The 55,478-nt window shown below is 28.2% G+C and overlaps 7 protein-coding genes across 11 annotated transcripts; 4 read left to right on the top strand and 3 right to left on the bottom strand.

Moving 5' to 3' along the window:
* Positions 1 to 734: 734 nt before the first annotated feature.
* LOC105249405 (trichohyalin) lies at positions 735 to 4,174 on the bottom strand. The gene is made up of 14 exons (XM_020026977.2): positions 4,116 to 4,174; positions 3,948 to 4,057; positions 3,702 to 3,868; positions 3,449 to 3,624; positions 3,321 to 3,375; positions 3,110 to 3,233; positions 2,886 to 3,013; positions 2,701 to 2,827; positions 2,448 to 2,593; positions 2,139 to 2,250; positions 1,767 to 2,069; positions 1,362 to 1,691; positions 1,136 to 1,225; positions 735 to 847 (listed from the first exon to the last, which is right to left on the bottom strand). The coding sequence occupies exons 1-14, from the start codon at positions 4,123 to 4,125 to the stop codon at positions 755 to 757; spliced, it is 1,971 nt and encodes a 656-aa protein (XP_019882536.2). The 5' UTR covers positions 4,126 to 4,174; the 3' UTR covers positions 735 to 754.
* A 561-nt stretch (positions 4,175 to 4,735) lies between these two features.
* On the top strand, positions 4,736 to 7,079 carry LOC105249397 (anaphase-promoting complex subunit 7). The gene is made up of 4 exons (XM_011254827.3): positions 4,736 to 5,701; positions 5,840 to 6,254; positions 6,313 to 6,587; positions 6,665 to 7,079. Exons 1-4 carry the CDS (start codon positions 4,896 to 4,898, stop codon positions 6,885 to 6,887), a joined length of 1,719 nt encoding a protein of 572 aa, XP_011253129.1. The 5' UTR covers positions 4,736 to 4,895; the 3' UTR covers positions 6,888 to 7,079.
* A 360-nt stretch (positions 7,080 to 7,439) lies between these two features.
* On the top strand, positions 7,440 to 10,565 carry LOC105249398 (G-patch domain and KOW motifs-containing protein). Of its 2 annotated transcripts, XM_011254829.3 has the most exons (6): positions 7,440 to 7,512; positions 7,601 to 7,767; positions 8,248 to 8,563; positions 8,670 to 8,773; positions 8,901 to 9,208; positions 10,159 to 10,565. In XM_011254829.3, the coding sequence occupies exons 2-6, from the start codon at positions 7,631 to 7,633 to the stop codon at positions 10,530 to 10,532; spliced, it is 1,239 nt and encodes a 412-aa protein (XP_011253131.1). In that variant the 5' UTR covers positions 7,440 to 7,512; positions 7,601 to 7,630; the 3' UTR covers positions 10,533 to 10,565. The 2 variants fall into 2 exon arrangements, with proteins under 2 accessions (XP_011253131.1, XP_025266624.1); XM_025410839.1 differs by lacking the exons at positions 7,440 to 7,512; positions 7,601 to 7,767 and adding an exon at positions 7,800 to 7,816 and having other exon boundaries at positions 10,159 to 10,564.
* Positions 10,566 to 11,194: 629 nt separating this feature from the next.
* On the top strand, positions 11,195 to 15,497 carry LOC105249399 (omega-amidase NIT2). The gene is made up of 6 exons (XM_011254830.2): positions 11,195 to 11,285; positions 11,999 to 12,145; positions 12,759 to 12,943; positions 13,303 to 13,471; positions 13,793 to 14,026; positions 15,176 to 15,497. The coding sequence occupies exons 1-6, from the start codon at positions 11,240 to 11,242 to the stop codon at positions 15,268 to 15,270; spliced, it is 876 nt and encodes a 291-aa protein (XP_011253132.1). The 5' UTR covers positions 11,195 to 11,239; the 3' UTR covers positions 15,271 to 15,497.
* A 4,217-nt stretch (positions 15,498 to 19,714) lies between these two features.
* LOC105249403 lies at positions 19,715 to 31,452 on the bottom strand. 2 transcript variants are annotated; one of them, XM_011254836.3, is made up of 5 exons: positions 31,356 to 31,452; positions 31,112 to 31,253; positions 26,988 to 27,198; positions 25,916 to 26,064; positions 19,715 to 20,356 (listed from the first exon to the last, which is right to left on the bottom strand). In XM_011254836.3, the coding sequence occupies exons 2-5, from the start codon at positions 31,115 to 31,117 to the stop codon at positions 20,180 to 20,182; spliced, it is 543 nt and encodes a 180-aa protein (XP_011253138.1). In that variant the 5' UTR covers positions 31,118 to 31,253; positions 31,356 to 31,452; the 3' UTR covers positions 19,715 to 20,179. The 2 variants fall into 2 exon arrangements, with proteins under 2 accessions (XP_011253138.1, XP_011253137.1); XM_011254835.3 differs by having other exon boundaries at positions 31,112 to 31,451.
* A 1,392-nt stretch (positions 31,453 to 32,844) lies between these two features.
* On the top strand, positions 32,845 to 37,686 carry LOC105249401 (katanin p60 ATPase-containing subunit A-like 2). 3 transcript variants are annotated; one of them, XM_011254833.3, is made up of 9 exons: positions 32,845 to 33,182; positions 33,255 to 33,341; positions 34,239 to 34,309; positions 34,663 to 34,839; positions 35,255 to 35,552; positions 36,017 to 36,185; positions 36,253 to 36,365; positions 36,673 to 36,878; positions 37,171 to 37,686. In XM_011254833.3, the coding sequence occupies exons 2-9, from the start codon at positions 33,279 to 33,281 to the stop codon at positions 37,553 to 37,555; spliced, it is 1,482 nt and encodes a 493-aa protein (XP_011253135.1). In that variant the 5' UTR covers positions 32,845 to 33,182; positions 33,255 to 33,278; the 3' UTR covers positions 37,556 to 37,686. The 3 variants fall into 3 exon arrangements, with proteins under 3 accessions (XP_011253135.1, XP_025266611.1, XP_011253136.1); XM_025410826.1 differs by having other exon boundaries at positions 32,845 to 33,341; XM_011254834.2 differs by lacking the exons at positions 32,845 to 33,182; positions 33,255 to 33,341 and having other exon boundaries at positions 34,240 to 34,309; positions 35,250 to 35,552.
* A 409-nt stretch (positions 37,687 to 38,095) lies between these two features.
* On the bottom strand, positions 38,096 to 40,309 carry LOC105249400 (survival motor neuron protein). The gene is made up of 6 exons (XM_025410869.1): positions 40,076 to 40,309; positions 39,599 to 39,775; positions 39,405 to 39,519; positions 38,885 to 39,182; positions 38,717 to 38,787; positions 38,096 to 38,257 (listed from the first exon to the last, which is right to left on the bottom strand). The coding sequence occupies exons 1-6, from the start codon at positions 40,115 to 40,117 to the stop codon at positions 38,196 to 38,198; spliced, it is 765 nt and encodes a 254-aa protein (XP_025266654.1). The 5' UTR covers positions 40,118 to 40,309; the 3' UTR covers positions 38,096 to 38,195.
* Between the last annotated feature and the right edge of the window lie 15,169 nt (positions 40,310 to 55,478).

Genomic DNA, 55,478 nt, shown 5'->3' on the forward strand with positions numbered 1-55,478 from the left:
AAATGTAGACATCCTGGGAGTACAAGAAGGCTTAGAGATCTAATCACTGTATACTATTTTAGACAAGACATTGAAGATTCGAGGAATAAAAGCGTAATGGAAGTTTAGTGGAATTAGAATAGAGGAAATGATGTTTGCTGAATAATTTTATTATAAATGAATTAAAGATAAAAATAAGAACTCTCTCTATTGTATAAAAGTGATACATTTTCACAAACTAAATGCGCTCCAGCGCTCTATAACAAAAAAAAATGACAAAACGACTTTCATCGGCGATGACGAGATTCGCGTAATTCTATTACGTTGCGTAATTTGAGTCGATTCAAAGGGGATCATTTATTGGCTGGATGGCGGTCTGATGAGTCACGTTTAAAATTAAATTTTGCGCGTTTCCAACCGTGGCTACAATCTCGTCTCCCTTGTGTCGAAGATGCGTGGGCGTTTTTTCGAGAGCACGATGATGTGATTTCCTCTCCATATTCGCGACGTTACCCCAAAAGCTACTTAGTCCAATATTAATTTTACGTCGAAGGTAGAATCTATGTTAAATATCTAATCTCTAATTCATAACTTGATGAATTTTATATATACTTTTTTATATGTATTGCATTATTATTCTCGCAATTAATTTTAAATAAAAACGATAAATATAATACATAATAATAATAATAATAATAATGAAATACGTAAACGAAAAGAATCTGATTTGTTCACCTAGATGTGTTCAAATCAATACTAATTTCTTAGTAAATCTTTATCGTCGTTTGGTATAAGTACGTGGTTGACTATAACGCGGTTGACGCGTTTTAAAGAACTTCCTTCCAGCTGACGTAACTTCTGCCTCTTGCTACGTACAGAAAAAAAACATAAAAAAGTGAGAAAAGTTTTTACGCTATAATTCGTTATCTTACTTCAATATCTCGTTTAACGACAATGAATGAGAGGATGAATAACATTATACGTTAAAAACTCTCTCATTCGCGTTCTCACTTTCACTTATTTCAAATCTGCAAATCTCTAGCTCTTTCATGCAAGAAACTTATCATCATTCATTTACGTTTTACTTTTACTATATATTTGTCCATTGATTTTTTTGATATCGTATTTATTATTTTTTACTACTAAATATCTATACCTCCTTCTGATTCTCCTTCAAACTCATCGAATATGAATGACTCTGCGATAATGTCTCATCTTTTTCATTGCCGTCGTAATCCATGAAAATCTTAAACACGATTCGAAGAATAATTATTCGCAGAATAATTCGAAGAATAATAATTCGTAAGATCCTGTATCATTAATTTCATATTCCGCAAAATGACGGATAATCGATAACAATTAGCATAATCGCATTCACTTACGTTAGGCTGAGACTGAAATTCACTCGTAGATTTTCGATCCTCTATTGATTTCGCTTGCAATGCTTTCGTGGCTTCTTTTAACTTCTCCTGAAGATCTTCATTCTTCTTCATACTCAATTTATAATCGTATTTCAAGTTGCTATTCTCCTCTCGTGTTTTTATCAAGGACTTGTTCAGCGTGGTATTCTCTTTTCTGACGTTGTTAATCATATCATTCAGGGAATCTGTAGTCCTTTTCAACTCCAATAATTGTGTTTCGTAATCTCTCTTCAAGGCTGATACTTCTTCAGCATGCTTGGCTTGCGTATTTTCATACAAAATCTCCGTGTTCTGAAAGTATTTAAGAAACTTATTGAACGAATTTGAGCACAAGCTTTTATGTAAATAAGTTTGTTCACGTTTTACCTTATTCTTCATATTTTCTCGCTTTATAATCTCTTCCTTTTCCCTTTGAAGAATCTTTAGTTGTTGCTGAAGTTCGATATTGGTAAGTTCGTTAGTATTCTTAGTAATTTCTAAAGATTTTTGCGTCTCAATATTTTTCTTTTGTGCAAACTGCAAATCTTCTTGCGCCTTCGAAAGTTTATTTAAGAGATCCTTGGAATAATTCATTTCATTAGTTAATTTCTTCTCCAATCTGTTTATATCGTTAATCAATTTGCTCTCTCTTTGCTTTATTACGCTTAACATAGCTTCTAAATTCTGGATCTAGAAAATATATAATAATATTCTATTACTAAGTATATCAAAATTAATGTCTCCGCATATACACTTTACCTTTTCCGTTTTCGTACGCGATTCCTCCTCCCACATATTTTGTTTCTCTGCTAATGTTTCATATTTAATGTTTGCTTCGTTATTATTCACTCGCATCAGTTGCATTTCGTTTCTATTATATAATAACGATAATTTTAAACATTAAATAGTGTCTCTCACACACACACACACACACACACACACACACACACACACACACACACACACACACATGAAGTATAATATTATATAATAATTTAATATAAAAAATATTTTTAAAGGAATATTAAATAATGGAAAATTAAATTAAATTTTATTAATTTAACTTACTTATACATAAGAATTTCATCTTGAAGTTTTGAAAGAGACGCATCTTTTTGTGCGACCATTTCTGTAATGTTACTCTTGTCTTGCTCGAGCATATTAATTCGTGATTGTAAATTTTCAAGTTCATTTGATAACAACCGTTGTTGTTCCTAAAATAAATATGTAAAATTATGTCTTTTTGGGTTGTTTAATTAAAAAAAAAGAAAAAAATTAAATAAACAAAAGAAGAAGAAAAGAAGGAAAAATTTGATTGTACTTCGATAAGTATTTTCTTTTCTTCAGCATATAAATTCGCCAAGTTTCTTTTCTGCTCAAGGAATTCGCGCTCAGAGATTTCTATTTGTTTTTGCAATTTATTTTGTTCTTTCAAAACATCTTGCATCCTAAACAAATTATTAAATTGTTATGTCGCCGTTCGAGTGATTAATGTTCGACACTTACTTCTCTTCTTGAAGCATCAACTTGTTTTCCAGTTGTGCAGCTGATTTCGCGATATCACATTTTTCTTTTTCAATTGTCTGTAATTGTGATTTTAAATTTTCATTTTCTAATACCAAGCGCTGCTGTTCCTATAGAAAAAAAGTAAAATTCTCAATAAAAATTTAAAATATGAGAAGACTATTTCTTTGAAATTTAGAATTTTTAAAAAAATTATGAAAACATACTTTGACGAATATCAGCTTTTCTTTGGTATATGTATTCAGTTCATTCTTCTGTAACTGTAGTTCGTACTCAGAAGTCTCCAGTTGTTTACATAATTTATTTTGCTCCACTATCGCCTCTTGTAATCTGTCTCGAAAAATTATTTTGACATCTTTGTATCTTTCTCTCTCTATCTATTTATGTGACAAATTATTAATAGTATATGAAAATTACCTTTCTTCTCGCAACTGTAATGTATTTTTTAATTGTATAATATGATCCTTCAGACCTACAATTACAAATTAATCGTTATAACAATAACTTTTGCGATTAAGATTCAAACTATATATATAAGAACGCGCCTTTTGATGTTACATCGTCCGATTGCAACTTCTGGATAGTTTCTTGCTGTTTCAGAATCACATTGTTGAATAAAGCGGTCAAATCAACGCCATATTGTTGGAAACTGGTGAGACTCTCGCTGACGTAGTTTAAATATTCCGTGATAGTCTCGATAGACTCCCAAGTGGCGTTTATTCTATAGTGTCGAAAGAAAAATCAAGACAAGACACAAGAGATATGCGAGCATGACAAAAACAAACTAGAGAGTTTTACTTCATACGAATCTCCTTCTTATTGCGCGTTTCCGTTTCCAAAGAGGTAGACAAAAAGCCTACCGTCTCCTGGCTTTCCTTCAGTTTCAGTTTTAGATCTTGAATCATGCGTTCCCGCTTGTGCAGGACATGTTGTGTGGTTTCCTGCACGCTCAAATATTCGGTTACCTGTTATTTTTTTAAATTATTTGTTAAAAAGCTTTATTCTCAGAAATTGAATTAATAAAAGAGAAAAAAATGCAAACACCTCTTCCGTTTGATGCGGAATATCGCCTCCTGTTCGTTTTATCCATTGTGCGATTAATTTATCGATAAACTTAACATTCTGCGTATTTGTGCGATCGGTTTTCTCGGGATCTATAAATGTTGAGCGTCATATAAATACAGTTGTGTGGTAATTCAGGATAATATTTACCTTCTTGCATCTTTAATATTTTTTAAAATATCGGAATTATACGATGGCGTTCTATTCTCTCACTTAAAAATAGATATTGTTCTTCCAGTCGGTCTCTTCAAGTCGGTTTAACTTCAAGTCGGTCTCTTTGCTACATAATAGGTTTTTTATTATTCTAAATAGCGTATATTATAGTTATAGTTTTATTTATATACATACGATATTCGACTGCAGAAATTTATAACTGTCAATATACAATAAAATTACATAAAAAATACATAATATAAATTATATTATTTTGAATTTAAATTATATTATTTTTGGAAAAAGAAAAGAAAAATATTACCAATATATAAATTGTATGTGATGCTTAGTGATATATTCAGTGACATTCATATATATATTTAGCGCGTGCAAATGTATTGCAACGTCCTCTGTTGGTATATTTTGCAAACTTCTTGCACACCAAACAACTCCGAAGGATATCACAACGATCTTCTCGATTTTATGTATATATTTATTCTATACATGTGTTTTATCAAGATGTTATTTTGAGTAAAAATTTCCTGCAAATTAAATTGTTAATTTATTGAATTGAATTCATGTTAAATTAGAAATGCAAAGAGGAAAATAATTGAAAAATTCGATAGATTCGATAAATTTTGTACATGTATAAAGAGTGTTTTAATAATCTCGGAGTTCTGAGAAATTTATAAAAGACATATTTTCAATATTATTATCATAGATTTAAAGTGTGCAATCTGAAATAAAATCTGTCAAAGATAAATTGAAAGACTAACCATGTCAGGAATATTTGAACAAATCAAGTTGCTTTATGATCAGGCATTATACTCAAATGTGATCTCTCTAACAAACTTGGTGCTCTCTCTCAGCGAACATAATACTGATATGCTACCTGGTTACACCAAGTTTCATGTGTATGTCTATTATGCGGATGCTCATTTTTATTTAGGCAAGTATCGCAGAGCTGAGACTCTGTATAAAAAGGCTTTGCAATTTCGCAAATGTCTGCTAAAATCTAAAGGTACAGGAAAACCTTTATTAGATGGACAAAAGGACCTACCATCAGATGTCAACATTAAATATCAAATCCATCTATGTCTCGTGAAATCCAAAAATCTGCAGGAAGCATTGCAAGTATTGCAGAGCATACCTGGCAAGCAGCGTACTGCCAAAGTGAATATGGCACTGGCCAAGATGTTTTATGAACAGGGAATGGAGCGATCTGCCATTACTACATATAAAGAAGTCTTAAGGGAGTGTCCGCTAGCTCTGGAAGCAGCTGAAGGCCTCCTGTCCTTAGGAGTGAAAGGTGTAGAAGTTAACTCTCTGATTGTCAACTCTGTTTCTAACTCGATGAATTTGGAGTGGCTTAACACATGGATCAAGGCGCATGCTCATATTCACAATAGAGAATATACTCCTGCTGTGACTGCATTGAGATCGTTAGATAATGTTGTTCTGCTTAGGGATAATTTCAATCTATTAACTATCATGGGAGAATGTTATTATTATGCAGGTGATGATAAAAATGCTATGATGTGTCTAAAAAGAGCCCGAATTATTGAGCCTGATATAACAAAAGGGTAATGTAAACTTTAAGTATTGTTTGTAAATATTTCATCAAAAAATATTTCTTATAATAGTATTTATTTGTTTGTTTGTCATAATACTATTTATTTGTTTCTCATAATAGTATTTATTTGTTTGTTATTTGTATATAGAGTGGATATATATGCTGCAATTCTATATAAGATGCACTACATCAAAGATTTAGAAAGATTGATACCAGCGATAACTGCTAACAACGAATGTACTGGCGAGATCTATGTGGCTATGGCGTACTCTTTATATGCCGCTAGAAAATTTAGTAGAGCAAATACTCTTACTGCTCAAGCGTTGAACTTGAATCCTAATGATATAGAGGCCACCATATTACGCGGCAACATTTTCATTGAACAGAAAAAATATCAGGATGCGTTATTCTTTTTCAGACATGCAGTGCAATTAAAACCCTATAGATATGAACCACATAAAGGCTTAGTAGATTGTCTTGTAGGAATGCACAGATTGCGAGAAGCTTTGAATATCGCCAGCAGTTCTTGCAAACAACTTGGGCATACTGCAAGAGTCCTAACGGTAAGTTAAAGCCTGAAGAAAAATCCAAAAGACGTCATAATGATTTTTATGTTTGCAGTTATATGCATCTGTTTTAATGAAAGATCCTGTATCAGTGAGTAAAGCCAAGAATCTTCTTGAAAAGGCATTGTCCCAAGATGAAGTCTATTTACCTGCAGTGTACCTGCTCGCGGAGATATATGAACAAGAGATGAATTTGGAAGCAGCTATTGAATTGCTTGAAAGACAGGTGGAAAATAATTCCACTTGCAAACTTCATCAAACTTTGGGAGATTTGTGGGCAAGAGTGCACAATGAAGAGAAAGCTCTAGATCATTATGCCATAGCATTGAAGTATATTTCACATTTCTGCAATCATTGATCTACATTATGAATTTTGATAAAGCTTGTTTGTTTTTTTTATTTTTCAGTTTGGATCCGAGCAATAGAAGAGCTCTAGAGGGAATGCACAGGCTAGACAATTCCTCCAGTAAATTGGATTCTGCTTACTATATGACTGTTGGTGAGGAACAGACTGATACAACTTATGATGTTGGTGATGGCTTACCAGACACGGATAATGATGAGGCACCTGAAGAGAGTGAGACCGAAGCTATTTGGTCAGATATGGACTTGGAAGCCAATAGCCAGTAGTCATTCTGATTATATAGAGATCAATAGCCAGAGGAAATCATTTGATCTTTCATACTGCTTGATTAATGATTGATTAGTCAATTTCTTAAAAAAGGATCTTGAAAGGATAATTATATACATAAGTGAAACGAGACTGATGTTTATGATTAAATGCACTTAATGGAATAAAACAAAAAGTATATCCTTTTTTTTATTCGTACTTGTTAATAAGATAATTTGTTTGATATAATTCTATTAATAATCTTAATTTATTATAAAATTAATTATTCTGAAACATATACTCTTTCTTCCAAAAGATTAAATGTATATAGTAGAATGTATTTATTTATTCTAATCCATTCCCTTGTAAACTGAAAGAAATTTATATTTATTTGTTACATCTATAAATACGTCTTAAAGATACATGTTATATGTGTGTATAATTTGAAGTTGATAATTGACTTAATTCTTAATTTTATTAATTTTATTAATTTTTCATCTTTATTTCGAAAATGCACGTGTTCGATAAAAATTATGTATAGTGCGCATGCGCATGCTATGTGTAATACTCATTGCGCATGTGTGCGTGTGATTTGTGGTTCTGCGCACTGCGGGATATGGTTTGTGATGATCTCGTTTAATTTTTGTAAGTTCAGTGAATAAAAGACTTTTTTCTTGAACATTTTGTGAAAAGACATATATTCGATAGAGAAGCTAACTAAATATTCTTCCAGAAAATAAATCACAATAATTGTAAATACAAAATGGAAGAGAATAAAAAAATTTCGTTTAGTTTTGTAAAATCTGTGAAAAAACCACTGTTGGATAAACAGGTGCTACACGAGCAGAAAAAAGTGGAATATATTGAATGTCTTGATGAGAAGGCGATTAAAGTGATCGGGTAAGTCGAAGAAATTCATTGTAACAGGAAAATCAATGCGATCATATGTGTACTCATACATACAAAATCCAACCTAACCTAATCTTATCTACTGCTTTGCTATTTACGGATATATACTTTAGATGTCAATTTATTGCTATATATTTGAAATTTTAACTTTGTGTCATCTTTGTTACCTTATCCTCACATAATTTTAACAATTTTAATAATTGATATATATATATATATATATATATATATATATGATATGAATAATATGAATATTTTGTTATAAAATTTAATATATCTTTAACAAATTACTAATATATATTTATTGCATAAAATTTAACAAATATCATGTTTAATAAATTTTTTTTTTAAAATTAAATGCATATACAGTTTATATTATAATTTTTATAAAGTAATTTATGATTTGATGAACCTAATCGATTCTATGATAATATTGTACAAGTGATTTGACAAAAATATTTTTATTCGTAGGAAAGGAGAAGAGAAAAAGGAACCTCTTGTTATTCCATTGTTGAAATCTAAGACTTGGCATGATAGAATTATTAATAAAATAAATGCAGATATCTTTAAAGAAAAAGCAAAAAATAAAAATGATGTTTCTAATATACAACAAGCTGTTTCTAATATACAAATAGAAACAATAGCACTTAATGAAAATGAAAGTATATTAGATGAACAAGCAGCTAAAGAAATTATAGAAGATCTCAAATCGATAGAAGAAAAAGATAAATTAAGCGATTTAACTTTACCATTAATAAAAGGACAGAATTTAAATGGTGCAGAGGAAGTAAGTGAGATAAAATTAATAATATATTGATAATATGTTGTCATAAAATCAAATAAAAAAAATTGGAAAAAATTGTATGTGTTTAATATTTTCTTCTTCTATACAGAGTTTATTACAAGATTATGAGAATGTGCCAATAGAAGAGTTTGGAACTGCTATGTTGCGAGGTATGGGGTGGAAATCTGGAGAAGGGATTGGAAAAAATCCAAAGTAAGGACTTTTTTTATAGAAATTAATATATGTGTTATATATTAATTACATTTTTTACTTGCAGCATACATTTTTAAGCACAAATCATTTATATATTCTTTTCAAATTCTTATATATTATTTTTTAGACTTGTAACAACTATTGTACATGAAGTACGGCCAGCAGGAATGGGACTTGGTGCAGATAAGATAACACTGCAAAAACAAGGTGGAAAAGTTAAAAAAGAAGACGAAGAAGAATTGAAAATAGAAAAAGGAAGTTTTATAAAAATTATTGCTGGCAAGCGAGCCAATACATATGGTCAAATAGAAGGTTTTGATGATGCAGGAAGATTAATTATAAAAATGGCATTAAATGGAAATACCATCTCTGTGAATGAATGCATAGTTCAAGCAGTGACAAAGGCAGAATATTTGAAAAATTCTAAAGTTTTAAGTTAGTAAATAAATTATTTTTTTAGATATGTTTAACAAATATAAATATATGTAAATTATATGTCTATGCATATGTGTGAGTGTGTGTATACACATACATCAGAATTTTTTTACAATTTTTAACTTATAATTTAATAACCAGTTAATAAACTACAAATTAATTATAGCAATTATAATTTCTTGACTTTTTCTGCAATCATATTGAGTTATGATATTAAAAGGAAAAAGCCATGTGAAAATATTTATATATTCATGAATTAATAAATAACTAATTTTTTTATAAAAACTCGCAATATCCATTTTTGTTTAAAAATAGAATATATCAAATTATATTACACTATTTTAAAAGTTTGTATATGTCTCTTTATAAATTTTATTGTGCAAGAATAAATATACCAAACTACTTGTAAAATATTCTTACAAAAATAATACAATTATATTATTTCCTTCTTTTTCAATAACTTATCTTTTTATTAATTGGTTTAAATTTTGCACAAGAGAATATATTGGATTTAAAATTAATTTAAAAATCGTAAGATATTTTTGATGCAAGATAAAATGTAATTTTTTATACTAATATCTTATATCAATTTATATTATCAAAGTGGATGATGACATGCAGAAAATTAATTTGTTTCAATGTATAATGAAAAAGATTTCTTCTATAGTTCAATATATATGATTATAAAGATTATTACCCTAACAGCACACATGTCCGAAAGATATTCAAAGGATATCCATAGGATATCCATAGGAGATCGGGATATTCTATGGATGTCCTTTGGACATCTTTTGGACATGTGTGCTGTTAGGGTAAGAGATAATTATATATTTGATTATACTATACTGTGTCACGTATTTCTCTAAAAATCCTGAATAATTTCTTATATAATTGTGCACTATTATTATATTGAAGTTCTGATCTTTAATATTTAATTAATCTAATTTCAGATGTTGCTAAATATGAAGAACATAAAAACAACAAAGATGCAAATAAACAGAAATATTCAGATCTTTGCAGTAATGATGACAGCGATTTAGATGTATTTGAAAGGAAAAGCAAACATAAGAAGAAAGACAGTGAACATAAAACAAAGAAATCAAAGGAGCGGCAAAGGAATTCATCTGACAGTGATAGTAATAATAAGAAAAATAGAAAACGAAGGCGTTCCAATAGTAGCGATAGAATGAAAAAAGCAAAAAAGTCAAAAAAACATAAAGAAAAAGATAAAGAACGAGAACGACAAAACGATAAAATATCTGAATCTTATGTCAAGAGAAAATCTAAAAAACACAGAAGATCTCGATCGTCTAGCAGACGATAATATATATAGTGTGTATGTTTTTTTATAAATTGATACATTATTTGTGTATGTCTTTTTAATAAATCTTATTTTTCCATATGGCTTAATATTTTAAGTAAAATTTCTAAAATTATCTTTATTCTGTATTCTATGATATACTTTTTGGTTAAAAATAAAATATTAAAGTGCTTTATCAATAAAAAAAATTCAAGCCATATGTCCAAAAACACTTTCTATTTAAATTTTTATCGTTAGAACTCGATGTACAGGAATTAGAGACAAAATAGAAAATGTTTTTTAATTTAAAAGATTTATTATAAATTGAAGGAGATGAAAATTTGACAAAGAACAAAGAATTCTGTACAAGAAAATTAAACAATTTAGGCAATTTGTCATGAATATTTTTATATGCAAAATATAAATAAATCCTGTCACCGTGCGATAATCCAAAAAACACATTAAAATATTTTGAAAATTTAAAAGACGCAAGAGAGATATCTAGAATATATTTTTTAAACATGCGTGTTGTCGAAATAATTTTAGACTAATCATTAAATATGGAATCGCGTTGAATCTTTCTCCTTTTTCCTCATTTGTACCTGAATGTGGATATATTAAGTGCGCAATAAGAGATAAAAAAATGCAAGATAAATCCTTTTTCCTTCAAACATAGATAATATTCTTACGTCATAGAGATAACTACGGAAACCTAACCTGATATAAATGTCATGTTGCGTGCGAACACCGTGTTAAGCGGAATAAGAACAATGGCAAGTAAGTGGTTTGACAATTATTTGTTTCGTTAAAATTCGAAATTGCGCGTGTGTTTTTCTGTAAATATAATAAAAAAACAAAGAGAAAGTAAAAAAAACACGCATAACATTTTACATCGATTGCATGCTTTGACATTGATCCATACATAGGCTACCGGACCCTGAATTAAGCAGTATTTAAATCATTCATATACGATGTATACGTATTTGTATACGTTCATTCATATATAACATGCATGGTGCTACTAGAGACCCTCTCTACTTTCTACTTCAAGTTTTCTCTGTATAAGTTATTGATATTACTATTTGCCACTTTAGAATCAAATATATTCATTCATATATCACATATATTCATTTTTCACAAGATTTAAGGTAATATTATTTAATTATATATAAGATTAAGATAATATTATTTAATTATAACAATATAAAATGTGACGCCCTGTCTCTTATTCTTTTTTTTATTATACAGTATATTATATATGAATTTTTTTTATGTATACGCAGTGATCAAATTAATAATCACGACAAATTAAATTTTTAATAAAATTGTATTTTTCAAAGTTACGTTATATCATTTATTTTTAGACTATAATTTTATTTACATAATATGTGAAAAGAAAATTAGAGATGCAGTTAATGACCGTTCGAACTGATCATATACGTTGTGAGAAATTAACATGTATAAGATAATGTATGCGATATATATTTCAGCACTGCGTTTGGCATTGGTACAGTTGAGCGTAGGCGATGATAAACCGGTGAACGTTTCGCGAGCCGCAACCTTCATTGAGCGCGCGAAACAGGAACGTGCCGATATCGTGGCATTGCCGGAATGTTTCAACTCGCCGTACGGAACATGTAATTATCCCATGTGAAATATTTATCACAAACTTACGCATAATATATAATATATAATATTACATAGAGTGAGCATCTTAGAAAAATATCTATAAATATGCAGTTAAAAAATACGATTAAATCAAAATTAAAAAATAAAATATGCAGTTAAAAAATACGATTAAATCAAAATTTCAGAAGCAATGATTAAATAAATTTTTTTGCTTATTAGAACCAGGGTAAGGAGAGTAATTGTTCCTTTAATTCGACACTTTTGCTTAGTAACATTTCTGCATTTTCGAAAACAGCAAGATATTTAGATATGTTTTCAAATGTCTGATCTTACTTGAAAAAGAAGAATAGTTTTTCATATCTCGCATTCAATAAGCCTATATGTTTTTAATGTATGCCTATATTTTTAAAATATTTTCGGATTCTTAGTATTCCTCTCTTTATAATAATACAACTTTTTAAAATCTTTCTATTACAAGTAGATATCTGTTAAAAGAAGAGTAAAATTTTTTAATAATAAAATATTGTTGCATTTAGAAATTAAAAATATCATATGTAAATAATTGTATATTATATGTATCGTTTATTTATTTATCATATCATATTGATGTAAAATAAATAGCCCACTTTGCGAAATATGCTGAGAACATCCCCGGCGGCGAAACAAGCGCGGTTTTGTCCGAAGCTGCGAAAAAAAACAATATTTACGTGATTGCTGGCACGATACCGGAAAGGGATGATGACAAGTTGTACAATACTTGCACTGTATGGGCACCCGATGGAAAGCTCATAGCTAAATACAGGAAGGTAAAGATTAGCATTAAACAGGCATGTATACACATACAGGAAGTTTCAAAAATATTTTTAAAAATATTTAATACACACACACACACACACACACACACACACATATTGTTTTTTATTAATTAAATCCTTACATATTTTTAAATATTATAAAAAATATTTACTCAAAAAATTATAAATATTGTTTTATATATTTATAAAAATATTTTAAACATTGATGTGATATATATAAAATAAAAAATGCAAAAATTAAAAAATGCGTTATAGGAGATTATGAAAATAATTCAAAGTCTTTCCACGCATATATTTAAGATAAATGCTTCTATACGCGATAAATGGAATGTACACTTCTTCGTTTATAGATGCATTTGTTCGATATTGACATTAAAGGCAAATTCACCTTTCGTGAGAGCGATTCCCTGTCGCCCGGCAATTCCCTTGCCATCTTTGAAGTGAAAGGTTGCAAGATCGGTATCGGCATTTGCTATGACATCAGGTTTGAAGAACTGGCACGACTGTATAGAAACAAAGGTGAACAAATATTACATGGAAAATGTTAAAGTTTAATTCGTTGTAAAAATAACGCGGCAGAATTTAACGAGAATTTCACTATTATTAATGCTCAGAGCTGTAGTTTAATCTTTCTTGAAAAAGGAAAAAATTATTGCGTTTTTTTATGATAAAATACGTTATCATTAATCATAGATAACTTGGTAGCTTAAAATTTTGAATTATAAATAACTTAAATTATTATTTTATATTTTCTTTGAAGTTTCCATGAGAAAAGAGATTGATTAAAGCTTATTATTCTTTATTATTTGCTATTAATTTCGTCTTATTTTGTGATATCAGGTTGTCAGATGTTGATATACCCGGGGGCATTCAATATGATCACTGGCCCGCTGCAGTGGTCATTGCTACAGCGTTCCAGAGCAAATGACAATCAATTATACGTAGCCTGCATATCGCCAGCACGTGGTTCACCGCCTGGATACGTCGCTTGGGGGCATACTCAGTTAACTAACCCTTGGGGAGAAATTCTGAATGAGTTAGATGCCGACGAGGGTATGGTGATCTCTGATATAGGTAATTAATCCTCTCAAATTTGAATAACGACTAAGTAAGACATAATTGCACGGAGAAAATATTATAATGAAAATTATAATATAATTTTTGTAATCGTGAAACATATATATAAGAGGAATTAGTGTGAGAGGAATCATATACAATATTTTTTTATTCGATAATTCGATAATTCGAATATTTTATTTGATATACAGGGTGGCCTCGAACGTTCCAGCCAGTCTTTGAGATCTTATAGGAAATTTAATTTTGAACAAAAAATTTCCTAAACATGGGTCGAAAAATGCTTCCTTAAGAAGTTATCGCTCAAAAATCTCTGATGAAGGAAGAGCATAAAGGTGGAAAGAAAATGAAATAGAAAGAAAATGAAACTAAATAAATTTCTTAAAAAAAACGATAAAAATAAAAAATAAAAATCTTTTTCTTTTATGAAAATAAAATAATTTTTTTTTAACTAACTTTTATTTTATTTTCATAAAAGAAAAAGATTTTTATTTTTTTATTTTTATCGTTTTTTTTTCAAGAAATTTATTTAGTTTCATTTTCTTTTTATTTCATTTTCTTTTCACCTTTTGTTCTTCCTTCATCAAAGGTTTTTGAGCGATAACTTTTTAAGGAAGCAATTTTCGACCTATGTTTATAGGAAATTTTTTATACAGAATTAAATTTCCTATAAGATCTCAAAGTCTGGCTGGAACGTTCGGGGCCACCCTGTATAATACAATATTTTTTTTATTCAATAATACATAAATATTATATTTTACAAATAAGTATTGTAATTATTCAAATATAATATTTTGAGTACGGACAAATGTATAATTCTTAACAAACAACAGAACAAATGTGTAATTTATCATTTTTATAGTAATAGATATATAATTAGTATTGTTAAAGATTCTAGCTTTATGTTAAGTATTGTAAAAGAAAATATATTTTTCACGAATTTGTACTGTACATTTTCTCCGTCCATTAGGAATTAGAATATTTTCAAAACTAATACTTCCTTGAGAATATTTCGAACTGCATTCAAAGTAGTAATCGCGCAATGAAATATAGATGCATAAATATTAAATGACACAAAAATTAATGTATGCGTCTAACTATAGGAAGTAATATATTGCATACCATATATATTGAAATATATTGCTACAGATCTAAAAGTCGTGGAGGAAGCTAGAACGCAAATTCCCACGATCAATCAACGACGTACAGATTTGTACGATACTATTTGGAAAGGGCAAGATTAGGAAGACGTAACGTATGGCGATATCAGTTACGCGCCATTAAGCAATTTTGTACGGCGACAAGTTATAACGGCGGGCGATCTAAATTTCATACTCGGATACATCCTGTCGATAAACCTCTCGTATCGAGGTCACACACGATGCTTGAAGAGAGATATGTGATGCATATATATCGTAGATAAGTATAATCATCAATTTCTATATGAATAAACATTATATTCTTCGATATATATTCGATAAAGATTCTCTTATTTTTATCCTATCATTAAATATTTCCTATCATCAATATATCTGCAAAAGACGATGTGTTTCTTGGTCGTTCGAGGAAAATTAAAGGAAGATTAAAATTAGGGAATTATTATCATGGGTCCTGGTTCATTTAGACGTCATTTGGATTAAATTTTATTATGATATGGATTCATTCATACATAAAAGGCCCCTTGATTAGTACATGATATAATTACGATCGAAAGTAATTATGTATTGTAATAATATTAAAGCTATCATCTAGCTATTTACATTTGAGAAATATATGTATATGTATCTTATTCTTTTCTCTTTTGTAAACATTAGTTTAAAATATAAGCTTAGAGGAATTGGTCGAATAATTCTCCGCTGAATTGGGAGAAGGGAATAGGGAGAAGAAGAGAAAAGGAAAAATATAATAGCGAGACGAAAGAAAAGCACGATTGCGCGCTTTCCATTAGTTAAAAAGGCCTCGTTCCTCGAGGTGAGACAATAAAATTGTCAAACAAATTCGCTCTAAATCTAAAGTTATAAACATATATTTTTACAGCATACAATTTAAGATCGATTACAATACCTGGCCCCCAAGAGTATATATTTAGTTCCATAATTTTTTATTTCGATAAAAATATTCAAATAGCGATATAAAAATGTATATTTTAGATCAGATACTTCAATAAAAATATCTGGTAGAACTTTTTGAAAAAAAATATCAAAATTTATATTGGAAACATTTGGGCCAGGTAACGTATTGAACGAATGCATTATTTACTTAAACTTAAATTTATAATTTCGAACATTTTTTATCGTACTTGTTTTAACAACTTTGCTGTTTGTCGAGTTTCGTGTTGATTTTCGAAATCTGCTTATATATGCGATGCGATTTAAAATTCAAATGCAAGAGCACGGTCAGATACGAGCCGGTGTCTTCGTTCTATCGCAATATCTCTCATTCGCTTTGATATTTATGCTAATCCAAAGGTAGATCCAAGCTCTGTTTTTTTAAAAGGGATACACACTCTCATGCCAATCATCATCATAATCTGGTTAATGCGTCATATAACGTTGAAAATATCATTCATGACGAGTTTCGCTTTAATATTAAGAGCTCAATTGAATTATTTAAGGTTTCAAATTGATGCGAATTGAAAAATAGCGTCAATGTGATATAAATGCGCGAATACATGAACGATTCTTAGCAACGGAGGCATATATTAAACAAAATCAGTCGTGAAAATGTGGATTGGACTATCGAGAATCTGCAAAATGGGAAATATATAAATTAATTAAAACGAGAAATATATATAAAATTAACGTATACATATCCCTTTTTTAGACATTGATATGCTCGACTTCGATATTCCTTCAATCATGGATAAGATTATTCGCAAATACCCTGTGTGACAGAGAGCAGAGCTTAACTATAAATTCATAGAACAATTCTCTCGCGTCATTCTCTACGATTCTTTGTTTCTCACGCATTCATAAAGGATAGGGACGTTTTTATTAACATTAATAATTAAATATTATTGTGTAACATACATATGTATATATATATTCTATGTGTGCGTGTGTATATATATTATACACATAAAATATATTAGAGCTCTAAATACTATATTAATAGGAATGGCAACTTTTTTTCGTAATTTGTATTTTTTTATGTATATAGCAAATAGAATTTCTGCATAATGAATCGATATAAATATAATATTAATTAATATATCATTATATTAATTATTATAATTATCATCTTCATCTTTATGCAATATTATATTGATTTCATTCTTTTTTCTTTAAAATTTTGAAAAGGATATGTTTTCGTTAGAAACGTCTATAGCTTCTTAATCGAAACCTTCGAGATTCGAGAAATGATTAGCAATCCAAAGACAAAAATAGATAATGAACCATAAAAATATCACAGGCAAGCATACATGCGCAAATATTAAAATACAATATCGTAATATCGGAAGAATTCGCAAATATTCATATAATATACAGCATTACTCTCTATGAGAAATGACTTAGCACCATATTTATCCTCACATTTCTCTCTAAAGAAATAAAAAAAATACGTTTGTGTACATTTATATATATATATATTACTCGTGTGGCCCCATGTTCGGATATATCGTCGGCGATATTAATACCGTTTCGCACTTCGTTAAAATTTAATCAAATTGTCAGATTATTTCCGATAAGTTTTGTAAAATAGAATTTAAAAATACAATTTAATTAGTAAAACACAATTTTATTTTAATGTGATGCTAATGAGCAATATAAAAGGAGGATTCTATGAGGCTCTAAAGCCACATTCATATCCAAACATCAATTACTGATATCAATTGTCAGATTATTTTAAATATTAAATTGCTCATGTTAATAATTTAAATTTTAGCTTTCTCATCGATCCAATTAGTTACGTGGGCAAATCGAATTATAATTCTAGTAAATTGATTTGTTATTACATGAAAATCTAGGCGCTTATTGTAACCACAGTCGCTTGGAAATATATACGCGACCAATAGTTAATTGATGTTTGAACGTTAATTGGTACGAGAATAATGGTCCTGCAATCTGTAGAGATAGAAGAATATATTATCGCGGGATGCAATATACGTCTAAAATCTCATCTCTAAAATTTTAACGAGTACATAATATTATTTGTTCTTATTTGAATGTTCCAAAATAATTAAATATTAAACGAGCATAAAATCAAAATTCCAAATTACAAATGAATAATAGCAATCGAGAACTCGTTGACATAAGCATATAGAATAGGACGTATTTTTCCTCAATTTTTTGCCTGTTTTATTCGTATTTCATATTTTCCAATCATAATTGTAATTATTACACATATCAAATATACATATTTTTTATCAAACATATTTACGCTACATGTTTTCTTAATAATATTATGTAATCGATTTGTATGAAAATTCCAGGTTATTTATAATGTTGTATGCATTTTTAGCATTATAATTTAAATATGATAAACAATCAAATAACATCGCATCGGCTATCAATGCATAATTTTTGTAGTATAATACGTACAAAGGGAGATAATTTAAAATCAAAATATAGTATAGCGCGTACATGGAGATAATTTAAAATATCGATTTTTTAACAAAATTGTCTCAAATTATCGTCATTAAATTCGATCTCCAATCATTTTTGTTAACATAAAAAGTTTTTTCTCCATGCACGAATTAAATTAAAAAAGTCAAAAAAACTGCCGAAAACACAGAACGAAACGAAAACAAAATAAAGGATACGGATGAAAGATAGTATTTTGTTAGGGCGAGCTCTCTCAATTTTATTATGCATTTTAATTGCAACGAGACACTCCTTTGAAAAAACGCTCGATCACCGGCGAATCTAGCGTAAAGTAAAACGAACGAACGGTGAAATTGACTCAATTGGAGATTGAAACGAGTCTCGTTAACAAAGGGGATATCACACTCGAAGCTCCCAGGCGCTCGTTGACAACGGACTTGTATATGTCTCTGCGTATTAATCTCTTTGCCTGACACGTTCGCGTTATCACATTGCATGTTTCGGGACAATGAAAAAATAAAAATTTTGTCATACGCGCATCCGCCCGTACATAACACACGCACACATACATACACACACGCACACATATGTATGTGTGCACGCGAAGTTTCGATTGGTTTCAGTTTGCTTCAACTGTCTATTCAACGTCCATCATGAATATTATTAAAATAAAATGAGGGCCCGATCGAGTGTTTTTGCTGATTTTGGTAACGACATATACATATATCGCCCGCAATTACGATCGTCTTCGAGAATTGATGCTGATTAAGAAAAAGTATGATCGAATTAAGCGTCGAATATCAATTTATGACATTTTCGTTTATGTGTTTTATTGCGTGTCCTATAAAATACGCTGTATTTCGAAATAATATCGAGTCTCGTAAATGATAGTAGTTGACATTTAAATGTTCGGATGAGAGTCACGTATATCATTCATTGATGGAAAACCGGAGCAGATTTTAACTTTGATATTAGGTCTGCTCGATAAATATTATCATATCGAATTTGACAAGTTGAACAAATATAGAAAGCTTCGAAAACAAAAACTCCAGAAAATAATATATTATATTATATACCGTTTTAATCTTGATTAATATAATAATTTTTGCCTGACAATTTGATGATTTTTAAATTGTTTGTTTTTGAAAAAGTTATGAAAAAATATCCTTTCGATTGATATATAATTGTGTGCGAGATAAAGTAACAATTTTGCTTTAGTCACGTAATAATTTTAATGTTTCAGGATTATATTTATTGTTTACAAATTAAAAAAGCCATATTTCCGTGTCTCTTTCCAATTATTTCTACAATTGTTCGATCTTGGATTCATCCATATCGGTAAAAAAACATCAGTTCTCAATTCATTTATTTCATATTATTCCAAAGTCGGACGACGTAATTGCCATAGGCAAGGGATGTATCGGTCATCAAAATAAGCTGCGTAGCATGAATCAAACCTGTTTCGGGATTTTCTCGTGCACAATTCTATCGTCGTCATCGTCTTTGTCGTCGTCATCATCATCGGATCACTGATATCACTAACGGACGAATTCTCCTGACGAGGGCAAGGTTGGCGGCGACGATGATCGCGGGTCCCGTCAGGTTGTAACTAGGGCACCATCAGTAGCGCGATCAGTCCGAGCAGACAGAGGACGGGATTTTGCTTCTGGTCCATTGATGATGCCATGGCATACACATTGTACACGTCCGGGCCAGTCCAATCGTCGCTGTCGTCGAGGCATTCAAACTCACAGCAACGCTCGCCCACGCGAAACTTCTTGCATTTCTGCGGAATAATCGCGATCGAAGTCGGTCAGCATTTATGCGAAAGTGGTTTATAATTCATGCAGCTCAAAACAGTCAGATAAAACCGTCTCTGTATGTATATTCGAGAATACTCGCTATAATTTATAGTAATATAACATTAATGTATAAAAGTATAAATTTTTATTAATTTTGAAAATCTGATAAATAATGAAAATTGATCATGTGATAAATAATTTTTGTTTTGAGTAGTGTGATTAACTTAGTTTTTAATTTAAATAAAGCGAATATGATTATGTATATTGAACAATTTGATTTTTTCATGTACACAAATAATGTAAAGAATTAATAATGTTTTGGTCTGCTTTCAAGAGAAATTAGAGATTTAGATTAAAATTTGATTTAATGTGTACATAAAAAAGTCTCATTGATCAAGAAAAGACCGTATTATTTGCAATCTACGCACGATGATTTAAAGATATTAATCAAATAAGGATTATCCCTCATTTAATATGCGGGACGAATATTATACAAGTTTTTTTTCTAAATACTCCGAAATTATCTTGTTAATTATTTTTAGATAAAATATCTTGATATTACAAAAATGTATGAATTTAAAATAATTTTGCAGTCGTAATATTTCAATATTCGGAAAAATTGCCAATTTCTTCATAGTTTGACCAGTAAGGATATCCAAAAAATTTAAGTACTCGCCCCTGCACTGCGGGCTTCGAATCTATTCGAAATGGATTTTGCATTGCTATTGGTAGTCCTAGAATGCGTTTCTCCGAGCAAATTTCTCGAAAAGTACCCGGGTTATTTGGCGCATAGCCTGAGTTTGACTCGTGACAAGAGCCACATTACCGACTTTCTCGTCGATGGTCGCAAAGATATGATGGATTTTATCGGTTAAACTAACATCGATAGAACAATATTGTTTCCATGTGAAAAATTAAGTTCCCCACCTGAACAAATTTAAGTAAAACAGCATCTATTTCTTTTCAGCAAATATTTTCTTTTAACATTTCTTTTTAATATCTTGACTCATCAATATTATATATAATAATATAATATATAATATATAGCAACAACAAACTTTTATAATATCGTGTTAAACAAAATCAGAATAAAAAAAAATATTTTTACTCTTGTATTTTTTTTTGTTTAAATTGTTTTCTCAATGAGAGCGTCCGATTTTCCATTGACGCGTAATGCGTGAATGCATGTGAATGTTTGTTGCATGTGAATGTTTGTTAAATGAATTAAACGTGTGATGTTTTAATTCGCATGTAGTTCGCAATAATTGCAACAACGCGATATTATTATTTTCATGCAATTATTACAGTACGTAACATACAACTCTCAAAGTGTGATTAAATATATTTATTTATATACGCTAAAATAGTATGTCATTAGCGATAGATTGTAATAGTTTTAATAGTTATTCAAAATAGCATTGCATTGAAGAAATGTCGCTTGCTTTTATATAATACTTACTTTTTAAAATAATGCAATAAATTAGGATTTTAAAATAATTTTATATGGATGTTATCGTTTATATTAATTGCTTATTAAAAAGATAATAAAAAGAGCCACAAGCTTTTTAATTCTTTTGAGTATAGATTTTTTATAAAAAGAAATAATATCATTAAATTATTATCTAAAAGAATTAATCGTTTCTTTTTTTGTAAATTAAAATGACATATGTTATTATTTGTTATTTCATATCGACATTCTAAAAAGCCAAAAAACAAATCTTATAGTTTTACTAACAATAAGTTTTATATGTGAAATTATGCGCATAGTGTGAAAGATGATCTATAAGATTATATTTATAAAACGCGTATTTTATAAGAAGCGCGTGACGCGATTTCAACGCGATGGCACTTAATTTCATCGCTTTCAACATAATTAATTGCCCTTGTGCTGCATATTATCATTATACGCTGCGTTCGCGCGTTGTCGAGTCATCTTTCTCTTTAGTCTGATCATATTTTTCAATCCCTCTAATTCAATCTCCTCACGTCCAATTGACGTCATGTTAATATGCGAAATTGCATGTATTGGTCGCTATATGTCAATAAATTAAAACGATCATACATATATTCACAACGCAAATTTTCCGCGCGGATCATTTTATTACATTAAACTTTCATTATATTAAAGCATTTTTTCTCTTTTTTTCTGTAACGATAATTAACATACACACACATACATATATACATATATGTTTGTTCATTAAAAAAATGAAAAAAATTTTTTCTTGTCGAAAAATTTTCAATTTGAAAATACTAGAATTTGAAGAACAATTATGGGGAATTAATTAAAAAAAAATATTCATTTTTAAAATAATAGTATTTTACAGGGCAAAATCGTTCAAAATCTTTATCGTTTTTAATACTCTTTTAAAAGAATTTTGAAAATACAGTTTATATTTACAAATACTGTACAATATCTGTTAAAAAGTTCTTATACAAATATAAAAAATTCTTAAGAATATTCCAATTTAGCCAATATTATGTCAAACTAAAAAATTTTTGCTCTTTGAAACATTATTTTAAAAATCACTTTATGATAATAACTTTTTTTCAAGTTATAACATTTTCAAGTTGAACAATTTTTAGCGAAAAAAGAAGCGCCCCTTATTTTTTGTCGAGTAGTGTATATTTATGACATTTATTTTTACATATTGATTATTAATTAACTAATTATATTAAACTATTATATTAAGAGCACGCTTTTTTATCAATGAATTTATCTTATAATAAAAAAATGTATATTAATATATTAGGTCAGCAATACTTTTTTTCTGCAATATTGTTGACCTAATATCCACAGTGTTTATGCAGATTTTTCCACATTCTTGCGTACTGTTTAGCTGTTATTAGTTTGCATGTTATATAAAATATTTTCGTAAATGCGAATTTTATTGTACTGTACACAAATTAATTCCTCATAATACCATCAACATTTATGCACGCTTGTTTGTTTTTAAGAGCATAACGCGACGCGTGTTTCTCGCCCCTGTGTATAAATTATGTAGGGCAGTAGAACTTGGATTGCGATCAACATGCGACAAGTTTTATATGCTAATCGCACCGGTAATTATCAACAATATCGTCTGCGTACTTACGAGAAACCGGATCGCGCAAACTTGCTGCGGTCGCGGGTGTACGACATTTCGGACCTGACACGAGAGACCTATTTATTACATCACACGGATTCTTATATGTGCATGCGTTATGTGTGCGCACGTGATCTTCAGCATACACATCGAATAGTTAACGGGCCATTTAATACACCTGTTGTTAAAACTTTTAGGTATTGCGCTATTTTCGATATATCTTGTTCGAAAGCCCTATAATATGAGCTCCATATGTTAAAGTTGAAAAAATTTAGCGAAAAATACATATGTGCGCGCGCATATTTCATGCAAAAAATTTTTGTATATAGATTTAAGATATAAAAGAGATATAAAAGATTTTAGATATAAAAGATTTTATCTATAGATTTTATACATATATTTAAATATTTTTAATTTGTTTAAACATTTTTAACGCAATTATTATAAATTAATTTAACATTGCTTTGACTATATAGAAAACCTAATAGAAGAGAAAAAAGTACTTTTCTCCCCAAGGGGAGTGGCACTGAGGTCTCTATAAGAAATTTAATAAAGTGATTATTAATCATTCCATCAAGCAATCGCAATTATGCTTATTTGCATAGAAGATATTTCTCTATTTCTGTCTCAAATTAAAAAAAAATATTATTATTAAGTAAATTTTATTAAATAATTCAATTACATTCGACTTTCGAACATTGTTTGATAATTATACGCGCGTAAATTATAATTCTCAAATACTTTAATGCAATATATAAAAAAAATATATATACCTATATACACATATATATATATATATATATATATATATATATAATTATCATTATAATAAGATGTAAAAAATAATAATAAGACAGAAAAAATTCGACTGATCTTGTAAAAATTACATATTTCTGTAGATTAAAGGATATTATTAATGACTGTTATATTATCATATTGTTCGCTATTAATTGTTCAATATGAATATAGAAATATGAGCAATTGTTAAAAGTTTGATTAGTATACTACGTAAAATCATGCGCTTATTAACGACACGACAGTCGTTAAATACGCGCACATGAATGTATAACATGAACGCGAAACTTTGTATTACTTGTACGGCAACACGTGTGTGACATTGATTTACACGGTCAGTAACGCAAGCATAGAAGAATATAATTAAAACATAGTTAAAAGACACGCGTAAGTTTTGTTAATCACTGAAAGAAACGCAACTTGTTCGCAAAATTAGATTATTTTTTACTAATAAATTGCATTTGTTAGTAGCTGTCTCTTTTTACAAAAAAAGTTCAAAAAGTAAAAAAAATAAAAAATCTTTTTAACATATATTTATGCAATATATTTTAAATATTAATATGCACATATATTGATATGTTTTTCTCATAAATAAAATTATTGTTTTTATATTAATATATCAGCAAATATGAATGCAAGTAGTTATCTGTTTATATGTTTATATGTTTATTATAATTCGTTTATATGTTTATATGTTTATTATAATTCATGTTTAAAATTTTTTTATAACTCTCACCACATGTCGACAAAATTAGAAATACAACAATCTATCTTTGAAAAGATATTTAATGCTTTTAAAAACGCAAAAAATAAGATAAAAAATATGTATCTCTTATTTTAAACTACAATCATATTTACAGTTTTTAAAACCAGAAGAAAGCATTGGACCCTTTCTCTTATTAATTAATTCAAGTTTCTTATTCTCTTATTGTCTTAAGGCAATAAATTCATCTTGAATTAATAAAAAACAGAAAATTAAGGATAAATTAGGAAAAAGTGTATATCTCTCGATGTATATTTTTATATTTCTATTTTTGTTTAGAAACAGTTGCTCATATTCGCACAGATAAATGTATTGCTCGTTACTCGTCAACCTATTATCTAAAGAATATCGGTTTTGCTATCTTGTGCATTATCCATCCATTAGGATGATATGACGTGATAAACATAATAAAATAAGCGCAGTTAGAGACACGCTATATCGAAATTACATGTACATATATGTGTATCGTGTTATTTTTATACGTTTTATTTATCCTTTTCTTTTTTCCTTTTTGATTCTTTCTTTTTATAATTTTATAATTCTTCCTTCTTACGAACGAGCCATTAATTTCACATGTGTCGCGCTTTATTTCGATAATCGAAAGAAAGAGATCGATGTATTTTTTAAAATTTTCTTTCGTTTCGTTTGAATTGCGTGGATTTCAGAAAGAAGAGCACAAAAATTCGATAATTATTGAATTCTTCTGAACAATTCACTGATGAACATAGATATGGATCCAAATTAAATAGAACGTGTGAGTGCATTTATCTACATATCTATAGTAATTGGCAAAGAAATACTGGCGTTATTCTGATGATCGAAATATCAGTGGAATATTCGATCCTCTAAAATACAGATTCGCGTTACTCGCATATCCTTCACATTTCCCGGATACTCACATACGGTGGCGTACAGTAGATGGCTTGGCACCATCTCGGCTCGGAATGATAACATACGCAGAGACTGCAGACCGCAGGGCCTGGCACGTAGAGGAGGCCGTGTCTGATAATACCGCCTTGGAAATCCGTACAGTTCTCTTCCAGGGCACCTGAAACAATTCATCATATTGCTGATCGAAATTAGCCAGGTGTAACTGATTTCCGACTGTACATCACATACACAAAAATATATAATGTCGTTTGAAGATTTATTTAAAAGTCTGGAGAATTCTATTAAGAATCCAGAATCAATATTTACGAATATGTTTAAACAATTGTTAATTTTCACGTTCTTTATAAAAATAGGATTATTTAAGACGATTCTACTCGATTATTGAGAAAGTCAGTGATATATAAAGATATTATGATAGATTTGGAAATTAATATTTAAAATACAAATACTGATGTATAAATTTAATTCAAGCAATCTAAACATATAAAGAACATCACTTAAAAGATTATATTTAAAATTTTATTTGGTCATATTTTTAACTCTTTTTCCGTTTATTTCACTCGCTGTTCATGTATTATTATATTTTTGCGCTGAAGAGGATCGAAAAATCGATCGAAACGTTCGCCTTTAACGTACCTATATTTTAATCTTTTCTGTATTATTGTAATGTCACCGTCGACATAAACTTATTTTGATGTACATCATGACATAATTAAACTTTTATAATATACTTATTTTCTCGCTCTACAAGCCCTTTATAACTAATTGTAATTTTGTATAAGTAGAGCCTCGATTACTTTTATTTTAAGTTATAAATTAAATCATAAATTTATTGGTATTCAAAAACACATAACATTTAGAAATTTATCAAATAATATCTTGCAGATATATTTTTTTTAAATCTTAAGCTATGTAAGTTTTAGTTATTTTATTCTTTCTTTCTCACTGTTTAATCACGATTCCAATATAAATCGCGCGCGAATTTATGTGCTTTTATTCTTCAATCGTACATCAATTTTACGTTCATGTTATCTTCTGCCTTTCAGGATGTTATTTTCTTTTCGATATCGCGGGCCTTACTTGTTTTCGTCGGTAGGAATAACAGGGTGGACAAGTAGAACGTCCACGTGAGTGTCTTGATGGATGCTCTCCTCATGATCCGCGGGATGGTTACTTCGGAAAAGTGGGACGTGCACGTATCAATAGATGGTCTCTCAGAATGGTTGAAGAGCGTCCGGCTATTGCAGCAACCTCCGCTCTGACAGCACTGACAGTAGCAGGAACATGTTGCCTGCGCGATAGACAGGATATATACATTTGTTATCGTATTGAACTAATCTCGCGTGGGTCTTATTTAATGGATTGTAATCGCGCAATAATTGTCTTCTTGACCTTAAAGACCGATTACATTCTCGACACTCTGCGAAAATGAAAATTCGCGACAAACGCGGAATAGCTGCTCTTATCGCGGAAGATTGCGCAGTATGTAAACAGTATAGCGCTGAGAAAATATGTCTTTTTAATCTTTAAATACATGTATAATCTTCACTTAATATATTTTTTTTATAAATTATACAATATTATTTATTATAATATTAATGTATTGTTTTCCCGAAATTATATAAGAATATAAAAAATATAAAATCCAATTATATAAGAATTTATGTAAGAATATCTCGAAATTATATAAAAATATAAAAAATATAAAATTCAAAGTATATGTATAAAATTAAAATATTAATATAGTAATATTAACGGTTGAAACTAATTAAAGAATGTAAAATCTTAGTTTATGATTTTAATTTTTAATGATAGATAAATTATTTTGTTTTTTAATGCCAAATATTATCATGGTTTTATTTAAAAAAATGTTACCCTTTAATTTTTATATAATTTTACATAAATCAATAAAATTTGCATTTGTTGACAATCGTAATCAAATATAATATAAATAAGCTAACAAATATTGCACTTGCAAATTGATGAAGCGGTCATATTGTGATGATAACTAACAGATTTTGCAAATACGGGAATTCTAATTTTAATGAAATCTTGCACATGCATATACATGTAAGAGGATTATCAATAGATGAATTTAAAACTTTTCAATTGCTATTCAGCAGTTAAAATCCTCTAGATGCGTGTATACAAAGTTTCATTAAAATTATAATTTTCAGGATTGGTGTCGTTTTCTCTAAGGCTTAAAGTCTAAGCTTTGCATTCAACTTTTTGTTGACTTTTTATCACTCTCGGAAACTCCAAGGGAATCTAAATTCGCGGTCTTTTCTATCAAATCTCTTCTATCAAATATATATATATATATATATATATATATATATATATATATATGTGTGTAAATATATGTATATTATAAACATGTAAAAAGCTCAGTTCAGACTTGTTTATTATGCCAAAGAGTTCGAAATTAATATATTAAGTCAATTAAGAAAAATCTTTTTCTTTCTCTCAATAGATAGTAATCGCATGAGCACATTTAGCTGCACGCATACATACTGTGAAAAGATTGCTATTTCAATGTTCAAATTTTAAAAAATCTTATCTCACCAGAGATCTTGTATCGTCAAATTGATACTTATTTCGATTTTTGCGAAAATCTTTTAATAAGAAAAATTTCGATAATCTGAAGGAGTGTAAAATTTATCTCGAGGAGTTTCTTGTTGAGAAAAATAGCAAATATTTGAAGGATAGAAGATGAAGCTAAAAAATGATAAGTGTTTGAAGGATAAAAAATGAAGCTAAAAAATGATAAAAGATAGTTGAACATTAGTCAATACATTATTTATTAAAATTTTTATTCTACGTACAAAATTTACTTTTAAACTCTTTTCTAAAAAAAGAAAAAAGTAAGAAAACTTTGGCCAAACCGATAACTTTGGCGAATATATTTTTCGATATGTCGTGCCAAGAAGACCATTTATTCACACGAGTTAGAAAAGATGGAAACAAAACTAATTAGCATAAAAGTTTAATATATCTATATCATCGAAATTTGCAATTATACATGTTGAGATTCTTATATAAATATGCTTTTTCCTTAGTAAGGTCACGTAAAGTACGACTAGAGTCTTTTTGAATCGATCGTCGACATGACGTGTATTCAAAGCTACCGCATGATCCAATATACAAAGACAAACTTTGTCAAATTGTCCGATTGCAATTTACGCTGTTGCGTGTATATTTAATCAGCAGCAACTTTCGCCAAGATTTTATTTTATCGTCAAATAAATTCTAACGCAACATACAAAGATACTTTAAACATGAATACTTAAGTATTGTATTCGAATATCTCTATCTCGTACACAAATTGAAAAATAACAAAAATTATAACTTTTAAAATATATTTATAAACTATTATTAAGAAATATGTCGAAATAATTTATATTTTTTAATAATTTAAATTTGCAGAAATACATCCAGAATTTAATTTCCGATTTGAACATTTCTTTCTTATAATTCACTTTAGTTAGGTTTATTTTATATAATTTTGATAAGAATTTGCGTGGAACAGTAAATTGTCATTTAAGATTATAAGAAATTTGTTTTAAAGAAGTTTTAAAATACTTAGCATGTATATGATGTATATGATGTATATTGTGTCCATCATAAATGGATGGGACACAATACTTATCTATAGTTGCATATACAATATATATATATATATATATATATATATATATATATATACATATTTGTTTCTCAACAATCAACAATTAACACAGTTTTCTATTAAAAATTTTTTTTTATTTAAATTTCTATTTGTTATATATAATTTCCCCTTTTATATTTTTTTTAACATTTGACACACACACACACACATATTTTATATTCTTTTTTTTAGAAAACTTTTTTCTGTATATCATACATTTTCGCAAAGGGAAATAGAGTATTCAAAGGGAATTCACAGGTACTGTTTTTTTCTATTATTTCTGTAAGCACATCGACAAAATTCGAGCAAAGCAAATAAAGATTAAATGGTTCGAATTTAATATCAATCGGATTAATTCTAAATCTGTTAAAATATCTATAGAAGTAATTTTCTATCTTTCTTTATTGTCTAGAATTAGAATATATATGAATTACATTTATATAAATCATATTTCATACATTTTCTTTACACACGTACGCAATTAAATTATTAAAATTATTTACAGTTTATTTAAAGAAATTCTATTCATAATATTAAAATATGTTTGTTTCATAGTAACATGAATTGGTTTTGATTAATTCTGTGATTTAATTGCAAGATAAAACTTTTCAGTTCTTTTAAAGCTTTAATAAATCCATAGATTTAATATAACTCGGAAATAAAGTGCTTATCTTAAAATTAGAGTTCAAAATGCAAGTTCATGATGAAATTAAAAATTTCAATTCGCTCTAAAACTTTCCTCAGATATATATAAGTAAAAACAAAAAATTAAATTTTTTTTGCAGTTTTTTCATGCAGGAAGCTGCATTCTGTTAAGTTCTTTTCTATTTTTTTCTACATATTTTTCATAAAGAAAATGTCTATCTGAACTAACTTTTCTTTGTGTAAGTAATGCCATAATATAAAATATTACATTAACTATGTATAAGTATTTTAAATTGCTATCATGTGTGTGAGTCTCAGAGAAATTATATTTACAATCCGCAAAAACTTTATAATTCGATTATTGTTATTTTTAATTTCAAATCATGTTCAATTTTAGGGGAAGAAATTGTATTTATTATTTATATGTTATATAATATGCTTTGTTATATCTTAGAAAATTTAAATGTAATATTATGTTCTATAAAAAACACATTAATGCGAGAAACAATTAAAGAAGCGAATTTTTTTCTTTTGTCACTTTATTCCCCTCCAAATTAATGAGAACAAGAAGATGATTTAAAGACTCTTCCTTGGAGAAGGAAAAGAGGACAAAAACCGCGCGAAAATGATGTCAACGACACGACTCTCCGTCTGCTTGAGGTTCTAAGCCATCGTCAATCAGTAGGGGAATGACGTCAAGCTCCCGGAGAACGGCTTACAATTAGTAATCCCGCGACTGACGCGGCGGGACCAAGTCGCGCGTTCACCATGCACTCTCTATGGGGATGATCGTCCGTTATCCAGACCGATCGGAAATCCGCATAATAGTGCACGCACTACGGATGCAGAATGAAAGAGGAAGGGGAAAGTCAAGGGGGGGGCTGCGTTTTACCTTCATGCTGTATTGTGTCCCCTCACATCATCCCTCATGCGCCGCTCTACCGTGCACACATGTGTTCCCCCTCTTCTTCGATGGAGGAGAGAAGTACGTGCAAGATTTTGACAGAAAGTGATATCTCTCAAATTTTCCGATCCTGCAACCAATTCCGCGAAAAAAAATGAGTCGTTCGCACGAGATGAGAGAGATCGGATAGAAAGAAGAAAAAAGAGAAAAGGGTGTGATCATGAAACCACACCGGCTGCGTGTTCGTCGCGAGATCCCGAAGAGACTTAACGTGATGCACCAGCTGGCAACGACACCGACCGACTGACCAAACTCTGTCGCAGTACGAGCTTGTTCCTCTCTCGCGAGGGTCGATCGAAGGTGTTCCGCGCACCGCGCCTCGCCTTTCTCGCACCCTCTCTTCCTCTCCCTCTCTCTCCCTCTTTCTCTTATCACGCTGCGACGAAGCCCCCCCTGTGGAAGCGCAACGCACCCGTTGCCATCGTCGAAAAAGCGCATTCGTCGCAATCATCGAATTTGTGCTTTTCTCAATTTAAATTGCGATAATAAGATAATAAGATGGTGAAGCAAATTTCGCGATATCGGATAAGGCAAAGTGTATACATGATTCGTTTGAAAATTTATTTATAACATTTGATATATTGAATTGTTAAACAGCGCGGAAAAATAAAATTCGTGCTCTTTGAAATTAAACTCTTTCGAGTAGAGAGAGTATTATGTTATAAATTATTGTTATAAAATTTATTATATTTTAAATGTGATAAAATGTTGAATTAAATACGAAAAGTGGGATGTATAAATCACTAATTTCCTAATTAATGCAAATTAATATACATTCTGTATATTAGCATTAATTATCATTAAACATAGTTTGAATTTTAATATCAGTTTTTTGACGAGAAAATAATATACATATATAATTCTATTAGTAGTAAAATTAAACAAAATGTTTATATATTAATAACAATTAAAGTTTACACATAAATACTCGCATTTATTTATAATTTTAATTATTTCCTTTAAAAAAATGTTCCAAAATTATTACAAATTGAATGAAACATTTATTTCACATATCTCAAGATATATTTAAAAATATAATTATATAAAAAAGTATAATTTTAAGATACCATATTTAAACGTATAACGCAATCCTATTAAACTCTCCAGTGCGTAATTATTATCTATGTTATCAGTTGCATCGTTATTAAAAGAAAACGCATTTTTGATTTTCCCAAATAATAGTAGAGATTGCAATATTGAAATAGCTTTAAAATATGTGCTATAATAGAATATGAATAAAACAAAGCGCTGAATCGATTAATAAAATCTTATTTGAAGAAAAGAGCGTTAATGAAATTTTGCGAGAGAAAACAGATATTAACAAAACATTAAAACTTTAATGGATAATACAAAATATATCAAAATTATTTCACGTATTTTTAATCTGTGAATAAATCTTGAATTTTCTTTAAAATTGACGATGAAAATTTAATAACTCATTCCCCAATTCTTTTTTACGTTTTAATTTTATTATTAAATACCTTACTAATTGACTATCAACTGAAATTCTTTGGAAGTTCATCAAATCAAATTCTTTTAAGTTTTATTAAAAAATAAGAATTTCCTTTGCATTTTCATTAATAACTCGATACTTTTATGGAAGAAATTTATTACATCCCACGAGAATTAATTCATATATATATTATGTTTATTCCGAAATAAGAAATGCGTGAGCGGATAAGAAAAGCGACGCAGATGTATTATCCTCGGACACTTCATAAGACGGAATCTCGCCAATTCACAATGAAGGAAATATTAAAGACTTGCGCGATTAAAACGAATGAATCGAATTACGCAGTTACACGTAAGACAAAACACCGACGCAATTACCGTATGTCCTCTCCTGCATCCTCTTTTACATTTATCATCACTTGACTGCGATTTACCTCCATTTCCGCAATTTTATCCCGCCATTCTCTGACCTCTATTGACAACCGCGCCGCGATGCGCCGCATCGACATCGTCATGACGACCGTAGGATCGCATATCCTTCAAACAAGTATGTACCGAGCACAGAAGTGTAAGTAAAGGCTATCGCATCGAAGATTAACGTCGATTTTTGCCGTAAAAGGGAGATTCGGTCACTTTCCGCGACATGAACGATTGTCTGTCATTGAACGCGACCGCCGGACGTGCTGCTCATTTGGCGAGGGATAAGGTGAGGGTATGAATATATTTTTAGAACCGTGGCACACGTTATATTCTGTTCCAACTCAATTAGTGCTACTGAATAATAAATACATGCTTTACATGAAAAATTTATTTATGCGATATGAATGCTTTTTCCATCTTATTTCTGTACTCAACGAGTTCCACATTAATATACGTTCCAATTGTTATAATAAATCTTTCATTACTATAACTTCTGTGCCACGCATATCTTATTAAGAAACAAACATTAAATTTCTACACGCATTGTAAAACCATTCGAGAATCAAGATTCGCGTATTTAATAAACGCGGCGCGAAAGGAATGAATTGAAAGATTAATTACTGCATATCCTGTGACTTATTATATCAAGATTTTATATATAGAGAAAACGTAAAGATACACCTTTCAATGGGGAATAAGTGCATCATGAGGCTAAGAATAATTTCTTCTACAATTTAAATTCGATATCATTCCACGGTTAATTCAATTCTCAATCGCGGATGTGACAAAATATATTTAAATCGCTTATCCTTTTATCACGATAAATATATAGTGACAAAATTTGTAGATTCGTTCGAAATAAATGATTTAAAATTACATTGTAACAGTAATTCTTTCTGTGTTAAATAAACGAAATTGTAGTGCGCAAAAATATCAAGGTAAAAGAACTTGCAGATTATTTACAATTATTAGAGAAATCTATAAATATTAAACAACAATTATTAGAGAAAATAAATTTATAAATATCAAAGGACATTGACATCAGTCCGAAAACTTTAATATTTTTTCCCCTTCCACTCCATTTCTATAATTGAAATAATCTCTAAATCAATCGTAACATTATAATTATAATTCAAAAGAAAAATATATATAAATTATAATACATTTATTATTGATTAATTAGGAGGAGAAACGTGCCCAAGAGCGTCGGCGCCATCTTATTTATCTTATCACTGCTTTTTTACGAGAACAAGGGTAAGTAGTTATATTTAAAATATTTATCGCGTACTGTCGAAAATTTATCACTAAAATTATCATCTTATTAATGTAATAAAAACTTTATTATGTTACTGTGAAAATTTAAATACAAAAAGAATAACGAATGAGACAATATGTCTCTTCAATCTTCGTTATTTCATTATTTTCGTCCTGTGTAAAAATATTTTAATATTTAGAAATGGAAACAAATACTTTTTTATAATTATTAATGAATTTTAAATCGCAATTTAAAATTTATTAAGATGAATCATAATAATTGTATAAAATCATTAATTACGATCAGATAATTAATCATTATCTACGAGAATTAAATTATATTGACATTATAGATATTCTAATACCGCGGAGAGTCTCGTCAAAGAAGCTCAGCTGTCCCGAGATATTCACGTATGCGATAATATCGATCTGGAGACTATTATTCTTGAATATACCGACTATTATCATGCCAAATACAACAGGTATCCGAAATTATGCAAGAAGACGGAAGCAATCGTGACACAAAATGTGTAAGAAATACAGAAATTATTATGAGAAGTAAAATGACGTAAAATATTAGATATTTAACATGCAGCGCGATAATTTTGATCATTTATTGGATATGAGAAATAATATCAAATAAGTCTGCATTCAGATTGAAAGATATATTTCTCCCCGAAAGTAAAGTATAATATTTTAAAAAATATAAATGCAATAAAAATATAAATTGTTAGATTAATACCTACTAATTTACTTTATCAGCATTTCTTCTTGCAAAATTTATTTATATTATTTATTTATGTATATTCAATATATAAGTTAAAAACAATTTTTAAAGATCATGTTTAAGTATCGTGTCGTACTTTAATCATTTTCATTATTAAATCTTTCGATAAGAGGCACTTCTGATTTTTCCGAATTAAATTTTGATCTTTCGCAGAGCAGCAATAAAAAAGAAAGAATTACAAAAGTTCCTAATTCGAAACAAGAGGATGGTCGTCTCATCGAGGAATGTAACAATATCGGAAGAAGTAAAATTGCGCAAAAACAATCTGCGTGGAATGAATTGAATCTCGGTATCACGGTGACGCCAATTTTTCCCACGGAAAGTGGTGATCGAGTTGCCATACAAGGGTCAATATCCGATGAAATTGTTACGGATAATGAGAGACTACCGAGATCTATTGATAATCTTTATCCGGTCGGCTCCGAATTGAAGGAAATCGCCGATATTATATCACGAGTAAGAAACAGACGAGAAACAGATAAATATATGCTAGATCAGTCTTAAACCACATTTATATCAATTATCAATTTATCAATTTAATATCAATTTATATTTCATTAATTAAATTAAATTAAATTTAATTTTGTGTGTGATGTATTCATTAAATATAGATGCATTAAATTTAAATTTAATTTAATTTTGGGTGTATTCATTAAATATCAATATCAATATCAAATATACTTAAAAATATTAGAAATAATGCTCCCTCTCTCTCTGCATCGATCATACTTATATAATATTTTGTAAAATGTGTGTATATACGTGTTATGGGTTTTATTTGATAATTTAAATTTCCAGTTGATAATAAAACTGGGAGCATTGTTTTACATTACACAATAAATATTTATAATATACTCGTTCAAGAGTATAATAATAATCATGAACAAAGAGGCCGATGTAAGATAATATATAATTCACAGGAAATTGTGCAACAAAAATTGAACGTTCATTGGGACGACGTAAAGGGACTGAAAAATTGCAAAACATTATTAAAAGAAGCTATATTGTATCCTATGAAATATCCAAGTCTGTTTAGCGGGAAACTCGGTTCTTGCAAAGGTGTATTGTTATATGGTCCACCAGGAACTGGTATGTAATCGCGAAATTACTTGACGATTAGCGGAAAATTGACGAAGAAAACTCTCATTTCGAATAGGCAAGACAATGCTCGCGAAAGCAGTCGCCACCGAATGTCAATCGACTTTTTTTAATATCACTTCTAGCTCCATTATTAGCAAATGGAGAGGCGATTCCGAAAAATATATTCGCGTAAGTAGAATATAAGATATATTAGATTGATAGAGAAGATATTTCTAACTTTTTAAGCATTCTATAATGTCAGAATTTTAGACATTTATAATAGATATTTATGAGGATTTAAATTAAATCGAAATTAAAAGAACAATATAATGAAAAATATAAAAAAGAAAATGTAATTAAAATTGTGAAACCCGGGGTCCGTAGTTATTAATTAATATTAATATAATTATTTATAACAATAATAATCAGTAATTATTAATTAATTTCTTGATAGCTTTTATATTTCTAAAAAATTAAAGAATTTTTTTAATTTTAGGTACTCACCGATCTTGCTAAACATTACGCGCCTACGATAATCTTTATTGATGAAATCGATTGGACAACCACGAATACTACTGATTGCGGCTCGTCAAGTTCGGAACCTGCTAGAAGATTTCGAGCGGAACTTCTCGCCAGATTGGACGGATTATTATCAATGGATTATACAAATGTAATATTATTAGCAGCTACAAACGTTCCCTGGTAAAGTAAAAAACAATTCCATAAGAATAATTTTGACAATTTGATCTTGCTGACAGATTTGACAAAAAAAAGATTAAAAGGCCAAATTAATCATCAAAAATATATTTTTTTATATCTACGTAATTAAATTAAATAACTCAATATTAAATATATCTAAAAGATTATTTTTTCAAACAGCACAGTGATATGTATTTATTCAGAAAATTATTTGCCACAAGAATCTTTTTATCTTATCTAATTTTAATTTTTTTTTTAATCTTACAATTCCAAATAATTTTTATATTCTTTTTAGGAACATAGACGTTGCCTTGTTGAGACGTTTAGAAAAGCGAGTTTTTGTAGATTTACCCGACGAGGATAGTCGATTAGAAATATTACGATTTTATGTTCGCGCCGATCTACACGATTCACCGGAAATGTTTAAACTCGCGCAAGAAACAGCAGGATATTCTTGCGCGGATTTGAAACTATTGTGCAAAGAAGCATGGATTAATCAGTTACGACCTATTTGGGAGAGTCTCGAGACTAAAGCGATTTCTGTGAGCGATATTGAGAATGATGGTCTAATCAGTGCAATGAATCACTTTGTATTTGCAAAACACAATGTGAAACCCACTACCAAGCATATAAATGCGCAATATATGAAATGGCATAAACAATTTGGTTCATCTAAGTAAATAGGAAAATAGCAAGGAAGCTGAAATCACAATTATAACAAGAAAATAGATGTGTATAACATGTACAATAAACAGATCATGTATAATAATTAGATAGATGTACAACCTATAAATCTAATTCCCTTTTTCAATTTTTTTCCTGTGAAATAGTGATATTTTAAATATCTTCAGATATTTTTCTCATAAGATTTTAATTAATCTATTTACAATCTATTACAATATAATTATCTAGCTTATGAAGTTGGGAATAAAATTCTTATATTATATTTATGGAATATATATATATATATATATATATATTCCATAAATGTCAGAGTTTATTTCCCTAATACATCTAAAAATACATTGTTTCAAAAAGTTTGAAAAATGATACTTTGAATATTTTTATAAAGAATGGTAAAAATTAATTTTTTTTTGCAATATGCAAATGGTATGAAAATTTTAATAATTAAATAATAAAATTTTACTTTATCATTTAAGCATTCATTAATGATAAATTTAGATACGAATAAATATTTTTATCTGAAAGATATATAAGAATGTAGAATTTTATTAATGCAAATTTGTTGATACAATGTGTAATGTAAAAAGTTTTTTTTTTTGTTAAATCCTATCAAAAGATAAATATGTCAAAAACAACTTATTGACAATTTCTTCTCTTCTGCTGATTGATTTTAGCCTGCTTTAATCCATGATAATAACCTATATAATTAAAAATATTAGAGATATTTGTTGATTACTTTAAAGTCGTTTTTTCTATAGCAAATATTTAAGATTAAATGCTATCTTTTTTTAAATCAGTAGTAGATTTCTTCTAGCTAAACTTTAAATTACAATTTGATTAAAATAAATCCTAAATGAAGAATGAAAACTAAATAAAGATTTTTTAACAAATCTTCATCTTTTAACAAATTTTCTAACAAATCTTTATTTAAAGATTTTTTAATTTTCTAAAAAAAACTTGATATCAATTATTTATGATTCAAAAATTAACATATTTGGTACAGAAAAATTGACTTTAAAAATACTTTGTTAGAAAAATTGAGTAACAATACTCTATTAAGAAAATATTATACTATAATACTCTCTATTATATAGTACATTAAGTAGATAGATAAATAAAAATCAACAGATTGAAATTAAACACATCTCAATAATTACCTGTATGAAATCCACTTATGTACCATGACATCAACATACTAGATAATGCATCTGCATCGTTCTCAGGTAATCTGTAAGTTTATATATATATATATATATATATATATATATATATATATATATATATAGACATACACTCATTTTTATATTTCTAAATTATCAACTTACTTAGCCATCAATTGTGGTGGTAAAGGTGGTGCAGGTGGCATTGCATCTACCATCGAATTGAAATAAGGAGGTCCAGGCATATAATTATTTTTAAAAGGTTTGGAATCCTCCATATCGTAATCCATCTTCTCACCATTGATTTGTTTGGAATTTTGAGACGAATAAGCAGATGTATCGGAATTTATGGACTCTTCATTACTTTTTTGTGCTAATGCATCTTTCTGCTGAGCAATCTGACTTTGCAGTCCTCCTGATTCCATAAGAGAACTCAGCTTTACTTTTTCTACATTTTGATATCCTGTAAACAGTAAATTGTAATTATCATTACAAATTGTATCCATTGAATATAATCCAATATATCCATCAGATATATATCCATCGGATAGTATAGTATTAATATTTGGATACATTAGATAATATAGTAGTAATATTAGTTTAATATAATTAGTAAGAATATTTTTACTTGCTTTCAAATACTATATTAGAATAAAATAATATTACTTTAATACAAAATAATTACCAACAAATTTCACTGTACATATCCCAGACTCCTCATGAATCTTTATTATGATAGCTTCATAGATTTCCCCATCTACTGAATAAACTGCACGACATGGGGCACCAATACTCCATTTCTATAATATAACAGTAAAATGCAAATCTCTGTATTATCTTTTATATCATAAATGATGATAATAAATATGAACGTTATACCGTGGGAATCTTTTTTGTATGATTCATATGTTTATAACTTTGTGATTTCTGTGTTGTCTGTTGATTGCATACATCCATAGCAATGCGTTTTGCTACTTCCTCCTTGGCCAAAGTTACAGCCTTATCATATGCTTGTATTAATGCTGTATCATCCCAAACATCTTCATCTTCACTTTTCTACAAATTATTTTTATATAACTGCTGTAGACTTTATCTCCACAAAGTTAAGTATTTGATAATTAAATTGAATTTTTAAGGTTAAACTTTTTTAAATTATTAATTATTCTATTCCATTTCAATTTATATCCCTTTCAAAATATATTTTTTTTAGAATTAAAATTATTAAATAAGTATTATAGAATATATTCAAAGAGACTACATATTAAACCAAGGCACAGAAAAAGATAGACCCAATTTCGATATAAAAGATCTTTGTCTCTATATATTTTCTCATGAATATATTTTTTATATACATACATTTCCACTTCCTCTTAAAAACAGCACATTTTCATTAGACATCTTGTTTATATATAACTGATATCAGTCTAAATAAAAACTTGTGATTCTCGCGGTATGAAAGCGTTTCACATTTTTTTTATATGATATGTTCTAGTTTGTAAATATAACCAGAAATAAGAACTGTAAGAACAGAGAGAAGACTGCGAGATGTGGATCTGCTTTTAAGTGATCCCTTAAAGTCACTAGATTAACAAAGTACCGCCCGCACTTTTGATCTCAACAGCAGAGAGAAGCCTGAGAGGGGTCATGCTGCCCTTTTTCAGGGAACGCTTTTTCCCCGCCATAAAGTGGCGCTAACTGGATCCATTTTACGGCCGGCGGTACTACGTGGCCGGATCCACTTTTCGCTGCCACGGTAAAACGACCGATTGGTTCATGTCCGTGCTAGATCCATAATTGTGGATCTCAAAAGTACGAAACATATCATACATTTATTAATTTTTATTACATATTATTAACAGCGCGTGATCTTTTTTCACTTTAGCATATATTATAAAGTAATATATATGTATATGCGTGTATAATAAATATAAAATTAAAATGCTTATTTTATTTCACATAAAATTTAATTTTTTAATAATTTCAATAAAAGTATTTTAATAAAATATATATGTGTATGTTACTCCAATAATAAATATTACTAAAAGGAAAAAAAGATCATACGCAATAATGTTTCGTACTTTATTTTGAGATTCACAATAATTAATGAATCTAGCATGAACATACGGTCGTTTTATACACTTATATATATGTATATGTATATGTATATGTATATGTATATGTATATGTATATATATATATATGTTAGACATAAAGCTAAAAAAACGTGGATTGTGTCGATTAATTAATTAATTGTTTTATTTAATTATCAATTTATATATGTATATTATTAACTAATATATGTATAATGATTTTTTATTTACTTAAACTTTATAAGGTTGTACATAAGAAACAATCTTTTTTATTTAGTATTTCAAGCATATTTTCATAGAACTTTAATTTAATTATTATATTATTAAAAATATTGAACAAAATAAAGAATTAAAGCTGGCTTTCTCTGTAGTCTTATGCCAGATTATATCAGTAATCATACTTTAATTATTGCAATATATCATGAAACAAATCAATCTCAAAATAATGGAAATATTTGCAGAAATATCAAATATGTAATGTAAATATTTTAATTTTTTTGTATGCGATCTATTTTTTATTCTATCGATGTTTTCATAGTGATGCACCTTGAGCACTTTGCTTCATATGTTTGCAATAAAAATATATTAAAGCAAATTATTTTGCAAATTTATTATTCTAATTTTTATATAGAAAGACTAAGATTAAAAAAGACGTATGCATTTTTTTCAGATATTTCTATTGAAAAAAACGCATCAGATAAAACTTTCCTGTACATTTTAAATGTGCCAAAAGATTTGCTCTTTATTCCACTTACTGCAATAATACACACTGCAATAATACACTCTTTATTCCATTTACTGCAATAGTACACTAAAAATGACAGATCTATATTAAAAATGATAGATCTATATTTAGTAGTTGGAAAGAAAGAAAGAAGAAATGAAAAGTGCATCTAGAGAATTTAAAAGAATAAAAATCTAAAAATAATAATACATAAAAATTAATATTATGTATTTTTTGCATGAGGAATATGGGGCGCACATTTATGCATTTATTTATTTAGAGATTTACTTTAGAGCACATTCAGTATTCAACTTTAATTTTATTTTCTCTATCTTATGATACAAAAACTGTAATAATACGAAGAACACAATACGCTTATGTATATTAAATAAATTTCCAATATAAATAAGTTTTGTGATCTTTCTCTCTCTCTCTCTCTTTTCTCCTTTCTTTCCGATGTATAGTACACATTTTTAATATTTTCGCAAAGCACTTGATCTATCATCGAAAAATTTCGAAGTCGCTTACAATCGATTTTCTTGCTTCTTCTATCCATTAATAACTCACGAGAATGTAAATATCCTATAAAATATAAACTGAAACCTTTATTTTTTATTTTATTGGTTTGAAATTTTATTTTTATTTAATTTTAAAAAAGTTATTTTTATTTAATTTTAAAGAATTAGTGAGATTTTTGCGATTTAAAATGACATTAAACACGACGTAAATAATAATTTATAATTTAGTCTAATAATAAAAATTTTTTTATTACATATTTAACAATAAAATACATCCGATTTATGTCCTGTTTGATGTCATTTAATTGTAAAATTCTTATTATTCTATTAAAAATGAATAAAAATAAAATTTTAAACTAATAAAATAAAAAATAAAAGTTTCAGTTTTTACTTTATAGGATATTTACATTCTATTAATTGTAAACGAATACAATGCAGTTTATTTTTTATGATAAGATAATGCTTGCAAAAAATTATAATATTAAGTAAAAGAAGTATCATGTAAAAGACTTCAAAACTTTTTTGATGATATATGTATTATATGTCATCTGGCTTGCTCTTTATTTACTTTTGCTCTCTCTTTCAATAACCTCAAGAACTTTTCGTTATCTGTAATAATTAACGATTTTAAATGTCCACAAAATAATAATTCAATCTTTTATAATTTATTTAATCTTTTTGAACGTAATTAGTATTCTGTAGATTAATGAAATTATATATTCCCCTCTATATAACACACAAACATGTTTTATATTATTTTATTGCAGTTTCCATAACAGCAAAATATTTGAATACTTAATACCTATACCCTAATACTAAATTGTAAAATATAACAATTATAAAATATAATTAATATTAGCAGATTTTATATAATTGCAAGCTATTTTTTCGTTCTTAATTATTACTATATAATTTTTACTTAACGCTATCCTCTTCTTCGAATCTTTCGATTGTTATACTGTCGCATTCCTAAGATAATAGGCACATGCATTTCCTCCTTCTTGATGTTTGTTGGAATATCTTCCATAGTTATTTATCTTCAGGCATTCTTAAAAAATATTCAATTCACTGAAGCGACTTTTCTCTATTCTTCCGATTACTATTTCTTTTTGCTTCCAATTTATTCAAAAATATTAATATAACATACATAATTTATATATATGATTAATGATATATAATTTATATATTATATATTATTATTGTATATTATTATAATACATATAATTTATGTAATTTTTGTGTATCTCTCTTAGTCAGACTCTTCCCCTTCGACCTGTCCGGCATGGGTGACCCTACTGATAACTACAGCTAATATTCATAGTCTGTTTTTATATTTAAGGCCGTCTTCAGTCAAAGAAAATACTGTGACCACTTCATTGACTAAATAAAATTTTAAGATACAATCTAAGATAATTTTAAACATAAGAACAGATTATATATGAATACTGGCCTACGTTACCGCCGGCATAGCTCTTAGGTTCATTAGAGTACTCAAACCTCCTCACCCGGCAAATGCCTTCGTTAAGGTGGAGATACAATCGAGGAGGTAAAATTTTATTTTATTTTCTTTTAATAGTGTAGATTTTTCAAACTTTCCAAATAGAAAATATAATACAAAGAATTTATAAAATATATATTATATAATTATAAAATATTATAGTGTATAATTACATAGCTCGCAGTCATATAAAAATATATTACAAAATATTTATTATAATTATAATACAATTTATAAATTGGTGGTGCTATCAACATCAAATAAATATATGTGTATTCAAATGTATTCAAATATTATCAATAATATATGGATAATGATATTGAAAGCATCAACATATACGCTTGGACTTAACAATAATATTATGTATATAGAAAGAAAGAAAAAGGAAATTTCGGAGAATAAAACCATTTTTCGGAAAATGGAGATATATTTTCCATTTCTCTCTCTCTCTCTCTCTCTCTCTCTCTCTCTCTCTCTCTCTCTCTCTCTCTCTTTGTGAGTGTTATAAATAACTTTTCCACATAGTTTTGTTATAATTTCCATAATTGTATAACTTGATACATAATATTTTATTTTGACTATATGTTAACTCGAAATATAATATAAAGAGTTATAAAATATAAATTACAAAATTAATTTAATATATAATAATACAATTAAATTGAAAGTGTATAATGTATAACAATAACAATAAAATAAAATATACATAATTCATAATACATTATACATAAAATAGTTAATATATACAATTTTACATTGAGTATTTTATTATATTACACGAAAATATCAGAAATGCGTACAATGTAAAATTTATTAGAAATTTTTAGATTGATGTAGCGCTGATAATCTATCGCAACCAAAAGAATCATTAATAAATTTATCGATTATGTCTTTCAATTAAGAAAGAGTACCCGGAATTTTAATGCATTTTGTAAAAGGTTTTCTTTTCTACAATATTATCGCGAAAAGATAAATTGAGCTTTGATTAAATTAAAGAAAAAATCGCGATTTACATTTCACGAATGTATATGATGAATAAATTGATAATAATATTTAATCACAATACATATAATTTCTATAATCGGAATACAACGTGCGCACACGCAATATAATTATTATCGTTTTGTATGATAATAAATAGATTGCGACATTACAGGCGCATTTTATATGATCTGCAATTATAATATACGAGGAATCTGCAATTATAATATATGACGTAAAAAACCAAACGCGTATTCAGAATGTAATACTCGATTTCTTTTCAAATACAATTTCATATACAATTTCATGTAAATTTTGTGATTAAAAATAAAAAATATATCTTGTTCCGCGGACAATTGCAAACAGGCTAAACTTTAATGTTCCTTAAAATCGCGTTATCGCCACGCTCAATGAAGAATAACTGGCCCAACGATTAGACCAGATCAAAATCCCTCTGCCAAGTGACACGCTGGTTAATATCTGACAGAGAGAAGAACGATCCTAACAGTGGGAAGCGACTTCAATTTGTCTTATTTCTTCTATTTCGGATCTCGCGAAATCGATCCACAATGAATAGTTAAGTGATTCATTAAACATCAGAAGCTTCTCTACAAGAAAGAACGAAACCCTGATCTTCCTGACTGCTCCCGATAACAGCGATTTCGGCAGCGGATTAACGACTGTTACCCTTCTTATCATTTTCAATATATAATATTCAAATTCACATAAAAAAACATCTTCTTCCATTTTAAGAAATCTTTTCTTTTTACTAAAAAATGACTGGATATAATAGTTTTTATATACATGTTACAATCAAATATATTTAAAGGTAAAATGAAATACATGCGCTTTTATCGTTGCTTGATTAAATGTGTGAATAATAATAATTTTAGGGTACCAAATTTGCTCAAAATTCGAGACAAATCAAATCTGATGACAGCAAGATTAAAAAAAAATTCAACTTGAATATTTAGCAACATCAAATGAAAGATTATCAAGAAATTAATTTTTCTGTTGCATTTAACAGTTAAGACTTAGCACGTAACAATAATTTGCAGATATCTTACTGACATCAGAGTACCCATTCGATTTGTCTCGAATTTTTTAATTAATCACACATTTTATATTATATCATGCATTCCTAATATATTATTAAGAATAATATTAAAAAATAGTTTTTCAAATATGTCACAATTTACGCACATGTATTTTATTATATGTACACTCTTATCTAAAATAAACTAATTATAATATACATAAGATAGTAAGGAGCATCCAGTAATTCCTGCAAGTGGTTTCTTAAAAGAGACCAAAAATAAAATTAATTCAAAATTAATTAATAAAATATACTTGTTTGTAACCATAATTTTTCAAATAATAAAAATTTTGCACAAAAAAGTTTGCGCAAAAACTTATTAAATTAAATTTATATTTGAAAAAGTGAATTTTATCTATTATATCCATTTTTGAATTATTATTTTCATTATTAAAATAATAGTGATATTAATAGGAGGATATTAATGGAAGAACATTTTTAACAAAAAGAGAAAATATATCTTCTCTCAAAGTATAATGAATTTTGTAATTCGATTTCAAACAATGTACGGTGATTGTCGTTAAATCACTGCCAAAACATTGTTTCCAGGAACCGCCACGAAAACCTGGGTTTAATTCCTACTCTGTAATGAAACTTTCAATTTTCAATGAGGCACCGAACTAAGCGTTGCGGATAGATCTCACAAAAACCGGCGAGAAATAACTTTCCGCAATGAAAATCGTTTCGATTCTCCGCCAGTATAAACCGCGCATTTGCTAGCGTCCACCTGACATGAGGGACAGCGATAAGGCTTCTTCGTCGAGACAGCGATCACATCCAAAAACGTGAAAAGAACGCAATTGTTTGCAATATAATTTATTATAAAATCGTAAATCAATAAATCGTAATCTATAAATATTTAACGCGATGCGAAATTCTCGAAATACATTAAATTAAAAACGATAATCAAAGAAAATTATTTTGTTTTACAGATTTTAATTTCCGCATGATTGATAATGTTTAATATTTCGTAATATTTTATTTTCGAATATACTTGTGTTTTCTATAATATTAAAAAAACGACAAATTTTACGTAAAAAGCTAATATCTAATTATTGGATTAACATCGTGTTTTTCTTGATTCACTTTTATTTAATAACCTTTATATTATGTAAAAAAAATTTTTTTACGGTATTTGCGCGATTACGAAAGTTTCTCGAATTTATTAATAATCTTTTAGTATAAAAAATAAGCTATCCAAATATTTGAATAATTTTGCAATAAAAGTATTCAAATAAAATATATCAAATGTGTTAATTAAACAAATTTTGTTATTGTACGTATTCACCTAATTTCGTGTAATGTACAATAGATTTCTTTTACATTATTACAACTAGATTATAATTTCTATACAATTGCAAAGAAAATTATGAAAAATAAAAAATAATATAATTACAATTTATAGATATAATTATAATGTTAATTACAATTTAATAATTGATGCTATTAGTATCAATATTCTCAACATAAGAAAATTGCAAAATTTTTATTATTTAAAACGATTATTCAATGATAATCAATGTATATGATTTCAAATAAGTTAGAAAAAAAAATTATTTAAATTGAATTACTTTTGTCTCTCAATATTTTATCAAATAAATATTATCATATTAGATACTAATAACATTCACCTTTGAATTTAAAATTGTATAATTTAAAAAAAAAATACAATTTTTAGTGATAAAATAAAACATTAATACAATTTACAAAAAATAAAATATTAAATTTAGTACATGTTATACGTATAATAAAATGCAACTTAAATGTACATTATGTATTTAAGTTACATTTTTTACATTTTCCATTAATTTTTTTATTTTTATTTATAGTTTTTTTAATTATTTATAGTTTTATAATTAATTTCAATTCTTTATATATAATTTATTTAATTTTATATGAAATAAATTATATATATATTTAATTTTTATATGCCCTAATAGCCCTAACAATCTTAACAACCCTAACAGACCTAATAGCCCTAACAAGCCTAATACAGACCCCTAAAAATAACATATTTTTATTTTTTTTTTTCTTGAAAATAAATTTAATTTTTATATGCTTTAATAGCCCTAACAAACCTAATAGGCTTAACAAACCTAACAGTCCTAACAGCCCTAACAGACCTAACAAAGACCTAGCCACCCTACTTGCTGGCTTACGCCAGCAGAAATTCACGATCAAGTAAAATTTGGGCAACCCTAATTAGAAATCCGCGATAATGAAAAATTTAGGAAGCCCTAACCGGAAATTCGCGATAAAAGGAAGTCTTAGCGGCGCAACACATCTTTTGGTCAATATTGCCAATATTGATGTATTTTCCAAGCCAGTTATCTCTGCTTCTGGCTATATTCATTTTGACGACTATTTGTTTACGATCGTACGATATTATGATCGTATTTTAACGTACGTCATTCAGTCGTCAGAAATCGCCAAATAAATTATCATGCATAAAATATAATTAGCATGCATTTTAACTCTCGGTCGGCGGGTTGCTTATAAATATCTTTATTTTTTAGATTAAATATTTAGAAATTAAAAATCTATTTTTAAAATCGTTTTGTAAAGGCCAATATATATATAATGGAAATAAATATTTCATGTCTATATCTATTGTCATTTTAAAAATATTTTTTCTTTTATTTTTTTTTTTTTTTTTTAATATATTTTTTTTTTTACTTTAATTTTTATACGTATTGTCCCGCCAATCAAGAGTTAGAAGCAACGGATTTCTTCATGCATTTACAAATCCTTTGCTTCAAAATAAAAAGTTGTCACTTACCGGCACTGATGCGCAACAGCGGAATTGATATTGAAGCTATGTTGTCTGTAACATACAATTATAAAATGCAAATTATATCAATTGTCAAAATAATTAATATTTTAAGAAATTATTATTGGACTCATTGAATTTTATATCCGTACGCAATTATAAATAGATGTATAAATATGAAATAATTTTATAAGTAATTAATTTTTTTTAAGTCGAAACTTTTATAGAAAGAATTATTATAAAAATTCGTCCAATTTTTTCATGTTTAAATCATTTATATAAATCAAATTAATTAATTTATTTATTTATATAAAATTAATATAAATAATAATACTCACCATCAGGTTGTTCCGCTGGTGCAAGATGCCTTTCCTAGGCCTGCTCCTCCTCTCAGATCATCTGGGTTGGTTACATCTATAACATACACATAGAAAATCCAAATTATAATAACGTCCAAAAAAATTAATATTTCAAAGAATTATTATTGTATGTATTGTGTATCTTATATTCAATCCATATAATAATAAGTAGATTCATAAAATAATTCTATAAATTAAAGAAAAACATTATTAATAATTCTTTAATAATTTTATAAAAGCTTATATCTTTACAAGAGATTATAGCTTTTATTTAAAAATCTTTTTCTCTCTTATTTAAATCATATAAATAAACAAATCAAATTAATTGTTGCAATTAATTGTTTGATTTAAATTATAATAAATATATTTAATATTTAATATATAATTACAAATAAATAAATTGCTTACCAGAAGGTTGCTCTGCCGGAGCCTGATGCCTCTCCTAGGCCTCCTCCTCCTCTTAGTTAGACGCGCGATACTTAATGGCACTCCCGCACTCACGAGCGATATTTTTATATCGCTATTTTCGCACTTTTACGCGCGATACTGAACGGCACTCCCGCATTATTCGATACGATTAAAAATTTTCTGTTTTGTCGCGCGATGTATATATTTAATATATATATACTTTAAACGGCACTCCCGTTTCGGTACGAGCGAAAATCCCGTTTCACTTGTGAAAGTGGGATTGCGAGAAAGTCCAACGCGAAAACGCGATAACGCGATGACGCGAAAAAGCTAAACGCGAAAACGCGATAATGAGACGCCGCCATCCGCGACACGTTGACGGCACCAACGACGAAAAGTCGACGACGCAATATATATATATATATATATATATATATATATATATATTTCTTTTTTTAATTATATTTATGTTTTTTTTCTCTGAAAATAAATTTTTATATTCCCTAATAACCCTAACAAACCTAACAGTCCTAGCAGTCCTAACAGCCCTAGCCGCCTTACTTGCTGGCTTACACCAGCAAAAATTCGCGATAAGGTGCAATTTGGGGAGCCCTAATCGGAAATTCGCGATAAAATTTAAAGAGCCTTAACCGCGTAACACATCTTTTGGCCAATATTGACCATATTTTTCAGGCCAGTTGTCTCCACTTCTGGCCATTCATTCTGACGACTATTTATTTCAAAAACGATCATGCGATATTATGATCGTTTCTTTAACGTACATTATTCAGTCGTCAAAAATTGCAAGTATATAATAATATAGTATTATAAATTATCATGCATAAAAGATAAAAAGCATGCATTTTAACTCTCGGTTGGCAGATTGGTTAGAAATATCTCTATTTTATAGATTAAATATTTATCGATTAAAAATCTATATTTTTATAAAATTGTTTTTTATAGAGACCGATATATAATAGAATTTTAGTATATTTCATGTATGTCCATCATACAATTGCAATAAAAATATCATCTATCTTTATTAAAAATATTTTTCCTTTACTTTAATTTTTATTCGCGTATTGTCCCGCCAACGGAGAGTTAGAAGCAATGGATTTCTTCATGCATTTATAAATCCTTTGCTTCAAAATAAAAGGTTGTCACTTACCGGCACTGATGCGCAACAGCGGAATTGATATTGAAGCTACGTTGTCTGTAACATACAAATATAAAATGCAAATTACATCAATGTTTAAAATAATTAATATTTTAAGAAATTATTATTGGACTCATTGAATTTTATATCCGATGTACGCAATTATAAATAGATATATAAATATAAAATAATTTTATAATTAATTAATTTTTTCAAGTAGAACCTTTAGAAAGAATTATATAGAAAGAAATATTACAAAAATTTTCCCAATTTTTTCTTGTTTAAAACATTCACATAAATCAAATTAATAAATTAATTAATTCATTTATATACAATTAATATAAATAATAATATTCACCATCAGGTTGTTCCGCTGGTGCAGGATGCCTCTCCTAGGCCTGCTCCTCCTCTCAGATCATCTGGGTTGTTGCGTCGATCTATAACATACAAATAGAAGATCTAAATTGTAATAATGTTCAAAATAATTAATATTTTAAAAATTATTGTATGCATTGAATTTTATATCCGACGCATATAATAATAGCAGATTAATAAAATATAATATTACTAATAATTCTTGAATAACTTTATAAAACCTTTACAAGATTATAAATTTTATATAAAAATCTTTTTTTTTTAAATTCGTATTTAAATCATATGAATAAAAAAATCAAATTACGATTAATTGCTTAATTTAAATTATAATAAATATATTCAATATTTAATTTATATATATATATATATATATATATATATATATAATTGCAAATAAATAAACTATTTACCAGACGGTTGCTCTGCCGGAGCCTGATGCCTCTCCTAGGCCTCCTCCTCCTCTCAATTAAACGCGCGATACTTAACGGCACTCCCGCACTCACGAGCGATATTTTTATATTGCTATTTTTGCACTTTTACGCGCGATACTGAACGGCACTCCCGCACTATTCGATACGATTAAAAATTTTCTGTTTTGTCGCGCGATGTATATATTTAATATATATATACTTTAAACGGCACTCCGGTTTCGATACGAGCGAAAATCCCGTTTCACTTGTGAAAGTAGGATTGCGACAAAGTCCAACGCGAAAACGCGATAACGCGATGACGCGAAAAAGCTAAACGCGAAAACGCGGTAACGAGACGCCGCCGTCCGCGACACGTTGACGGCACCGACGACGCGAAAGGGTACTTAGCTTCCTCTTCAGGCTCCTTGAGATTTATTCTAAATTAAAAAATTTAAAATAAACTTCAAGGCACCATCCAAGTACTAAGCCCTCCACCGCGACAAGGTGTACCCCGTGGGAGGGTTATATTATATATAATTTTATATATAATATAATATATAATTAATAGATATATAATTATAAATCTTCTTTATAAAACTCAAAATAATTCATTTTGTAAAACTAATTATTACGCGTAATGAATTTGTTGTTTTCATTATTGATATATATATATATATATATATATATATATATATATATATATGCAATACATGTATATTAATACGATTATAGTCGAAAGTTTAATATAATTGAAAGTCATGATACAATAATCGTTTAATTAATAATTAATTTAAGAATATACGACGTATTTCGCACTACGATCTTTATTGCTCGAGTGTCGCTTTATGAATGATACGAAGGCCATATGTTGTACGACTAGCGCGCTATTGTTTACGTCAAAATCGAATGCCGTGTTATTGTTCGTTCGTCATATCGAAATATATTGTATTATATTTTATATTACAATATAAGGTAATATAAATATGTTAACGTACGTAGGATATTTCGATGACAAACAGATAATAATATCAATCTTGGCGTAAACAATACGTATTTTTATTATATTATATCATATTATATTATATTATATTATATTATATTATATTATATTATATTATATTATATTATATTTTACATATTTTAATACAGCAAATAATTTTTCGATATTGATCGCGATCGCGTCTAGAAAAGAATTTAACGGAGCGTCTTGTACTACTACTTTACTCTTTGAGTGTCATCGCGCGAATGATAATAGAACCGAACAAATTAATCCAAAAGACCGTGTTATTATTATTTTTGTACCGAAACATTTTTCAAGCTATGACATATAAACATATAAGAATATACGACATATTTCGCACTACGATCTTTACTGCTTGAGTGTCGCTTTGTGAATGATACTAAGACCGTATGACTAGCGCGCTATTGTTTACGTCAAGGTTGAACGCCGTGTTATTGTTCGTTCGTCATATCGAAATATATTGTATTATATTATATTATATTTTATATTATAATATAATATAATAAATACAGCAAATAATTTTTCGATATTGATCGCGATCGCGTCTAGAAAAGGATTTAACGGAGCGTCTTGTATACCACTACTTTACTCTTTGAGTGTCGACGCGCGAATAATAATAGAACCGAAAAAGTTAGTCCGAAAGACCGTGTTATTATTATTTTTTTCGAAACATTTTTCAAGACTATAGCATATAAACATTAGCGCGCTATTACGGCACCAAGTTCGTTATTGTTTGTTCGTCATCGAAATATTTTACGTATTTTAATATATACATATATGTATATATGGAATATATTTAAGTATATAAAGGTATTTTAGATTACATAGATTTTTTAATTATAGGATTATTTATTAAAAGATTGATGTATGGAGTCTTTCATTATGTTTAGATTCATGATTCAATTATTTTATTGTGCGTTCTCACAATTCAAATATTTCAATGATTGAAAAATAAAGCATCGCAGATATATTGTATTTGACTCTATAAATATCTATAAATACTAAAGAAATAATTTCTGCTCGTAAAAATCGATTTCATATCGAAATAATAATTTATTATTTTAGATTTCTGTTACTATAATTCTTAGTTGATTAAATGAATAAATTACGATTAAATGCGATAGAGAATTTTTGTCGCGATTTATGTATATAGATATTAATTATGTGTTATTTATAAAAGTTAGTTAATCATATAGTTATAATAAATAATTTTCGGTGTTGATCGCGATCGCATCTAGAAAAGAAATTTAACAGCGTATCATTATATTACTCATTAAAAAATATTAGACAATAACATATAAAATTATATAAATATGAATAAATATGAAATTATATAAATCGTTTCATAATCGGCATGCAGATATTACAAATGCTATCTGCATCTGATTTATATAATTTTTCATATGTCACTGTCTAATATTTTCGAATGTGTAATAATATTAATGTCACGTTGAAGATAGATTAAAAGATAATCCGAAACGTTCGTATTTATTGTATGTATTGTGACGAGTAATTTGAAATATACTAATAATTTGAAATATATTAATAATTAAAAGAGAAAGGATTTTTCTTGTGCTCCAGTTATCGCGCTTTTTATTGGCTCTTAGTTATCAATTGTTTAGTTAATTTTTAATTATTATTATTTGAGCCAATTTTTTATTTTAATTTTAATACTTATATTATTTAATATTTAAAAATAATATTTAAAAATAAACTAGAATATTTTTTGTGTTATAATTTATTTTCAATGATAAACCGTTGTGATAAAGATCACGTAAAAATGGCGGTGGCGATGGTGATGATGGATGATGTGTGATTAATATATTGTATCAAGGAATATATTAATAATTAATTAAATTATTAATACAGGGAGAGAAAGACCACCCAAAACTTTAGATTTGTATTAAAAATTTAGCGTTTTGCATTATCGATACTTGTGTTACCGACGGAACAATAATAAAATATGTATAACCAAAATAATGTTACCTACTGAAAACATTCATGATTTAGCTACGTAGTTCATGTCCACGTTTTTATTTCAGAGGGCGTATTGCCTTTAGGAATTACCCAAGTGATCTATGATGTTTCTTATTCTTCTTTCTGATTGAAATTAATTGAGGCAAATATTTTTTTAATTAAACGGTAGTATATATTAAATTACATATAATAATGGCGATGGTGATGATAGATAATGTGTGATTAATATATAATATAATATAATATCGGGTAATATATTTTAATAATTATACTTGATAGATAGATAGATAGATAGATAGATAGATAAATAGATAGAGAGAGAGAGATCACAAAACTTATATTACAAATTTATTTAATATATACAAACGTTTTGCGTTACTTATGTTATCGACATTTCGTGTACGAGGCATGGAATACAATCCGAAATTATGTTACCCATTGAAAACATTCGTAGATTTGACTACGTAGTTCATATTTATATTTTTTGTTTATAGGATGCATTGCTTTCAGAGATCGCCTAAAAGCAGACTATAACAAAACAGTGAAAACTATGAACAATTTTGTTGTTTGTTTTATAGATTTTAAAAATGGCTTGTCGTATGCTACATATTTGTAGAGTTGTAAATAATTTGATAAAAATGTTTAATCTGTAAACAATGGTAACGCAAATGAAATATATCATTGTCTCTAAATCATTATATGTAATTAACATATAATATGTATTTAAAATTAATTTATCAATTTAATTCTAATAAAATTATGAAATTTTTTTCAGGTATATATTATTGTTTAATATTGTTTAATTTATTGCTTGTCAGTCATTCACACTAGTTTATTAAAAATAGTCACTTTATTAAATAATGTGAGAAGCTCTATGTTCTTTGCGAATAGTAAGTAGAACTTTTATGGATGTAGCATTTTGATAATAGTTTATATTTACAGTAGAAAATAGTTTGTATTTCACTGTGCTTTTGTTCTATAGGACCTGAAGATGAATTATGAAAGGGTGTGACAAGTATCAGTAATGCAGGAAGACGCAGAGGTAGAGCAAGAAGAGTAGTAAAAGAGTGACCTAAATAAGGAGCAAATTATTGGCATGGGAAAAATTCCGATACAATTACCTGGTCTAAACACTCCTGTGTTTAGAGGAAAAGAATTAATTCAACAGCAAAAATTGCTTCTAAATCTTGAAAGAAAGCAAAAACTTATGGAATTACCACAAAGTCAGACCAGACCAATGCAAATAAAATTATCGCCATTGGAATGTGGTTGGACGAGTGTTACAATGGATGGCAGAAGCATTGAATCAGATCTTATTGGAAAAGGTTAATATTTATGCTATTATTGGATTATAATGGTTAAATCACACACATACC

Source organism: Camponotus floridanus, unplaced genomic scaffold (assembly GCF_003227725.1).
Source record: "Camponotus floridanus strain SB8 unplaced genomic scaffold, Cflo_v7.5 scaffold103, whole genome shotgun sequence".
Taxonomy (NCBI): Eukaryota; Metazoa; Arthropoda; class Insecta; order Hymenoptera; family Formicidae; genus Camponotus; species Camponotus floridanus.

Excerpts from the sequence above, each read along its gene's own strand:
- LOC105249403 (XM_011254836.3), bottom strand. Across the intron at positions 26,065-26,987 it reads ATTCCTACCGACGAAAACAA|GTGCCCTGGAAGAGAACTGT; the intron begins GTAAGGCCCGCG and ends GAATTGTTTCAG. Across the intron at positions 20,357-25,915 it reads TCTACTGTACGCCACCGTAT|AAATGCAAGAAGTTTCGCGT; the intron begins GTGAGTATCCGG and ends ATTATTCCGCAG.
- LOC105249400 (XM_025410869.1), bottom strand. The coding sequence starts at position 40,117 with ATGTCTAATGAAAATGTGCTGTTTTTAAGAGGAAGTGGAAAT. Across the intron at positions 39,520-39,598 it reads ATACAAAAAAGATTCCCACG|AAATGGAGTATTGGTGCCCC; the intron begins GTATAACGTTCA and ends GTTATATTATAG. Across the intron at positions 38,788-38,884 it reads CCACCACAATTGATGGCTAA|ATTACCTGAGAACGATGCAG; the intron begins GTAAGTTGATAA and ends ATAAACTTACAG.
- LOC105249397 (XM_011254827.3), top strand. The coding sequence starts at position 4,896 with ATGTCAGGAATATTTGAACAAATCAAGTTGCTTTATGATCAGGCATTA. Across the intron at positions 6,255-6,312 it reads ATACTGCAAGAGTCCTAACG|TTATATGCATCTGTTTTAAT; the intron begins GTAAGTTAAAGC and ends TTATGTTTGCAG. Across the intron at positions 6,588-6,664 it reads CATTATGCCATAGCATTGAA|TTTGGATCCGAGCAATAGAA; the intron begins GTATATTTCACA and ends TTTATTTTTCAG.
- LOC105249399 (XM_011254830.2), top strand. The coding sequence starts at position 11,240 with ATGTTGCGTGCGAACACCGTGTTAAGCGGAATAAGAACAATGGCAA. Across the intron at positions 12,146-12,758 it reads CAACTCGCCGTACGGAACAT|CCCACTTTGCGAAATATGCT; the intron begins GTAATTATCCCA and ends TAAAATAAATAG. Across the intron at positions 12,944-13,302 it reads TCATAGCTAAATACAGGAAG|ATGCATTTGTTCGATATTGA; the intron begins GTAAAGATTAGC and ends CTTCGTTTATAG.
- LOC105249401 (XM_025410826.1), top strand. The coding sequence starts at position 33,279 with ATGAACGATTGTCTGTCATTGAACGCGACCGCCGGACGTGCTGCTCAT. Across the intron at positions 34,840-35,254 it reads GCAATCGTGACACAAAATGT|CAATAAAAAAGAAAGAATTA; the intron begins GTAAGAAATACA and ends TTCGCAGAGCAG. Across the intron at positions 35,553-36,016 it reads TCGCCGATATTATATCACGA|GAAATTGTGCAACAAAAATT; the intron begins GTAAGAAACAGA and ends TATAATTCACAG.
- LOC105249398 (XM_011254829.3), top strand. The coding sequence starts at position 7,631 with ATGGAAGAGAATAAAAAAATTTCGTTTAGTTTTGTAAAATCTGTGAAA. Across the intron at positions 7,768-8,247 it reads AAGGCGATTAAAGTGATCGG|GAAAGGAGAAGAGAAAAAGG; the intron begins GTAAGTCGAAGA and ends TTTTATTCGTAG. Across the intron at positions 8,564-8,669 it reads ATTTAAATGGTGCAGAGGAA|AGTTTATTACAAGATTATGA; the intron begins GTAAGTGAGATA and ends TCTTCTATACAG.
- LOC105249405 (XM_020026977.2), bottom strand. Across the intron at positions 3,625-3,701 it reads AAGAAGGAGATTCGTATGAA|AATAAACGCCACTTGGGAGT; the intron begins GTAAAACTCTCT and ends TCGACACTATAG. Across the intron at positions 2,594-2,700 it reads AAAAGAAAATACTTATCGAA|GAACAACAACGGTTGTTATC; the intron begins GTACAATCAAAT and ends TATTTATTTTAG.